Source organism: Setaria viridis, chromosome 8 (genome assembly GCF_005286985.2).
Source record: "Setaria viridis chromosome 8, Setaria_viridis_v4.0, whole genome shotgun sequence".
NCBI classification, from domain to species: Eukaryota; Viridiplantae; Streptophyta; class Magnoliopsida; order Poales; family Poaceae; genus Setaria; species Setaria viridis.
The window spans coordinates 39,103,638-39,164,585 of record NC_048270.2 but is presented as its reverse complement, the minus strand read 5'-3'; the positions used below and the strand labels follow the sequence as shown (position 1 = coordinate 39,164,585).

Here is a 60,948-nt window from a genome sequence, read left to right as displayed (position 1 = left end):
TCATCGCGACCATCGCCCGTCTGAGCAGAGGAGGACGCCATGAGCTTTGCGACGCCTAGATGTGCACCCACTGCCGTTCGCCATCCCAGTTTCGTCGCCAGAGGGGCCCCATCGCTTGGATCCTGAGCCTTCAATCAACGCCTGTATCCTGTACCCCTGGCTTGCGCGCCGAGTGTCTTCGACTGGGCAGCATAGCCACACCACAGCCGCACGAGTTGCCCTGGCCCCGGTCGCCACCATCGGCAGGACCGGCTTGGCCATGGGCTGATGCAAAAATCGGCTGGAGGTTAAAGATGAGGTGGCACTTTTGCTGTTTGACCTATAAAGGACTTGGTAATTTCTCAAACGATCTTTGTATCTAGGCAATCTACAAATAACCCCCTAGGGAAGATAGGTCCCTGCAACCGAGCCCAAACCATCCTCGTTTGAAGATCTATCCCTGAGCATAAATCTATTTGGGAGCACTATTATTTGTGTCTCACAAATCTTCCTTGCTAACCCCTGAGGTATATGGTTAATTACGACTAGATTCTTGCAACCTTGTTTAGCTCATAGGTTCTATATTTTAATCACTTCAAGTTGCGTTAGATTCATAACAACATAAATTACACGTTAGTCATTATGTTTGCCTTCATAAATTTTTTGAAAATAAATTTGATATTAAATTGATTAATGCCTGATAAGCGTGTTTCTTCTCTAAATAAAATCTACTCAGAGTTATACACCGCTTTTCATAATAAACATCAATTTGATTAATACCTACTCCTTATACTTTCCTAAATAAAAGCATATTAGGTTATATATGGGTCTTTCATAAACTGAAGTTAATTTGAGTAACGTTTATCTAAATAATTCTTCCAATTAAAAGCCAATTAGAAATATACCTCGGCTTTTCATAAATTAAATTTAATTTGATTAATGTTTATTCAATTAAGTGTTACATAGGTTATATCTCGAGTTTTCATAATTAAATGTTAATTCAACTAATATGAATATAAATATGTTTTTAAATTTTAATTTGGTTAGTTCAACCCGAATCATAAAGCTATGTGCTTAGATGTTTACATGTACCTTATTTTTAAATTAAATGTTTGGTTTGCATAAAATGTAATATTTATAAATAAAATTGGACTAAGTTTTACATCATCTTTTCATATGTAAATATAAATACGACTTGATTAATTCTAACTAGGGATATTTCTCTAAAATATCTTTACGTTGTTTTTCTCAAGTAAAATAAATGCAGCATGTAGCTCTTGTCTTTTCTTTTAGAATTCAAATCTCTGGATAGCTTTATCTTTTCAACCATAGTTCCATTCTCAGCGTTTTTCACATTTGCGTAATCTTAAAATCAAGCCTTATCCTTTATTACGCTCTTTTAAAGCTTTTTCTTTGACTGGTGTGTTGTTCTTAGTTGTACTTATTTGTTTGCTTGTTTGTTTGTGCCGATGATTGCTTCAAGTAGAAGGATTGCTGTTCGCAAGATTTGAAAATTCAGAGTTTCAAGAGAGCAAGAGCTGAAGAGTAGTAAGAGAAATTTTTCGTTGGAGAAAGGCAAGTGTGTCCTTGTGCTTTTATCCCAATAACTTTATTTAATCACGGTTGCATATGCTTGTATTTAATTTGATGGGTCCTATTAAGGTTTGCCTAGTTTTTATGATCATCCCTTGTCAACCTGGGTTTATCTCTCTATTGGGTAGCTATGCTCAGTTGCTTTACTTGGGATGTGGTGGTTCTAATGAAATCAATGATTAAACCTATTTTATTTATGCTATACCTTTCACTAAGATAAGATCATTATGCTTAATGGAAACATGGAGAACCACCCAGGAAAATAGTGCAACCACAAGAACTATCATGGCTCTCATCTTAGCTAATTAATTAGAAACTCTAGTTTGGGGTAATCTTACCTGAAAGGGGCAAGAGGGGGCACTAAGTCATTGTATAACCACTTCCTCTTGGGAAGTGGGCTTCTCTAAGATACTATACCCACTAGGGAGGTTTATGCACGTCAGACACCGAAACCTTACCAGGTTACCACTTACTAACAAATCTTTGTAAAAGCCTCGTAGCGTCCCTATGCAGTCACACATCAGTAGTGTGATGAGTGCCTGATCAGCACAACATGGTTGGGTCCAAAGGTCTTCTAAAATTTTACTCGACTTGTGGGTAAAGATGTGCAACCTCTGCATAGTGTAAAACGGATCGATCAGCCGTGCTCACGGTTAAGAACGGCCTGGACCCGCACATGATTATTATGCTTGAGCATGGACTTAAATTGTGGTTATGGTTGTGCCATATGCTTATAGCTTATGCTTATGTTAATTGTGGGTTGGTATATACTTATACCTTAGTAATCAGGTGCTGATAAAATTTGACCAACTAAAAATGCTTAATGCTGTCAACCAGTCAGCCTTTCCTTGATTAAGCCTTGCATTCATATTTTCCGCACACTTGTTGAGTACGACATGTGCTCACCCTTGATATAACCAACGTTGCTTAGAAGAAGAAGCTGCTATCAAGTTTGTTATGAAGATGGTGCTGAGTTCTAGGCGTACGCAACCCCTAGTCGATTGCTTGTGAAGTTTGTAGCCTCCGTTTCCAGGGTTTAAGATGTGTATCTCTGATAGTCTCGTAAGTCTTTATTTGTATCTTTTTACGTGATACTGTTGCTGTTATACACTAATGATGCCACTATATATATGAAACTTGATCCTGACATACATATAGGCAGCACTTGGTTTTTTTTAAACCAGGTGTGACAACTTTTGAAAGGACCACTGTGGAGGCATGCCTGCAACAACTTAAGGATCATGGGTACTTTGTGCCAAACTTCTCATATTTCAAAATAAAGGCGCTTGAGGAGGGAGAAAGCAATATGACTAGAACTGCTAAGAGGCTATGTCAGCAGAATCAACACGATATGGTCTGGAATATATATCTAATCATCCTTTTATCTTTAATTATGTTACATCTTTTATATTTCATCACTTTATTCTCTTCTTTTAGGATATCTTTCATAAAACCTCTGTGGCAATGAGTTTTCAGGTGATTCTGGAGCAAGCCTTGGAAGTGTTGAATTATAGTTACAGTGATGGAAACCCGATACCAGAGATTTGAAGCTCTAGGCTCATCTCGCTTTCTACAGGCCATTTCAAGTGACGATGCCTCCATTGTTCGAGATTAATGGTAGTTCATGTGACCGTCATTCTGAAGTGCTAGAGAGTGCACTAATTCATGCTCGAGCTTATATTGATGAAGTTCTAGACTTAAGATTGGAGACATAAACTATGTTTCATATCTAAGGAAGCATTTAGGAGAATGAAATATGTATCATGCATGGATGTACCCTTTCCTCATGTGTCTGAACCTTTCTCTAGAGCTTAAGTAATGATGTACGAACTTAAGTAATGACTTCTCTTATGTATTTGAACTATTATCAGAAGTGGTTCCCTCTAAGACCTCAAATGTAATATTATAGATATATATTAGCATATTATAACTAGTACACGTAAAGGAAATAATACCAATATAGAACAAAGAAACAAAAAAGAAAATGGGAAGGAAAAAAATAGAAAAAAAGCATTTAGTAACGGTTGGTATACTAAATTGGTCTCTAGCACGTCCGATGTGGCACCCAATTTAGTACCAGTTGGTATAAACAACTACTACTAAAGGCCCTCCTTTAGTACCGGTTATTTGACTCAGTACTAAAGGCTCCCCTTTAGTACTGAACTAGCAATACTGGTTGCACAACCGTTCCTAAAGGTGGGTTACGAACCAGTACTGAAGAAACTTTCCCTAGCAGTGTGCAAAGGGGCAACCAAGGAACTAAAGAGATGAATCAAGGATTCGTCAATTGCATGAGAGCAAAACACAGTCGTATGATGGAAGATCCATGTTTCTTCTTCAAAGTAGATTCACGATGCCTAACCTGTCCTTGAGCAGCAACAAAAAAAACTTTATGTTTGTGCTGACAAGAGGACTTCCATAACCAATAAAAAACCAAGTGGGTCATCTTGTGGCCTATCAAGTTCTTGTAAAATATAGTGGACGAGAACAGAGGGGAGCCCCATATATAGGTCCAGCAATCATAATCTTTAGTTTTGTGGGCGGGTTTTCAAGGCTTTGGAGCAGATCTAACAGTTAGTTATATGCTTCTACGGACATGGGTAAATGGAACAACTGTGTTGGTGCTTTTTCTGGCCAACACACGAGTGTGCTAGATCACGCGGTGAATAGAACTCTCCTCATTGGAGCTACTGCCCCTGGCCGGTTAGACTGGTTAGGTAGGCCGGTCAGAACAGTCTACATAGAAGCGCTGCGAAAACCTACAAATACCACCCCGGGAGGGACCCCATCAGGGATGGTGCGCCTAGGGTTGCTCTATGATCGGCAAGCCACTCAAAATATCCTCAACCGTCGTCGAAACAGAGGAAAGCAATGGGGTTGGAAAAGCTAGGGTTTGGAGATAACAAGTAGATAAAAGTATTTGTCGATTGGGTGTAGCCCTCAATTAGCCAGGGCCCTTTATTTTTATAAGGTGGGAGGTCTTTTCCCGCAAGGAAATTCTGTTACAACTCTAATTCTACCAGGACTCCTCAAATCTACTCAAACTTGGGGGTGACCAGTCAGACTAGCCAAGCCTACCGGCCAAACTGGTTGGACATGCCAGACCGGCTACAGAGGCCCAGACTGGTCAGACCGCTTAGAGAAACTAGTCTGACCGGCTAGTCTTAGCTTGATCAGCTTGCTACCATTTTTGGGCTCCAACACATCCCCCACTATTTTTTTGGTAAAGCATTGCATGTCAAAAAAAAGCCTAAGGGCGATGAGACACACCGGCCATTCATTCTAAGGGCGAGATTTTTAAAATACCAGCCATATTGCATCAAGCATCTTGCCACACACTTGGATAGTACTTGTTCAAGTACCTCCCATTCAGAGCTCTAGGCAACTAGAATCCTTGCAACGTCTCCACCATATAGGAATTCCCCTGAAGCACGCTTACAATATTGTACGACCCTTCCTAACTTGGAGATCATTTACAAAACTTGTTGCTTTTGGTTACTATAGGTAGAATTGTCTTCCAAACAAAATCACCAACTTGAAAATATTTAGCTTTTACCTTCTTGTTATATGCTCTAGCCACTCGAATCTTATCTTTCTCAATTTCCTCCAAAGCCTCCAATCGCTTGTCGATCACTTCATCAATGTTATCCATCATCAAAGCATGATAAGTATCAAAATCAAGATAATTTAGCTTGGCTACCCTATATGCGCATAGATTCACCTCAACGGGCAAAATGACTTCTTGACCATATGCAAGCTCAAAAGGAGTAACTTTAGTAGCACCGTGTCTAGAGATGCGATGAGCACATAAAGCTTCAAATAATACATCATGCCATCTTCTATAATTCTCCTCTATCTTCTTCTTGATGAGCTTAATCAAAATCTTATTGCTAGACTCAGCTTGACCATTAGCTTGAGCATAACAAGGATATGAATTGAGGAATTTAATACCATAGGATTTAACAAATTCACGCTCCTCTTTTGATATGAATGAAGTCCCTTGATCCATAGTCAAAGTTTGTGGAATGCCAAACCAATGTATTATATGTTCCGTAATAAACTCAATTACCTCCCGATGTGTCATGTTTTTAAGGGGAATTTCCTCGGCTCACTTGGTGAAGTAATCAGTAGCCACAATCACAAAACAATGTCCCTTTGATGAAGAAGGATGAATCTTGCCAACAAAATCCAATCCCCACCCCTAAACATGCCACGACTTGATGATCGGATGCATTGACGCAGCGGGCACCAATTGAACATCCCCAAACTTTTGACACTCTTCACATCCTTTGTCGTACAAAAAACAATCGGCTACCATATTAGGCAAATAAAAGCAAGCTCACCTAAGGAGCCACTTAATCATGCGAGCCTATTGATGTGTACCACAAATACCTTCATGAACCTCTACCATAGCTAATTTAGCTTGACTAGAATCCAACCATTTCAAAAGTAAACCCTCAGCCGCTCGATGATCAATTCACCATCAACTAAAGTGAACTTGAAAGCCCACCATCGGAATTTTCTTTCAACCGAGCACTTTGGATTCTATAAATGATCAATAAGAGGTTTTCTCCGGTTATCCACTTCATCCTTAATGTTTTTGGAACACTCAATGGCCGAAGTGGGATTTTTAGCAGACAGATCGGTTAGACCGGCCATCTTGACAGTCAGACCGGTTTGGGGAGGCGGTTGGACCGGCTCCTCCAGGACATAACCCTCGGCCTTGTAAAACGTCGGCTTTCTTTCCTGAAAAATTCTTTTCTGAACATTATAGCCAGACGCTTACTGTGCCAAAGCATTAGCCCTCGGATTCTCTTCCCTTGGTACATGATAAATGGAAAATTCATCCAAGCAAGATATAATATCTAAACATTTATCAAGATAACCATTTGGAAACCCATCTAAACATTGGCATGCCTTAGACACTTGCTATACCACCAGTAAAGAATCAGCATAAGCTTCCACATGTTTCACACCCATCTCATGCAAAATTTCCAAACCGAACAAAAGAGTTTCATATTGAGTTTGATTATTAGTGCAATTATAATCCAATCGGTTAAGAGCTTCAAAAATAGTCCCGTTTGGTGAAATAAGAATGACAACAACACCACAACCGCTTTTGCAAACCAATCCATCAAATGCAATCTCCAAAGGGTAAATGTAACATAACCGACATTTAAATCAAGTTGTTCATTAATTCTATGTTCAACAATAAAATCGGCTACAATTTGACCTTTTATTGATTTCAATGAGAGCATAAGCCCATTTGCCAATTCTACCACTCAAAATGGGTCTATGCAACATGTATTTTATTACATCGGTTTGACATGCCACTATGCAAGTATTTGATAACAAATAATGCCACAATGATAAGCATAACTTTTCAATAAATGTGTACCTTGTTTTGGCATCCAATAATCTTCTACTCACATATGTAACCACATACTCCTTGCCTTCAGTTTCTTGAGTCAAAATAGCCCCAATAACACCATCTTTAGCCGCCACATATAATTTGAAAGGAACTCCATGCTTAGGTGCTTGAAGAATGGGCGGTGAAGACAAATAATGCTTGATTTCTTCAAAAGCTTCTTGCTGTTTTGCCCCCCCAGTAAATTCAGCTTCATTCTTCAACCGAAATAAAGGAGTAAAAGCATTCACCTCCTTGGACAAGTTACAAATGAACCTTCTCAAATAATTCACCTTGCCCAAGAATTTCTGCAACTCTTTCTTGCAAGTAGGAGCTTGTAATTTTATAATGGCTTCAATATTTTTAGGATCTATCTCTATGCCATTCTCATGCACTATGAAGCCCAAGAACTTCCTAGCCGCTACACCAAAAGCACACTAGTGTGGATTCATTTTTAAGCCATACCGATGCATTTTCACAAATCAACCAAATGAGATTCTAATCCAGCCGATTTTACAACAACACTACTCCAAGCAAATCATGAAAAATAATATTCATATCTCTTTGGTAAGTAGCACTAGCATTTTTCAAACCGAAAGTCATAACAACCCACTCAAATAGACCAACAAATCCTAGACATACAAAAACCATTTTGGATATATCAACTTTGGCCATAAAGATTTGATTATGTTTAGCATTACTATCAGGAAAGCTAATAATTGATCTATGCCCAAAAGAAGCATTAATAAGCACATCGGCTATAGGCATAGGATATTCATCTTTAGGAGTAGCTCTATTAATGCACACTCTGAGATTACCCATGCCTTTCTTCTCCACAGGGGTATAACCACTCGCAGCAACACCACTCATACCTAGCTCAACAAGTGATGTCAATCAAGGGTAATCAACCCTCACAGCAAAACTAAGGACCAATGGTGGTCACCATTGGATGATGAGTGATTGACAACGTTGTGATAGAATGATGTTGCTCTTGGTCTGTGTCGTGCAGGTGTTGGATGTGGTGTGGCGACCGACAGCATGCGGTGAAGGTCAAGTGAAAGGTTCATGCCAATGGACCAAGGGCGGTAAAGGATGAACGAGAGTAGGCTTGAACCGATGGACCTGAGGAGTCCGGACGGAGTCATGGGCGGTCCACATGGTGCATTGAACGATGGGAGAACATGGCAGGATGGAGATGGCGTTGGTTGAGTCAAGCGAGAGGCTTGGCGGAGGCCGAACACGCGTCGACATCGAGGAGGTCGCGTGGTGGCCAAGCGAAGATGGATGGTTTGGGTGGGTTGGGCCTCAAAACCACCGCGTAGGCATGTTTGCCGGTTTGGGCCTCAAGACCGGGGGCGAGACCGGTGCGGCTGGAGCTTCGAGAAGGAGGGCACGTGGCGCCATCGCGAAGGTTGCTTCAAGGCGAAGCAAAGTCGTGAAGGCGGTGTGTCCGTCCGATGGTCACAGAAAAACTAGAACCAAAATGCCCTGCGTGGGTAGTTATCTTACTAATAGCTATAGGGGTAGTTTAGTAACTAGTCCAAGTCTATAGATAGAGATAGGGGACTGAATGGTTCAGCATCTCTTGAGCACTTCATTAGCATCTCCTTCATTGCTAGCTTAGTGCTTCATTATCCTTAGATTAGAGCTTAGTTCCTCTCCCTCTCTAATCTCTCTAGAGGTCCTCGAATGATTTGAACACCGAATCCTTGTATTGAACCAAAGTTTGCTGCGGGAATGGAGGCCCTAACCTCCTCGTATCCTCCGGGATTTGGGAGATGAAGTCTTTGTGCAATTCTCATTTGTGTTCTTCGCGTTCTTATTTTCTTCCTCTTTTCCCCACTAATGTTTTTGGTTGATTCGTGATTTCTAGGGTGTGTTTGTGTCAAACCGATTGTTTGGATATGAACTAGGATGTGAGGTGAATACTTCCACCAAAGGAATTCATCTGAAACCTCCCGAGTTCATAGATCAGGGCGATTCTAGTTTTGAGGGTGAAAAAGTGGTGTTCTTTGATAGATTTGATTTTCCCATTGTTTGACAAATCTTCAAGCAATGATCTCTTAGGAGTAGCTTCTCCAATGTCTTGTCATACTTTGTTTAAAATTTGGTGACAGTTGGATCCAATTTGATCGAGTTTCAGGCGATTTGGTGATCGTGCATTTTGCTTGAGCGTTTCTGTCTGACAGATCCGGATCGTCCGCCCCTAGGGCCAGACTATCTGCCCCAGTGCAGCGGACCATCCGTCTAGGCTTCGCAGATTTGTTGAAGTCTGTGCTATTTTTTGAGGTGTGTTGCTGAGTGCTTTGCTTAGTTGGTTCTTTAGGATCCCACTGTGTCTAGTAACCATTACTATAGACACCCAGTCACCTAGTTGACTTGTGGATCTCTCGTATTCCGCTTGCCTGGATTTGAGGCTTGATTTTGGGATAGAGGCCTAATTCTATGAAAGAATTTTTTAGGCTCTCATTCACCCCCCCCTCTGGTCGCTGGTTCAGTCCTGCAATTGGTATCCGAGCCGGTTAAGGTTTCTCAATACACTAATCGAATTCAAAACCCACTATGGCGAGCGTTCTTCCTCGACTGTTGCACCTTACTTTGCTGGCTCTGACTATTGGTATTGGAAAACCCACATGAAAGCCCATCTAAATAGTAAGGGAGTAGGGGTTTGGGAAATCACTCAGGATGCTACCTGTGTGATTCCTGCTACTCATGTGACTCAGGATGATAGGGAAAAGTATCACGCTTACAGCAACACAAGCATCAGGAGGATAACCCAAATGCCCTACCAACCTTTGGCAAGATAATGCCAATTGCCAGAGGATCTTCCCTTGAGTTTGACAACAAAAGACAAAAGAGAGATTACTTCAGGCAAGTGAATGCGATTATAAATGATGGGTCTCCAGCCATGCCAGAGTGGGCGCATATGCCCATCTCTTTCACTGAGGAAGATTTTAAATTAAAAATAGCCTCGCAGAACAATGCGATGGTAATCGAGAGCGGCAGTGATGTGCAGTGGTGGGATGAGGTGAGGCGGTGGTGCACATGGTGAGGTCCAGTGCCGTGGGCAGAGGTGATGGCGAGCGAGGGTTGCAGGCCACGATGACAGGTGCGACTGCGAGCGACGACGGACATGGCTACGGGTGACGGCAGGTGTGGATATGGATCCAGGTGTGTCCCTCTCCCCCTCTCCCTCCATTCGTCTCACTTGGTTGGACCGCCGACGAGGGGCAAAGCACCCGGCGGGGGCATAGGGCCTAAGGGCGGCGACGTGGGCAATGGAGGTGGCAGGAGGCAAGGGTGGCGATGGGGCAAGGGCAGTGGTGGGAAGCTAGAGTGGCGGTGGGGGCAAGGGTGGCGGCGGGGTGCGGCTCGGGCCAGTGGGATTTTTTTTATACCCCTTTAGTATTGGTTATTTGACCTAGTACTAAAGGCCCCCCTTTACTACTGAAGTAGCAATACCAGTTACACAACTAGTACTAAAAGGGGGTTTGGAACCGGTACTAAGGCGCTTTCCCCAGCAGTGTGATGGGAGAAAAGTCTAATATAAGTATGCTTTTGGCTCCCTTTTCAAATAAGTCTTGACAATAAGTGGTATGCATTTTTTTCAAAATATAATATGGATGTAGACACTTGTATATAGACACCCATAATATAGGGCTGTTATATCCATGGACACGTCACTTACCACAGAAAGAATAATTTATGTAAATATGAACACCATGATAATTCAGAAGATTGAATTCAGGTAGGCCAATTCCATCGTGAAGAACGTAGTTATGCTAAATTTGCAGTAAGTCCGTATGTACTAATTCATAAATAGTTGATCAAACTTACAATTTTATAAATATTCCACGTACTCACCTAATCTTTATTTTCTCAAAATATATGTCATCAGATAGAAAGGAAATATGTTAATGTTATCAGGGTTCATATTTTCCTTGCATTTTTTCTACAATTGCTAGTGGTGAAACATGCCTCTTTGGGAGTCCCCTACGCCACATGGGTGCTCGTATTTACAGCGTTTTACACTTTCAATTGTAGGTGACATATTCATCAATAGAGCCTCCTATGATTACTTCATCGGCCTAGTTTCTGGAGGTACTTGTAGGGATATAGTGTGAGTGCGTATGTTTATATAAAGATGAATGTATGTATGTCTATATGATGTACTATCTGCATTGCTTGACCAAATATATGTGTTTCTTTTTGGGAGAGATAAGATAGGCGTTGTGCATCGTGTGATGGGCATTCCAAAGCAAATGGAGGCTCCACGAAGATCGATTTCCTTTCCCATCCAAGCAATTCCATGGAGACCATACTAACCACACGCGTGGGCACAGCTAGCTTCTGATAGACTCCCTTGCCAGACATAAAAAGGGTCACCTCGGAGCTCGGACGGCTAGCGCGCCCGGTGGCAGCAACAATAAGGCCCACTAGACAAATGAGTCTATTGTCGTCTTGTCCGACTCGGGCTCACCAACTGACACGTATTCTCAGTCGTGCAATGTTTGCCGTTGCTTTGCGGGAATTTCTAATATTTTTTTTTGCATAAAATCATTTAGTTCCAGTTGGTATCAACAATCGGAACTAAAGAGGTATTTTTAGTCCCAGGTGGAATAACCAGGACTAAAGGTCAGGATCTTTAGTCTAGAATTTTTAGTCTTGGTTGGGAAAATCGAAATCTTTTAGGTTTTCGAACCGGAACTAAAGGTCATTTCTCAAATAGTAATACTAATCAGGATTAAAAAGGTGTCTTTAGGATTAAAAAGGTGTCTTTAGTACTAGGTGGAATAATCGGGACTAAGTTCGGATCTTTAGTACCCAATTCTTAGATTCAGATGAGAAAACTGAGATCTTTGAGGTTTTTCACCCAAAACTGAAGGTCATTTCTCAAATAGTGTTCACAACGATAAGTATTTGAGCATGACTGTATCTCGCTTGGTCATCCAAATGAGAATCTTGTCCTCAAGCACCAATTATTGCATCTTCGATAGACAATCATCAGTTGATCAACTGGCCGGCACGGGATGTATAGCTCGTCACTTGTGCGGGCATAGACTGACAAACTTTGGCAGCTTCACCAGTCAGTCAAGACAAGGAGCTCTCAACAGCGGCAAAGGGAGGCTCCACGAAGACTCCCTTGCCAGACATACAATGGTCACCTCGGAGCTCGGACAGCTAGCTCGCCTGGTGGCACAATCAATGAGGCCCACAAATAACTCAACCATTCATCTTGTCCGACCCCAAACCTCCTCTAGTACCGGTTCCAAACCCTCCTCTAGTACCGAGTTTACAAACGGTACTGGCAATCCAATACTAGAGGGGAAACCTGTAGTACCGGTTTAAAAAACAGGTACTAAAGGGTACCCTTTAGTACCGGTTTGGGATAGCAACTAGTACTAAAGGGCCTCCCACACCACACGGAGGGGGGTGCCCTCATGAGTACAGGTTGATATTCGTCATTATGAAACTCCCCCGCAGTATTTGCGACCTCTTCCAGAAGTTTTTAGAAATACTTATTCTAAAATTTTTTGAACAATTGAAACTTTTTTTAAGTACAAGCATATGAATTGAAATACTTAATCTAATTTTTCTAAGTATATACATATGGAACGGTTTTTAAACTATAAGCATATAAATTTAAATACTTAATCTAATTTTTCTAAGTATATACACATGGATTGGTTTTTGAAGTATAAGAAAATAAATTGAAATACTTAATCTAATTTTTCTAAATATATACACATGGATTTGTTTTCGAAGTATAAGCATATGAATTGAAATACTTATCTAATTTTTCCAAGTATATACACTTGGATTGGTTTTTGAAGTATAAAAAATGAATTGAAATTCTTAATCTAATTTTTCTAAGTATATACACATGGATTGGTTTTTGAAGTATAAGAAAATGAATTGAAAAACTTAAATTTTTCTAAGTATATACATTTGGATTCGTTTTCAAAGTATAAGCATATGAATTGAAATACTTAATCTAATTTTTCTTTCGAAGTATAAGAAAATAAATTAAAATACTTAATCTAAATTTTCTAAGTATATACCCCTTTAGTACTAGTACCGGGTTGGGGAAGCAACCAATACTAGAGGGTACCCTTTAGTATTGGTTGGTGACCCCAACCGGTACTAGAGGGTGCGTGGAGCACTAGTACCGGTTAGTGGTAGCAATCGATACTAATGTGCACCCTTTAATATCCATTGTTGTCCCCAACCAGTACTAAAGGGGTCCTCGGAGCATGCTCCAAGAAATATCCGTTGAAACGGTACTAATGCTAACATTAGTACCGGTTCCAAATGTGACCGGTACAAACACCAGGGACGAGAGGTCATTTTTCTGATAGTGGTCTTTAGTCTTAGGTGGAATAACCGGGACTAAAGGTCCGGATCTTTAGTCTCGAATTCTTAATCCTGATTTGGAAACCCGAGATCTTTGATGTTTTCGAACCCGGACTAAAGGCTATTTCTCAAATTGTAATACCAACCATGACTAAATAGAAGTTTTTAGTACTGGGTGGATTATTCGGGACTAAAGGTTCAAATCTTTAGTCCCGAATTCTTAGTCTCGGTCGGAAAAATCGAGATTTTTTAGGTTTTTTCAACTGGAACTAAAGGTCATTTTTCAAATAGTATTCCCAACGATGAGTATTTGAGCACTACTATATCCCGCTTGGAGGAACGAGAGGAGGAGCAGAAAGGAGAGGAGGAGGGGAATGCTATCTCTTGTGTGCATGGAAGAGAGGAACATGAGAGGACTTGTACACGTGAGGGGAGGAAGGGAGTGAGAGAGAGAGAAGAGATAAGGCCGATGGAAGGGGTCTTGCAGAACGAGGGAGGGGGGTATTTGTCCTGGTTAGAGTTCCCAAATAGGATAAAAGACCCCCTTTTGTCGTGGTTGATAATTTTGTCCCGATAAGAAACTTCAACTGGGACAAAATCCTCACCCTATTGTTCCGGTTGGAATTACCAATCGGGAGTAATCCTTTTGTCCTAGTTGGAGTTTCCAACCGGGACAAAAGGGGGCACAGTCGGTGCGAAAATTTCAATAGTTACAACCGAGACTAAAGGAAGGGGGGCTTTAGTTCTGGTTGGTATTTACAACCGGGACTAAACCTCCCCCAATCTGGCCTACCGTGGTGCACCACTTTTAGTCATGGGAGAATTTTTTTTTAATTTTAACCTTTTTTAAAAATAATTTTAAAAATAAACCCTCCCTACACATATTTCCATCCGGTGACCCTTTTGGTCGTACCAATCCGCGTGGCAAAACCTTTTTTAAAAAAGGTTAAAATTAAAAAAAATTGTCATGTGATAATTTTTAAGCGGGACAAAAAGGAAAGATGGAAGGTGAGTTCTCTACCTGTGGGAAAAACTGAGATCTTTGAGGATTTTCAACCGGAACTAAACCACATTTCTCAAATAGTGTTCACAACGATAAGTATTTGAGCACGATTGTGTCCTGCTTGGTAATCCAAATGAGAATCCTGTCCTCAAGCGCCAATTATTGCATCTTCGATGGGCAAGCATCAGTCGATCAACTGGCACGAGATGTGGCTTGTCACTTGTGCGGGCATAGACCGACAGACTTTAGCAGCTTCACCAGTCACTCAAGACAGGGATGTCTCAACGGCGGCAAAGGGAGGCTCCATGAAGACTCCCTTGTCAGACGTACAAAGGTCACCTCAGAGCCCGGACGGCTAGCGCTCCCGGTGGCAACATCAATGAGGCCCACTAGACAAACGAATCTGCCGTCGTCTTGTTCGACTCGGACTCACCGACAGAGACATACTCTCAGTCGTGCAATGTGTGTGTGGTTGCTTCGCGAGATTTTTTTTTCGGAAAATGATTTAGTTCCGGTTTATATTATGAACCTGCACTAAAGGGATGGTTTTAGTCACATGTGAAATATCGGGACTTTCGTCCCGAATTCTTAGTGCTGCTCGGGAAAACCGAGATTTTTGACGTTCTCCCACTGGGATTAAAGGCCACCTCTCAAATAGTAATACTAACCGAGATTAAACACGTGTCTTTAGTACCTGGTGAAATACCCAAGACTAATGGTCCGGATCATTAGTCTTGATTGGGAAAACCGAGATATGTGAGTTTTTTCAACAGGAACTAAAGATCATTTTTCAAATAGTGTTCACAACGATAAGTTTTTGAGCACTTGGTCATCGAAATGAGAATCTTGTCCTCGAGCTCCAATTATTGCATCTTCGATAGACAAGCATCAATCGATCAACTGGCACAGGATGTGGCTCGTCACGTGTGGGGGCATAGACCGACAGACTTTGGCAGCTTCACAAGTCAGTCAAGACAAGGATGTCTCAACGGCGGCCTATTTACGCTGAATGGTTAACAGGAGACGCTGTCCTCAAGCAATTGCATGCATTTAAGCCATTACAAATCGATTATGTGATTTAGGGGGTGTTACACACACATTAATTATTTTTATTTAACAATAGTACAGTAAAAGGGCACAATATAAAAGACACACAAGACTCATATACCTCAATATTTAGAATAAATAAAAAGGTAGCCTATAGAGGTGCAGTACAGGAACTTTAGAGGAAGAAGGCTGGAGGAGGAAGATGACTGGCAGCCGTCCAATGTTGATCTGAAGGCCAACAAAAATTCAAATGTGGGGTCAATTGATTTCACTCGGGTGTGAGGGAGGCCAACAAAAGATATCACAGGAACCCAGGACAAATTTTATTTTTGAAATTGGATGAAGAAGGTCCCGATTCTGTCACATATATAAATAGGCTGAATCATGCACGCAAACGAACACAGGTAGAAAACTGACTTTTGATGCGCCCCTTCTTGTCCCAGTTTAAAGCAGGTCTGGAAGAAAAGGGGTATGCCACGGTATACTCCCGGTTCGTACTTGCAACCGGGGCTAAAGGCGACCTTTTGTCCCGGGTCAATAATCAGCCACTCGTGAACACTAGTAGAGAACTGACTTTCGATACGCTCCCTTTTATCCCGGTTAAAAGTAGGCCCGGGAGAAAAGGGGTACGCCAAGGTAGGCTGGAATTTACTCCCGGTTGGTATTTGCAACCGGGACTAAAGGCTCCCTTTTACCCCGGGTCAATAATCAGCCACCCATGGGCAACCCTTTAGTCCCGGGTGAAAAAATCAGCCACCTGTGGGGGACCCTTTAGTCCCATGTGGTAAGACCAACCAGGACTAAATGACACCCTTTAATCCCAGTTGGTGTTACCACCTGGGACTAAATCCCACGCCACCAACCGAGATAAAAGAGGGTCTTTTATCCCGGTTGGTGTTTGCAACCGGAATAAAAGGGTTCCCCATGTGTGGCTGAAAAAAGACTAAAGTCCTCGGACCCTTTTTATCCCGGGTACCAACCGAGATAAAAGGGGTCTTTTATCCCGGTTGGTGTTTCCAACCGGAATAAAAAAGGGTCCCCCATGTGTGGCTGGAGAAAGACTAAAGCCCTCGGACCCTTTTATCCCGTTTGATATTTCTAACTAGGATAAAAGGGTCCCTCACGTGTTAATACAGAAGGCTTGCATCCCCTATATAATCAGATGTGTTGTGTATGTGGAATGGCAAGGAAGCTACGCGCGAGGTTTGAGGTTGTGGGTTTGAATCCCACGGATCGTGCACGTGCATATTTCGCGTGAAAAATCATGTGACTTGTGACTTGCGACGTGGGGGTCCCCTCGGGGATTTTTATTTGTATTTTTTTTACAAAACCATTTAGTCCCGGTTGATATAACCGAGATAAAAGGAGGTGAGGGCTGCACCTGCCGTGGCAGCCCCTTTAGTCCCAGGAATAAAGAGGTGTTTTTTGTCGTGGGTGAAATAACCGAGACTAAAAGCCCGAATCTTTAGTCCTGAATTCTTAGTCCTAGTTGGAAAATCGGACCTTTAGATTTCAGTTTTCCCAACCAGGACTAAAGAATATGTCTCAAATAGTAATATCAACCAAGACTAAATATGTGTTTTTAGTACCGGGTGGAATAACTAGGAGTAAAGGTGCAGATCTTTAGTCCCAAATTCTTAGTCCCGATTGGGACACCAGTGAAAAAGTTACTTTTAGTCTCGGTTGGTAGGAGCCAAACCTCTCTAAAAACCATCCGGGATATACTTTTTGAGACAAAAGATGGTCTTTTAGTCCCAGATCGTCCATCTGGCACCTGGGACTAAAGGCCCCCTTTAGTCCCAGTTGGTAACACCAACCAGGACTAAAAAATTTCAAAAAAAATAAAAATACCTCGCCCCCTTGCCTCGGTCGCGCTACATGCTCGCCTTGGCCCTCAGCCACTTCCCGCTACCCTGGTGCCACCATGGCCGCCACTACCCACGTGCCACAACATCCTGCCGCCGCCGCCATGCCATTGCCCGCTGCTCGCTCTGCCCTGCACTGCCGTCGGCTCCCGCTACCGCCGCCCTCCCTCGCCCCACTGCTGCTCCTCACTAGCAATGAGGAACAAGCAAAGGGGGAAGGGGAGGGGCAGCATGGGGAGGGGGTGGCCACCCGCGCCGAAGGGATAGGAGGAGGAGGGGAACACTATCTCCCATGTGCATGGAGGAGAGGAACATGAGAGGACTTGTGCGAGTGAGAGGATGAAGGGAGCGAGAGAGAGAAGAGATAAGAACAGTGGAGGGGGTGTGTAGAACGAGGGAGGGGGGTATTTTGTTCCGGTTAGAGTTTTCAACCGAGATAAAATATCCCCTTTTATCCTAGTTGATAATTTTGTCCCAGGTAGAAACTCCAACCGGGACAAAAGGGTGAGCCTTTTGTCCCGATTGGTATTACCAACCAGGAGTAATCATTTTGTCCCGGTTGGAGTTTCCAACTGGGAAAAAAGGGGGGCGCTGTCGGTGTGAAAATTCCAATAGTTACAACTGGGACTAGGGGGCTTTAGTCCCGTTTGATATTTACAATCGGAACTAAACCTCCCCCAATCTAGCCTACCATGGTACACCACTTTTAGTCACGAGACAACTTTAAACAGAGATAAAAGAGGGTGGATGGAAGGTGAATTTTGTACTAGTTAAAAAAACTTAGATCTTTGAGGTTTTCAACCGGAACCGAACGTCATTTCTCAAATAATGTTCACAACGATAAGTATTGGAGCACGACTGTGTCCGGCTTGGTAGTCCAAATGAGAATCCTGTCCTCAAGCGCCAATTATTGCATCTTCGATGGACAAGCATCAGTCGATCAACTCGCACGGGATGTGGCTTGTCACTTGTGCGGGCATAGACCGACAAAATTTGGCAGCTTCACCAGTCAGTCAAAACAGGGAGCTCTCAACAGCGGCAAAGGGAGCCCGGACGGCTAGCGCTCCCGGTGGCAACATCAATGAGGCCCACTAGACAAACGAATCTGCCGTCGTCTTGTTCGACTCGGACTCACCGACAGAGACATACTATCAGTCGTGCAATGTGTGTGTGGTTGCTTCGCGAGATTTTTTTTTCGGAAAATGATTTAGTTCCGGTTTATATTATGAACCTGCACTAAAGGGGTGTTTTTAGTCACATGTGAAATATCGGGACTTTCGTCCCGAATTCTTAGTGCTGCTCGGGAAAACCGAGATTTTTGATGTTCTCCCACCGGGATTAAAGGCCACCTCTCAAATAGTAATACTAACCGAGATTAAACACGTGTCTTTAGTACCTTGTGAAATACCCAAGACTAATGGTCCGGATCATTAGTCTTGATTGGGAAAACCGAGATATGTGAGTTTTTTCAACAGGAACTAAAGATCATTTTTCAAATAGTGTTCACAACGATAAGTTTTTGAGCACTTGGTCATCGAAATGAGAATCTTGTCCTCGAGCTCCAATTATTGCATCTTCGATAGACAAGCATCAATCGATCAACTGGCACAGGATGTGGCTCGTCACGTGTGGGGGCATAGACCGACAGACTTTGGCAGCTTCACAAGTCAGTCAAGACAAGGATGTCTCAACGGCGGCCTATTTACGCTGAATGGTTAACAGGAGACGCTGTCCTCAAGCAATTGCATGCATTTAAGCCATTACAAATCGATTATGTGATTTAGGGGGTGTTACACACACATTAATTATTTTTATTTAACAATAGTACAGTAAAAGGGCACAATATAAAAGACACACAAGACTCATATACCTCAATATTTAGAATAAATAAAAAGGTAGCCTATAGAGGTGCAGTACAGGAACTTTAGAGGAAGAAGGCTGGAGGAGGAAGATGACTGGCAGCCGTCCAATGTTGATCTGAAGGCCAACAAAAATTCAAATGTGGGGTCAATTGATTTCACTCGGGTGTGAGGGAGGCCAACAAAAGATATCACAGGAACCCAGGACAAATTTTATTTTTGAAATTGGATGAAGAAGGTCCCGATTCTGTCACATATATAAATAGGCTGAATCATGCACGCAAACGAACACAGGTAGAAAACTGACTTTTGATGCGCCCCTTCTTGTCCCAGTTTAAAGCAGGTCTGGAAGAAAAGGGGTATGCCACGGTATACTCCCGGTTCGTACTTGCAACCGGGGCTAAAGGCGACCTTTTGTCCCGGGTCAATAATCAGCCACTCGTGAACACTAGTAGAGAACTGACTTTCGACACGCTCCCTTTTATCCCGGTTAAAAGTAGGCCCGGGAGAAAAGGGGTACGCCAAGGTAGGCTGGAATTTACTCCCGGTTGGTATTTGCAACCGGGACTAAAGGCTCCCTTTTACCCCGGGTCAATAATCAGCCACCCATGGGGAACCCTTTAGTCCCGGGTGAAAAAATCAGCCACCTGTGGGGGACCCTTTAGTCCCATGTGGTAAGACCAACCAGGACTAAATGACACCCTTTAATCCCAGTTGGTGTTACCACCTGGGACTAAATCCCACGACACCAACCGAGATAAAAGGGGGTCTTTTATCCCGGTTGGTGTTTGCAACCGGAATAAAAGGGTTCCCCATGTGTGGCTGAAAAAAGACTAAAGTCCTCGGACCCTTTTTATCCCGAGTACCAACCGGGATAAAAGGGGTCTTTTATCCCGGTTGGTGTTTCCAACCGGAATAAAAAAGGGTCCCCCATGTGTGGCTGGAGAAAGACTAAAGCCCTCGGACCCTTTTATCCCGTTTGGTATTTCTAACTAGGATAAAAGGGTCCCTCACGTGTTAATACAGAAGGCTTGCATCCCCTATATAATCAGATGTGTTGTGTATGTGGAATGGCAAGGAAGCTACGCGCGAGGTTTGAGGTTGTGGGTTTGAATCCCACGGATCGTGCACGTGCATATTTCGCGTGAAAAATCGTGTGACTTGTGACTTGCGACGTGGGGGTCCCCTCAGGGATTTTTATTTTTATTTTTTTACAAAACCATTTAGTCCCGGTTGATATAACCGAGATAAAAAGAGGTGAGGGCTGCACCTGCCATGGCAGCCGCTTTAGTCCCGGGAATAAAGAGGTGTTTTTTGTCGTGGGTGAAATAACCGAGACTAAAAGTCCGAATCTTTAGTCCTGAATTCTTAGTCCTAGTTGGAAAATCGGACCTTTAGATCTCAGTTTTCCCAACCAAGACTAAAGACCATGTCTCAAATAGTAATATCAAGCAAGACTAAACATGTGTTTTTAGTACCGGGTGGAATAACTAGGAGTAAAGGTGCAGATCTTTAGTCCCAAATTCTTAGTCCCGATTGGACACCAGTGAAAAACTCACTGTTAGTCTCGGTTGGTAGGAGCCAAACCTCTCTAAAAACCATCCGGGATATACTTTTTGAGACAAAAGGAGGTCCTTTAGTCCCATATCATCCATCTGGCATCTGGTATTAAAGACCCCTTTAGTCCCGGTTGGTAACACCAACCAGGACTAAAAAATTTCAAAAAATATAAAAATGCCTCGCCCCCTTGCCTCGGTCGCGCTACATGCTCACCTTGGCCCTCAGCCACCTCCCGCTACCCTGGTGCCACCATAGCCGCCACTACCCACGTGCCACAACATCCTGCCGCCGCCGCCATGCCATTGCCCGCTGCTCGCTCTGCCCTGCACTGCCGTCGGCTCCCCCTACCGCCGCCCTCCCTCACCCCACTGCTGCTCCTCACTAGCAACGAGGAACAAGCAAAGGGGGAAGGGGAGGGGCAGCATGGGGAGGGGGTGGCCACCCGCGCCGAAGGGATAGGAGGAGGAGGGGAACACTATCTCCCATGTGCATGGAGGAGAGGAACATGAGAGGACTTGTGCGAGTGAGAGGATGAAGGGAGCGAGAGAGAGAAGAGATAAGAACAGTGGAGGGGGTGTGTAGAACGAGGGAGGGGGGTATTTTGTTCCGGTTAGAGTTTTCAACCGAGATAAAACATCCCCTTTTATCCTAGTTGATAATTTTGTCCCGGGTAGAAACTCCAACCGGGACAAAAGGGTGAGCCTTTTGTCCCGATTGGTATTACCAACCAGGAGTAATCCTTTTGTCCCGGTTGGAGTTTCCAACTGGGAAAAAAGGGGGGCGCTGTCGGTGTGAAAATTCCAATAGTTACAACTGGGACTAGGGGGCTTTAGTCCCGTTTGGTATTTACAATCGGAACTAAACCTCCCCCAATCTAGCCTACCATGGTACTCCACTTTTAGTCACGAGACAACTTTAAACAGAGATAAAAGAGGGTGGATGGAAGGTGAATTTTGTACTAGTTGAAATAACTTACATCTTTGAGGTTTTCAACCGGAACCGAACGTCATTTCTCAAATAATGTTCACAACGATAAGTATTGGAGCACGACTGTGTCCGGCTTGGTAGTCCAAATGAGAATCCTGTCCTCAAGCGCCAATTATTGCATCTTCGATGGACAAGCATCAGTCGATCAACTCGCACGGGATGTGGCTTGTCACTTGTGCGGGCATAGACCGACAAAATTTGGCAGCTTCACCAGTCAGTCAAAACAGGGAGCTCTCAACAGCGGCAAAGGGAGGCTCCATGAAGACTCCCTTGTCAGACGTACAAAGGTCACCTCGGAGCCCGGACGGCTAGCGCTCCCGGTGGCAACATCAATGAGGCCCACTAGACAAACGAATCTGCCGTCGTCTTGTTCGACTCGGACTCACCGACAGAGACATACTCTCAGTCGTGCAATGTGTGTGGATTCTTCCCGAGATTTTTTTTCGGAAAATGATTTAGTTCCGGACTAAAGAGGTGTTTTTAGTCACATGTGAAATAACGGGACTAAAGGTCCGGATATTTCATCCCGAATTCTTAGCGCTGATCAGGAAAACCGAGATTTTTGACATTTTTGCACAGGGACTAAAGACCATCTCTCAAATAGTAATACTAACCGGGATTAAATATGTGTCTTTAGTACCTAGTGGAATAACCAAGACTAATGGTCCAGATCTTCAGTCCTGATTAGGAAAACCGAGATCTTTGAAGTTTTTCAACTGGAACTAAGTACCATTTCTCAAATAGTGTTCACAACGATAAGTAGTGGAGCACGACTGTATCCCGCTTGGTCATCGAAATGAGAATCTTGTCCTCGAGCGCCAATTATTGCATCTTCGATAGACAAGCATCAGTCGATCAACTGGCACGGGATGTGGCTCGTCACTTGTGGGGGCATAGACCGACAGACTTTGGCAGCTTCACAAGTCAGTCAAGACAGGGAGGTCTCAACGGCGGCATATTTACGCTGAATGAGACGCTGTCCTCAAGCAATTGCATGCATTTAAGCGAGTACAAATCAACTGGTAGTCGTCACCCGTGAAGTGATGGACGCATGGACTTGGTACCATAATACGTCAGTCAAGACCATGTTCATCAGTAAAGGCGAATTGGCCAGAGCTGGACCAACCGTCTGGAGGCGCATCACTAGCTTTCCCAACTTGTGAGACAATAAACAGTCAAGACCATGTTCATAATTGTAGATGTAAATGAATGCACACACACACTCATTTAAAATAAACTATTTAATATGATGTTTGAGTTCAATTAGCTTGACAAATTTCCAATTAAAACCTAATAATTAATAAAGTCTTAATTGAAACCTAGAAAAATTCGGAAAGTTGCCAGATCAATTATGTGATGAAATTTAGGGGTGTTACACACACATTACTTATTTTTATTTAACAATAGTACAGTAAAAGGGCACAATATAAAATACACAAAAGACTCATATACCTCAATATTTAGAATAAATAAAAAGGTACCCTTAGAGATGTGCAGTACAGGAACTTTAGAGGAAGAAGGCTGGAAGAGGAAGATGACTGGCAGCCGTCCAATGTTGATCTGAAGGCCAACAAAATTTCAAATGTGGGGTCAATTGATTTCACTCGGGTGTGAGGGAGGCCAACAAAAGATATCACAGGAACCCGGACAAAGTTTATTTTTTAAATTGGATGAAGAAGGTCCCGAATCTGTCACATATATCATTTTTCTGGAGATTTGCACCCTAATAACCGGGACTAATACTCAGTTTTTTACCCAGGGAAAACACAATCAATGTTAGTCCACAAGTGTTGCTTGGACCTACTCTATCAATATATGGCAGGCAGCGTAACACTACTAGCTAGCCGCTTAAAACAGGCTGCTTAATCCTACTTATGGCATGTCAAATTTTAACTCACTGAAATTTGACAGATGCGATGACCTTCAGGCAATAAGGTTTAGCTGTGGGTACTTAGGTATGCCTTGTCACCAAGGCAGTGGTTAGCCAAGCAGGGTAAGTGCTTCCCTGTCATCTAGATATGCTCATAGATGGAACCGAGTGCTTTTAGTACTGGGTGGAGTCTCCATCCAGTACTAAATGTCACCCGGTACTAAAGACCCAACACCCACCTTGCGCACCGGCCTCTCCTTATCCACTCCCCCATCCCCCCACACACCGTCCGTCTCTCTCCCCTTCCTCTCTTGCCGCCGCCCCCTCCCTCTCCCGCCACCGCCCTCTCCCTCTCCCCTCTACTCTCAGCTACCCCCAACTTAAAGAAGATATAGGGACTTGCTGGCGAGGGTTAGAAGCTTCCAAGTGCTAAAATGCGAGAAACCGATGGCACAAACCTAATTTTGTATAGAAACTTGAGGGCTAACGCGCAAAAGCTTAAAGACAGATTGGACCGCGATAATCTAAACTTTCTGAAAACTTTTTCATGAAACCTACAAGACACAAACTTTTAGATTAGGATTTCCTTTTTCTTCGAGGGCTAAAGTGAAAAAGTCCTCATCTTCAACCTCCAGGCTGCATCTATGTCGGTGGTAGATGACCTTCGAGCTTTTGAGAGCTTTTGATTGCTTAGTTGTTACATGATGTCTGCCAAACAAAAGTAAGTACATGGTTTCAACAAGCTTTGACATGACTTGTGATGTATATGTGGGTGTTTGCAATGATCTCTTGCTGAGAATGTATCTTCCTTGTATGAGCTTTGATGGATTAGTTCTTTCCTGCTTGTATCTTCTTTTTGCAAATTCCTAAAACTTGACATATGCTATGCCTTATGCTTATATCATAATACCCTCTTGATGGCGATGCAACTGCTTTCTATGATCTACCTGTCATTGGATGAACTCGTAGCCTTTGTGAGTGTTGTGTGGTGTATTTGTTTACCTTGGTAGATTCGACATCTCATGACATGCATTTCTGTGTTCTCTTGCTACTCTTGATGTTTGCATTGTCAACAAGGGGGAGACTTTCAAAGGGGGAGGCTTTTATACAAATTCATTTGGGGAGAAATTGCATGTTTTCAAGGGGAGTGCATTTGTTAAGGGGGAGTATGTGTTAGTTTTTATGCTCGTGTGGGCTATTATACAAATTCATTTGGTGAGAAATTGCATATTTTCAGGGGACTGCATTTGTTTAGGGGAAGTATGTGTGAGCTTTTATGCTCGTGTGCTCTTTTTGCCGGTCGCGTTGAGCTGTTTACCTCTTCTTGAGGAGCCTTTGGTTGATTTGCTCTTTTACTGGTCGTGTTGAGCTTTTTACCTCTTCTTGTGGAGCCGGTGTGTGATTTGAGCTTGTGATCTTCACATGATTGGTGTTGAGCCATTTCTGCCTCTTCTTGAAGGATCATGTGTTTTCTTGTCTCAGTTGTGTAGAGTCGTTGTCCTTGTCTTAGGGGACTAAGACTTCGTGGTTTGAGTTTCTTTTTTTCTGTCTCTTTGAACTATGAATTTGTGTTGGGTGTTGTCAATACACTCATCAAGGGGGAGATTGAGGACCAATGGTGGTCACCCTTGGATGATGAGTGATTGACAACATTGTGTAGGAATGATGTTGCTCTTGGTCTATGACATGCAGGTGTTGGATGCGGTGTGGCGGCCGATGGCGTGAGGAGAAGGTCAAGTAAAAGGTTCATGCCGATGGACCAAGGGCGGTGAAGGATGAACGCGAGTAGGCTTGGACCGATGGACCCGAGGAGTTCGGGTGGAGTCCTGGGCGGTCCATATGGTGCACTAAACGGCGGGAGAACATGGCTGGATGGAGACGGTGTTGGTTGAGTCAAGCGGGAGGCTTGGCGGAGGCCGGACATGCGTCGACATCGAGGAGGTTGCGTGGCGGCCAAGACAAGATGGACGGTTTGGGTGGTTTGGGCCTTAAAACCAACGCGCAGATAGGTTTGCCGGTTTTGGCCTCAAAACTAGAGGCGAGCCCAGTGCGGCTAGAGCTTCGAGAAGGAGGACATGTGGCACCATCGCGAAGGTTGCGTCGAGGCAAAGCAAAGTCGTGAAGGCGGCGTGTCCGTCCGATGAGAACAGAAAAACTTGGACCAAAATACTCCTGCGTGGGTAGTTATCCTAGTAGTAGTGTTAAGGTTAATTTAGTGACTAGTCTTGTACTATAGATAGAGATGGGAGCTGGTTGTTTCAGGACCTCTTGAGCACTTCATTAGCATCTCCTTCATCTCTAGCTTAGTGCTTCATTATCCTTAGATTAGAGTTAGTTCCTCTCCCTCTCTAATCTCTCTAGATGTGCTCGGATGATTTGAACACTGAATCCGTGTAGTGAACCGAAGTTTTGTTGCGGGAATGGAGGCCCTGACCTCCTCGTGTCCTCCGGGATTTTGGAGATGATCTCTTTGTGCAATTCCCATTTGTGTTCTTCACGTTCTTATTTTCTTCTTCACTCCTCTCACGGTTTTGTTTGATTTGTGATTTTTGTGGGGTTTTGAGTCAAACCAATGGATTTGAAATGAACTAGGATGTGAGTTGATCCCTTTCAGCGAAGGAATTCGATTGAAACCACACGAGTTCATAGATCGGGCCAATTCAAGTTTCAGGGTTGAAAAAGTGGCGTTCTTAACATGATTTGATTTTTCCCATTCATTGAAAAATCTTTGAGGGATGATTTCTTAGAGGGATGATTTCTTAGGAGTAGCTTCTTTACTACCTTGAGATACTTTGGTTCAATTTTAGTTACATTTGGACTTGATTCGATCAAGTTTTGGGCGTTTTTGTGCTCGTGCAACGTTTTCAAGGAATTATGCGTGGTAGGGGCAGACCATCCGCCCCCTAGGGCAGACTGTCTGCTTGGGCCTGACCGTCCGCCCCTGGGGTGCGGACCATCCGTCTAGAGCTCACAGAATTGCTCTACCTTGAGCTTTTTTTGTCATAGTTTTTGCTCTGGGTGTTTCTCGAGAGTCCCGCTGTGTCTTTTAACCATTATCATAGACACCTAGCTACCTTGGTGGCTCGTGGATCTCTCCTCTTCCGCTTGTTTTGATTTGAGGTTTGTTTTTGGATTGTTGCCTAAGTTTTAAAAAGAAACATTTGAGGCTCCCATTCAACCCCTCTCTGATCGCCGTTTCGGTCCTTCACACGGAATAACATATCTAACCATATCAATTTTATAGAGACAGTTAAAGCACCGACAAAGATCAAGCATGTGTGTGCCATATCTACGTTTCTTTCCGGTCTTTTTAAGCCGGCACCCCACCCCAGCGCATATCTTTAGGAATTACTGGCATCATCCCGTGCATTCACATGGGGTGGTTATATATCTATTTTTAATATACACTACTTGAAAAATGACATTTCATTCACTCTCTTAGTACCGGTCAAATTTTAACCCGGTACTAATATTAGTATTAGTACCCGGTTCAAATTTGAGGCTCCGGAAGACCTTTTTAGCACCAGGATGAAGCACGTCAGACGAACCATCCCAAGCAAGCTGTCCTTGAAAAATCGGCACACACGGGAAGCGAATGCTCTATGGTTCAAACGCACGACGTGCTACCTCCCACGGTGCGAGGGCCGTCCTGGTCATGCCAGTGTGCGTACACAGCACCCAGAGCACGGTGATGAACTCACCGCCGCGCGCCAGCGCCTCCTTGTGGGCCTTCACGTGGAGGTCGCCGGCCGATGGCGCCACATACACCATGACCTCCGTCCAAAGGTCGTTCAGCAGCTCCCACACACGCTCACGCGCCTCATTGTTCTCCTCGGCCTTCTCGATCAGTGCTGTCCCTAACTTGGCCCCGTTGTGCACCATTGTCACGGCCTTTTGCTTCGATTTGCCGATCTCCATCAGCCTCTTGTACCTGGTTCCCTGCAGCGACAGGTGGTACCACCAGCACCCTCCAAGCTCCTTATTCATGTCCTCCTTCATCTTCTTGTAAGTGTGCTCTGTCCCATTCTTGTCGTCCGGAAGAAGCCCCGGGTTAAAGCCCACCAAGTAGGCGCAGTACTTGGACAGCGTCGTCGCCACCTTGCTATGAGATCCCATTTCCTTTTCGTCCTGTGGATACCTCACCTCCATTAGGCCGGTGGCAATGTGACAGGTGAGGATGAACTCAGCAATGCTCTTGCTCTCACACACTGGCAAGAGCAGGGGACGGTATGCCCTGTGCTTCTCCATTTGCAGTGTGGAGGACCAGGCCGAATTGAGAGGGTCGGCATGGCCATCGATGCCATAGACATCCAAGTGAGCCACCAGATAATCCACGATTGACTTCATTACTTCCTTTGGCACTGCCTTGGTTGGCACCATGAACGGCGAAGGCGACGACAGTTGGAAGAACCCTAGCACGGAGAGCTGCTTGAAGCAGAAGTTAGGGTGGCTTAGCATGCTTCGCACCCACAGGATGCCGCGGATGAGCCGGCACAGGATGCGGCTCTGCCGCCAGTGGAGCTTGGCGGTGTACTCGCAGAGGAGCGACACGATGAGCCAATTGGAGAGGATAAAGACGAGGAACTCCATGACTTCCTCGTAGACGAAGGCCAGGATGAGCAGAGTGGTGGTGCCTAGGTCGATGCTGGCGAACAGCACCTCGGGTGAATGGGCGATGTTTCTCAGGAGGCATCTGGCCAGCGTCGTCGCGCCAGTGTATATGATGTAGTTGTCACTTACGATGCTGTGGTAGGCGTAGGGCACGCTCCCATTGCCACAAATGATGAATGTTAGGAGGCAGAAGGCACAAACTACAATGGGAAACAAGATGTAGTTGGCTAGGAAGAAGAAAGGGTTGGACAACACGACGGGTAGGACGGAATGGTAGTACTCGCAAACGAACTGGGTCTCATCGTTGAAAACTTGGAACAGTGCGACCTCGGCACCTTTCTCCGCCTCCTCCTTCAACATGCCCTTGAAGATGAGGTTCCGGCAGTTCCGGGTCTCCTCTCTTGTTGTGGGAATGTCCTCGAACCTTCGGCGCAGCAGCTTGTAGAGAGCAAAGGAGAGGCAGAGTCTTCTGAGGTGTTCTCTCCGGAGGAGGCTGTCCGGCTCGGCTGCTGCCTGCGTCCAAATGTCACCAACGGTGACAACGGCTGCCTTGTTCAGCTCGACCTGGTAGCCATGCCGGCCAGCCGTCCTCTCCAGGTTGTCTTCTCCCATCACAGTGTACTCGCACTTCTTCAACAGCTCCGACGACGATCCCACGTGCTCCTCTTGCTCTTGTTGGATGATCTGGGCCATGTATGAGTTTAGCAGCTGGGTGTTCCTTCCGTAGGCGAAGGAACGCTCCAGCACCATCTTGACCACGACCCTTTGCAGGAATTTGGCAGCAGTGAGGACCCATAAGGTGCCGTAGATCGCCTTCTTGCCAGGGCTTTTGACATTGTAGAAGACGAGGTAGCCGAGCCAAACAATGCGGGCGAAGCGATCGATGGCGCCTGAGTACCACTGCATGCCCACGTTGACCAGGACGGCCTCCACCTTCTTGCGGAGGAGCTCCACAAGAAGCATCCACATGAGGATCGTCCTAGCTCGAAGTGACAGCTCGTCGCCGACCTGGCCATAACTAGCAGCCGTGGTTGCACCTTGGTTCTTGGCCTCGGAGAAGAGGTAGGACATGACCGGCAGGAAGAGGGACAGGGAGGTGGAGAGGAAGAGGCGGACGCTAGGGTTGAGAATTGCGCTCACGTCGGAGAAGCGGCTGAAGAGGTTGAGGTTGAAGAAGAACACGGCCAGCATAAACATGACCAAGGTGGTGGTCACCATGGTGGCCTCATTGTTCTGGTCGATGTAGGAGGAAGTCAGGTTGTAGACATAGGGGTATACTGTGCTGTTGCAGGAGTCTAGGCCTTTCATTTTCAGTAGTAGTTCAGCCACGCTATGGTACTCCCTCGAATGGACTGCACATTGGCACAACATATATAGAGGCACACATTGTGATCGCGAGGTGCTACCACAGAATGACGTATCTAACCATATATATCAATTATATAGAGACAGTTAAAGCATATATCTCTGAGGACCAATGGTGGTCACCCTTGGATGATGAGTAATTGACAACGTTATGTTGGTTTGATGTTGCTCTTGGCTTGTGATGTGCAGGTGTAGGATGCGACGTGGCGGTCGATGGCGTGCGGTGAAGGTCAAGCGAAAGGTTCATGCTGATGAACCAAGGGCGGTGAAGGATGAACGCGAGTAGGTTTGGACCGATGGATCCGAGGAGTCCGGGCGAAGTCACGGGCGGTCCACATGGTGCACGGAATGGCAAGAGGGCATGATAGGATGGAGACGGTGTCGGTCGAGTAAAGCGGGAGGCTTGGCGGAGGCCGGACACGCGTCGATATTGAGGAGGTCGCGTGGCGGCCAAGCGAAGATGGACGGTTTGGGTGGTTTGGGCCTCAAAACCACCGCGCAGGCAGGTTTCCCGGTTTGGGCCTCAAAACCGGGGGCGAGCCCGATGCGGCCGGAGCTTCGAGAAGGAGGGCACGTGGCGTCATCGCGAAGCTTGCGTCGAGGTGAAGCAAAGTCGTGAAGGTGGCGTGTCCGTTCAATGCGCGGATAAAAACTTGGACCAAAATACCCCTGTGTGGGTAGTTATCTTAGTTGTAGCTGTAGGGGTAGTATAGTCTTTCGTCCTGGACTATAAATAGGGTTGGGGGCTGGTTATTTCAAGACCTCTTTGCTTAGCAACTCATTATCTTTTGGCTTAGAGGCTAGTCATGTGCTTAAAGTGAGAGGAGAGAGGGAGATTAGAGAGTGATTACTCTTTTCTCTTAATTTCTTTATCTTTAGTGGGTGGATGAAGGGAGGAGGCTAGTTCCTCATCTTGTATAGAAGATGTTCTCGTGATTTAGCTTTATTTGTTATCTCAAATTGTGCTAAATCTTTGATTCCCGAGTGTTTTTCTTTTTCCCTATTTTCGGAACTATTTTTGGGGAATTTTCATTCATCACGTTTGAGCCCGAATATCGTGAGATTGGTTGAACGGAAATGTTGCTAAGACCTTAGAGAGCATCTTTGATATGATCCCCTTCTAAATCTCTCACGGATCCGGCTTGGATTTCTAATTTCTTCCAAATCGTGTTCTTGAGTTAGGGTTTCGGTTTTCTCCAAGATTAGTGATGTATACTTGAGTTTTTTCCAGGATTTGCTTTATAGATCTATTTGCCCTTGGGGTATTGCATCCTTGTCTCAAGTTTCATCTCGATCTGTGAAGTATGGGAGGAGATCTTATGATTTGAAGTCTCGGCTGTTCTTCTTGTTCTTCTTGTGTTCTTGTTCTGTTCGTCTCTGTTCATTCGCAGGAATCGTTCCACCGGGAAGGGGCAGGCAGCAGGCGCTCACGTGTGTGGAGCGAGCAGCCTGGTCAGCGGTCTAGCTCGCGCGTGAAAGGTGGCCCAGCTGTGCTCAGGTGCTTGAGGCCCAGCGTATGCCAAGCAGGCCCGGGCGAGGTGGCAGCAGCACGCGGCCTAGTTCAAGCCTGCTTGCTGCTCAGGCCGGCCACCAGGCCAAGTGGGCCAGCGCAGGTCACCAGGAGCACCAGACCGCAAGAAAAAAAATCCACTAGCAGACCATGCGAACGTCCAGCACAGTGAGCACCTCCTTTTGGGTCGTTAGTTGATTCATGCCATTGCTAATTAATCTTTGTTATTTTGTTTAGCATTTTAATCTCTAGTGTCTCTTGCTAATCAATGCTACTTGCGTTAGTTTTTTTATCACTCTTTGCTAGTCATGCCTAGCACTTAAATTAATCTTTGATTATGCATGCTTAGTTAGATAATTAGCTAGTAGTAATCTTGGTTAACCGGGTGTTGAGAAAACTTGTTGGAGTCAATTCATATCTTGCTTCCGCTATGTTTTGTGCATCTCTTATCGTTCCTAGGGTGAGCTTGTCCCGAGTTGACTTGCGTCATCTTGACGATTAAACACACGGTGTGCTTTGAGGTTGCGTTTGGGACATAGGCCTTGTTCTCGTTGAGAATTTTTATAGGCTCCCATTCACCCCCCCCCCGGTCGCTCTTTCGGTCCTTCAATTGGTATCAGAGCTGGTTAAGGTTTCTCCATACCCTAATCGGTTTCGAAACCTATTATGGTGACCTCTGAGCGTTCTTCCTCGACCGCTGCACCCTACTTTAATGGCTCTAACTATCAGTATTGGAAAACTCGTATGAGAGCCCATCTAAATAGTAGAGGAGCAGAGGTTTGGGAAATCACTCAGGATGTGACTTATGTGATTCCTACTACTCGTGTGACTCAGGATGATAGGGAGAAGTATCACGCCAACGGCAAGGCGGTTGATATTCTGTTTGCGAGTCTGAGTCGTGCTGAGTTTGATCGAGTCGAAGATCTGTCTCTTGCTCATGAGATTTGGTCTCGACTTCAGAGTTTCCATGAGGGAAACAGTCAGGTGAAGGCTAGACTCTTTGAGACTTATAGGTGCGAGTATGAAAACTTTGTTCATTTGCCTGGTGAGTCTGCCGATGCTTTGTTTCAACGTTTCTTGGCTATTGTGAACAAGATGAAAGCAAATATCACCATCTTACCCTACACTGATCATGATAGAGCTTTAAAGCTCCTGCATGCCTTGGATCATGAAGTGTGGGGTACGAAGGTTGATGCTATCATCGAGTCACCCAATTATGAAACACTTTCCACTGATGAACTCTTTGCCAAGTTGAAATCCACGGAAGTTGACAAGAGGCTCCGAGCAAAACAAGGAGTCCCTACTGATCCAAATAGTATGGCTCTCATGTCAGGCTCTGGATAGCCTAAGTCTTTGAGTAACTCTTCTTCTATGTCATTTGCCTTGTCTTCTTTGGTTTCTGTTTCAGAGGAGCAGCTGGAGTTTCTTGATGATGATGAGCTCGCCTTGATCACGAGGCGATTCATGCGCTTCAACGATAATTGCAAGAACAAGCGAAGGAACAACAACAGCTGCTTCGACTGTGGGAAGCTAGGACACTTCGCCGCCGACTGCCCTGACAAGAACAAATCCAAGAGCAAGTACGACTACAACAAGCACAAGAACAAGGTCGGCACTAAGAAGAAGAAGAAGTACACCGACCGTGAGAAGAAGGAGTATCGCAAGAAGGCCAAAGCGCGTGCCTTCATCGCCTCCCTCAGCGACGTTGACTCCGGCACCAACGACCACACCGACTCAAGCTCAAGCGAGGAGGACGATGACCGCAAGGCAAAGAAGAAGGACGGCAAGAACTTCAATGGCCTCTACTTCTACTCCGGCAAGAACCGCGATGGGTACTGTGTCATGGCTCTCAACTCCAAGAAGGATGACAAGGAAAGTGACTCTGACACAGAAACTGAGGTCGGAGGCCTGGAGAACACGTGGCTTATTGATTCCGGTTGCTCTCGACACATGACCGGTGATCACAGGTAGTTCTCCAGCCTCACCCCGGTGATGACCAAGAAGTACATCACTTTCGGGGATAATAGCAAAGGTAAGGTGTTGTCTGAACGTGTTATCAAGGTGAGTGAGAATTTCATGCTCAAGCGAGTTGCTCTTGTTGATTCTCTTGGTTTCAATTTGCTCTCTGTGTCGCAACTGCTTGATGATGGTTTTGAGGTCCGTTTTTAACAAGGGACCTCAAGGATTTTAGACTCTCGAGGCGATCTTGTTTGTATGATCGTCCCCGAGGGTCAAGTGTTTCGAGTTTATTTTTCCAAGTCATTTGGTCTCTCTCGGTGTTTAGTGGCTGGCTCATCTTCTGAGTTTTGGAAGTGACATAGGACATTGGGTCATTTGAGCTTTGATTTGCTTTCCCGCTTGAGTACTTTGGATCTTATTCGTGGTTTGCCCAAATTAAAGTTTGAGAAAGATCTTGTTTGTGCTCCCTGTCAACATGGGAAAATGGTTGCCGCTTCTCATCCACATGTGAATCAGGTGATGACTAAGCATCCATGCGAGCTGTTACATATGGACACTGTTGGTCCAGTTCGTGTTTGCTCAGTTGGTGGGAAATGGTATGTGCTTGTGATCGTTGATGATTTTTCGAGGTATTCATGGGTTTTCTTCATGGAGTCTAAGGATGAGGCATTTCCATTTGTTCGAGATTTGATCTTGAGGTTGAGAAACGAGCGACCAAAAGATGCCATGAGAACTATCCGCAGTGACAATGGCACAGAATTCAAGAATGCTCGTTTTAAAATCTTTTGCAATGATCTTGGTCTTGAACACCAGTTTTCATCGCCTTATGTCCCTCCTCAGAATGGTGTTGTTGAACGGAAGAATCGGACCCTTTGTGAAATGGCTAGGACGATGCTTGATGAGCATAGGACTCTTAGAAAATATTGGGCCGAAGCCGTCAACACTGCTTGCTATGTGTCCAATCGAATCTTTTTGCGAGCTTTCCTAAAGAAAACTTCCTATGAGCTGATGCATCGACGTTCCCCCAAAGTGAGTCACCTGAGGGTGTTTGGCTGCAAGTGTTTCATTCTCAAGCAAGGAAATTTGGATAAATTTGAGTCTCGTTCTACGGATGGGATTTTTCTTGGTTATGCTTCTCATAGTCATGCTTATCGTGTGCTTAACCTTGAAACTAACCGGATCATGAAAACTTGTGAGATTACTTTCGATGAAACTATGCCTTGCACAACTCCTATTTTTGAAGTTGCAGGTGAACATGAAATGGGGCAAAGCATATTTGAGGAAGGGGAAGAGCGTGTAGATGGTGGTGAGGAAGAGGATGATGAGATTGACCGAGCTCCAGCTATTGCACCTGTACCTTCTACTTCGACTACGAGAGTTGATGGCCCTACCTCTACTTCCACTACTTCAAGCCATCAACCAGTACCACTACCGGATGAAGAAGAAGAAGATCAGAGTGATCCAGCTGCTGTTGAGGGGGAGGCGACTTCAGAGCGAGAGGCTCCACGGCACATTCAGCGTCGTCATCCTCCACAACAGATGATCGGTAACTTACATGAACGCACCACTAGGCACAGCTCTAGGCAGATTTCACACATTGCACATTCTGCATTTGTTGCCTCTTTCGAACCTCGAGATATTGGACATGCTTTATCTGATTCAAATTGGGTTAATGCCATGCATGAGGAGTTGGAGAACTTTGAGCGAAACAGGGTTTGGGTTTTAGTTGAACCACCTCCAAATTGCCATCCTATAGGAATAAAATGGGTTTTCAAAAACAAACAAGGTGAGGATGGGTTGATTGTGAGAAACAAAGCGAGGTTGGTTGCCCAAGGCTTTAGCCAAAAAGAGGGGATAGATTATGAGGAAACCTTTGCCCCTGTTGCTCAGTTGGAAGCGATTAGAATCCTTCTAGCCTTCTCTGTGGCTAAAGGTTTTAAGCTCTTCCAAATGGATGTGAAAAGTGCCTTCCTAAATGGTTTCATAGAGGAGGAAGTGTATGTGAAACAACCCCCTGGTTTTGAGAGTCCTAAATATCCTGATCGTGTTTTCAAACTCCAGAAAGCTCTCTATGGCCTAAAACAAGCACCTCGAGCGTGGTATGCTAGATTGAAATCCTTTTTGCTTGGGAATGGGTTTGAAATGGGATCAGTTGATAAAACACTCTTTCTCCTCAGGCAAGGCAATGACTTATTAATTATTCAGATATACGTGGATGATATTATCTTTGGTGGTTCTTCTCATACTTTGGTTGCCAAGTTTGCAGATGACATGAGCAGGGAGTTCGAGATGTCGATGATGGGTGAGTTGACCTTCTTCCTCGGGCTACAGATCAAGCAAAGCAAGGAAGGAACCTTCGTGCACCAAGGGAAGTACACGAAGGACGTGTTGAGAAAGTTTGACATGGCTGATGCTAAGCCACTCTCCACACCCATGGGGACGACAACGGCACTAGATGCGGATGAAGATGGCGAACCGGTGGACCAGAAGGAGTACAGAAGCATGATCGGCTCCCTCTTGTACCTGACGGCGACGAGGCCGGACATTCACTTCGCCGTGTGTCTGTGCGCTCGTTTTCAGGCTTCACCGAGGACATCTCACCGTCAGGCAGTGAAGAGGATCATGAGGTATCTCCACTTTACCCCTGAGTTCGGTTTGTGGTATTCTGCCTCCTCGACACTCACGCTCCGAGGATACTCCGATGCGGACTTTGCTGGGTGTCGCTTGGATCGTAAGTCTACCTCGGGTACTTGCCAGTTTCTCGGTTCGTCTTTGGTCTCTTGGTCTTCTCGCAAACAATCTAGTGTTGCTCAGTCTACCACCGAAGCTGAGTATGTTGCTGCTGCTAGCTGTTGTTCTCAGCTGCTTTGGATGATTTCCACTTTGAGAGACTTTGGTTTGGATTTTACTCGTGTACCTCTTCTTTGTGATAGCACGAGTGCCATTAATGTAGCCAAGAACCCCGTTCTCCGCTCAAAAACCAAACACATTGATGTGAGATATCATTTTCTGAGAGATCATGTTGAGAGAGGGGACATTGACCTTGGCTATGTTGCTACCCAAAACCAACTCACGGACATTTTCACCAAACTCCTGGATCAAGCCACTTTTGCTCGTTTGCGGGGGGAGTTGGGTGTTTGCTTTCCTTTCTGAGTTGGGTTTTGGAGCTTCTCTTGTATTATACTTGTATGATTTTTGTACAAAACATGGTAGGATAGCCACTTCTTCATGATAGCTTTGAGTTCTTCATGTATAGCTTATCATGCTATCTTTTGTGATATATTGTGGTGGATGATACATATGAACATCATGTCATGCTTTACCTTAGTTCACATTTGGGTATGGCATGTTGTTCATCTATATCATTTTAGCTTAGTTTCCCTGCTTTTTGTATCATATTGCATTTTGTATCATGTTGCACTAGATGAGCTTCTCTTATATATCTTGTGTACTCCCTTATGCTACTTGTGAGCTAGTGCTGTGGTTGGTGATTTTGATGCAATGTGCAGTTATGCTCTAGATGATATTGTACACTTGTTGAGATAACTGTTTTTGAAATTCAATGCTAAATTCTACTCTATTAACTTGCTTATCACCTATGAGTAGATGCTTGGTTATGGTTTGCCCTTGGTTGAATACTGATTCCATATCTAGCTTATGTTTGGAATCCATGTTCTTTTCAATTGGGTCAAAGATCTAGGTATCATTGCAAATGTTTAGCCCATGATGCACCCCTTGGGGAAGCATGGCTTCTTTGTGCCGCAAAGGCACTTCATGTATTTTACTTTGTGTGAATACTGAAAAGAAATATGCTGAAAACTTCATAAATTCACCAAGTTTTTGTGCTTAATGTGATATTATTGCTTGCTTAGTTGTTACAAGATGTATACCAAAAGAAGTAGATGTCGGTGTTTTAGACCAGCAACCCGCCTAGGGGGTAACCTAGGTGGTCTTTTATGCGGTAAGGGTCGTCGAGAATCAAGGAATCAATGGTGACGTAAGGAACACGATTTAGACAGGTTCGGGCCGCTAGATCGCGTAATACCCTATGTCCTGTGTGTTGGTTTGTATTTGATGAACTGGAGTTGTCCTCGTGTGTTGAGGTCTGTCCCGGTTGGGTGTTGAGAGGGGTCCCTGCCCGCCCTTATATACACGGGAGGGCAGGGTTACAAGTCTGAGTCCTAGTCGGGTACTATTACAGAGTTCTACTCGGTAATGGACCGAGTAGTTTTCCATAAACATACTTGACTAGTCCGAGTAGGATACGCCCATCCTGTTCTGATCTTGTCCGAGTACGTCCCTTGGTGGGCCGTCCAAGGCCTACTCGTGGACCTGGGGTGTATGCCCGACAAGCCCCCGAGTACTTTGTAGTCGTGCGCCACAGTCTTGGGCACTGCGGGCACTATCCGAGTAGCTAGTCGTAGAGGTTGCAGACTGAAGTGCTCGAGTACTGTCACGTGGCTAGAAGGTACTCTTTTTGCTCCTTCGAGTTGTTTCCGTCCCGAGTAATTTTATATGGTAGTGCGATGTCAATCACACTCCATATGGAGTAGCCCCCGAGCCTCAGGTTGAGTCGAAGGGTCAGGCTTAGGGTCGAACCAGCTTTTGTCCATTTTACCCTTGGAGATCTTGGAAAAAAGAAAAAACTGACCAACGGGTACGGTACCCGCAGCCCCCGAGCACTTGGGCGATCTCTGTCGTTGAAGTGGTCAGCAGTCCGTTGAAAAGAGTAGCCGTTGAGTGTTAAAGGCGATTAATCTGCAATTAATCTGTCCGTTGCGCAACTGACGCATGAAAACCGGAGGTGGCGGAGATAAAACTGGAGGGGCCCCTTTCGGTTAGGTTTACCCCCTGCAGTAATCAGATATGTTTTTCTTCCTCCCCCGTGCCTCTGCTTCACGCTTGCGCCGTCGCCATTGCCAAATACCACCGCCGCTATTGCTCCCCTTTGAGAGAGATCTGAGAGTGAGTGCCTTTTGCTGAGGTTGAAATCGGCGGATGCGCACCAAAAAGATGGGCAAGAAACCCGAGAAGATCCAGGGCAAGGCTCCGGCGGCGGGCAAGGTGAAGTCCAAGAAGGGGAAAGAACTGGTGCTGCCGACGCCGAAGGTGGGGGCGATGAATCAGACTGCACCGCCGCCGCCTGGAGTGACGTGGCAGCATTCGGTGATGAAGGAGGAGGCCGTGCAAGCACTAGTCGACGCCAAGCTTCTACAGCCGAAGGAAATACTCGAGTGGCGCCCAGCTTTTCCAAATGCGTGGCAATTTGAGGAACATCTAGGCGAGACAGTGATGCTCGCACACTTTGTGGAGAGGGGGTTGGCAGTGCCCACCTCCGATTTCTTCAGAGGTATCCTCGAGTACTATAAGCTTCAACTTGTTCATTTGAACCCCAATGGTGTCCTGCATATGTCCATTTTCGTAAACCTCTGCGAAGTTTATTTGGGAGTTCCTCCAAGCCTCGAGTTGTTTAGGAAGTTGTTCCGCTGTAAGCCGCAGCCTAGTGTCCATAGGACAGAAGTCTTCGGAGGCGCCGGGTTCCAACTTAGGAACTCGGGCGCATACATTGAGTACAACTTGACTGATTCCCATGGTGAGTGGAAGAAGAGGTGGTTCTATATTGGGAACCACGACCCTTGCCTGCCTGTGGTGACTGGTCACACGCCCAAACACGCGGAAAACTGGGTGAGCGAACCCGAAGACACCCCGGAACTTGACCACTTGATGCAACAGATTACCGAGTTGAAGGCACTCGGTCTTACTGGAATTCATGTGGCGGCCAGTTTTCTGAAGAGAAGAGTCCAGCCGCTTCAGAAACGTGCTCACTCGGGAAGTGAGTACACAGGTCTTAAAGATCCATCGCATATGTCCGATGAAGATATATCCGATGATGATGTAGAGGCGTTGCTGGCCAAGTTTTTCAGGAACTATCAGGGAGTACCAGTAATCCCTGCGGCTCTGCGTCAGTATGATGCCTGGTATGAGCCAGAAGTGGTATGTCTTTTGCACCTGACTTGTTCTCTTTTGACTTATTTGTTGTTGATACCGACTTGATGTTTGTAGTCTCGAGTTCTTGCCGGCTACTTAGCGCAGTCGGAAGAAGAGTCAGAAGCTGTCGCTGAGGAGTCGGAGGACGAGCCTTCTCCTCCTGTTAAGAGACGCAGAGTAGTCCGTAAGATGTCTGCGGCTAAGTCTGCTTCAACCCCTGAAAAGTCTCGGGGTACCAAGGTATGTAGTCGTGAACGTATCTGTAGCTGATGAATTGGAACTTGCTATTGATGCGACGAATTTTGTCTTGTTCGTAAAGACTGTAGATACGGCGCTTGGTAATGATGAGGCTGTTTTTGAAGAAATGGTCGTGATCGACCCAGAAGTCGGCAATGTATCTGTTGACATGGTGCCGGAGAAGGTGCCGTCAACAGAAGTTGGAGTAGCCCCTGAGCTATCCTCAGCAGCTCCATCGGCTGCCATGCTGCCCGTTGCTGACCAAGCGGTCCTGGGGCTGTCTGCTGGAGTAGCGGGTGTTGCAAAGGAGGTGTCGCCAGTACTTGCTACTGGTACTTTGCTGTCCAATGTGATCGCCAGTGGTAAGCATTGTCCCTTCCGATTGTATTTGTTTGAGTGGTACTGTAGTCTTGACTTCGGCTTTATAGGCCTTGGCGAGAAGACAGCGCCGGTAGTTGTTCCCGCGGCGCCCAGTACTCGGCCGCCTATCGCCAAGAAGAAACGTGTGCGATTGCCGCCACGTTCAATCCGGTGAGCTTTCTTGTCTGTTTGAATGACTTTGAGTTGGCTTGAAATCATGTGGTGACGCATTTTGGTGCAGAGATGCAGAGGAAACTATCCCTGTAGAAATAGGGGTAGGGCCGGATCCCTCGACTACAATATCTGTTCCTTTTGAGGATTTAGTCGTTGAGGAGGTGCCCGGGGTTGACGCCGGTCGTCTTGGAGCTACCATGTCGATGCTCCAAGATGTCATCCGTTCGGCGGAAGTTCCCGCCGCTGCATTGGGCTCAAGAAGTGCTGCCTTATCAACATCTGCTGGCGGATCGCTGGCCGTAGTGGGTGTTGAAAAAGCCAAACAAGCGACTGCTCCGGGTATGTCTCTGTAGTCTTTTTATTGTAGTCATAGCAGGTAGCTGACATGATAAATGTTGTAGGTGCTACTATGGGTACGATTCCTCATCTTGCGGAGAGTACCCAAAGACCAGTACTTAGCCTGCCCTCTGACTTGGAGTTCCAGAAGGCCATCGATGTTTTCTGGAGCTTCCAGGTAAATTTCCTTGTTGAGTTGTTGCATGACCCGAGTAGTTGTGAGGTTTGAAACTCACCACTCCGTAGTCGGACTCTTTCAGGAACGAAGTCATCAACTGGAGCAGGAATGTGCCCGACTGACGGAAGCTCTGAGGGTTCATGAAGTTGGAGCAAAATCTTTTGCTGTGGAGCGTACGGATCATGCGGTCCTGCAGCAAAAACTGGAGAGCCGCTACAAGTCGCTGAACAAGAAATATCAGGGTAAGTATTTTCCCTACTCTGAGTATGCCCAACTGTAGTCGGTTGTGATTGAACTTGTCTTGTAGATCTCAAGAAGCAAGAGGCGGCTGCAAGGAGCCAAGTTCTCGACTGGAGAAACGCGCATGACCGAGTAGCGGATGAAGCCGAACATCTTCGGGCCGCGCTGACAGAAGCACAGGCTGCTTGTGAACATCAGCGGGACTGAAAGATGCAAAATGGCGTGATGCTTGCCATGGCCATGGTGGCATGCAGAGATCATGCCCAGACCATGGGAAGACTTCGGGGCGAACTCCAAGAGCTAACTGTAGCAGCTGAAGACTTGGTGAACGCCATAGCCCTCGTGGAAGAAGGCGCAGGGCTGCAATCACTAGTCGAGCGATTGAAGGCTGCCCCGAGTAGAGTGGCGGGACTCTGCAAAACTATTTGCAAACAGGTCCTTGCAGTTGTGAAGTTCTACTATCTGAGGGCAGACTTGGCAGCAGCTGGTGATGGCGTGGCTCGCAACTGCACAGAAGAAGCATATGCGTAGTACCTCGAGGAGGCGGAGCCTATTGCATCGAAGATGTTGGAGTTTGTCTCTTTAGAAGAGCCTTGAGCTTTGTATGTACTCTTGTATTTGGGTCGAGTACTTTGAACGATACTTTTGATAAATGAATACTTGGCCATTGGACTTGTTGCTTGAGGTGATTGTCTTGCGAAGACTAGTTTTACGCAGTGCTAGCTGACCCAAAATCCTAGGGTCGGCTGAGCCCGACCTTTTGGGGAAAACTCCGCTTCGCCCGATCCTGAGTCCTGGGGTCGGATGTGCCCGACCCCTGAGCAGGGGGTCGGAGTAGTCCAAGGCCCCGGGATAATGGTGAGAGCGTAGGCCACGCTTGGCTTGTAGTAGTCCCGAGTGTCGAGTAGTCGTAATGCTGTCGAGTACTCGTCTTTTGAGGGACACGGGTGTACTATACTCCTTTGTCCTTTGTGGATGCACGGGTGTACTGTACTCTTTTGTCCTTTGTGGAATAAGTACCATCACGTGGGCAGAGTCAGGAGTCATCAGACTCATTGATCACGGGCGCATAGTAATCCTTGGGCAGGTGGTAGTTGCATCTTTCGGCTATAAATAGAGCTAGTTGGAGAGCGAACCAAACAAGTTCCTGAGTAGCGATGGATTGTCTTCGGTTGCTTCTTTTTGAGTGTAGAGAGCCATCAAAGAGTGCACCGGTGCTAGAAGATTCCTTGCAGATTGAGGCCACCTTCCCTCCACAGACTCCTGCGCTCGTAGGGATAGCCGCGATGCTAGAAGAATCCTCGTAGGAGGTTTCGCCGCACGCCTCATCTTGCAGCTCGTGATCCAATGGAGTACGCGCTGGAACTCGCGAGTGATGGGTGGTGAGTGCCGCGATCTTCATCCCGCCCTCTGAGAGGTGGAGGTGTGGCCGTAAATTGGATTGGCTCCGCAAGGCTAGCAAAAGAGCAGCGTTGGTTCCCTCTAGGCGCGTCGTGCCGGATTCATCGTTGCCGCTGTCAAGGCAGTGGCGATGTTGGAGTTCCTGGCGTTGCCTTCGGTAGAGGACCTGGATATGGCTGCGTTTTGCGCATCTTCCTTGCGTGTGGGCCCTTCCCCTTGTGGTCGGCGGACCTGAGTGGCCTTGTGATATAGTAAAAGCCTAAGGCTTAAATGCAGCCCGCCAGTAGGCAGTTGCTTGTAGTCTTTGTGTAGTCCGAGTACTTGTACTCGTATGTAACCCGATGTATCCTTGTTTCAGTAAAGAAATTGTTGGAGGTATGCCCTAGAGGCAATCATAGAGATGATGATATTCCACTTGTATCCATGATTTGTATATTGTGTTCATTGAATATCCATTAAAGGCTACTTGAATTGATTTGCAATTATGTGAATTGTATGTGAAACTCTTTACTTGTATGGTTATTCTAAAGTTGTCCCTAGTCGGAGTTCATGTGAGGACACACATGAATATTAGACTGGCACATGTATTAGTTGATGACTATGTTTCACAAGTCATGGACATGGAGATGTTGAACTAATAATGTGGACACATGTAGAGACATGTGTTAGGACTGACCCAACACGAGAAGTAGTTCTCTCTTTAAACAACATATACGCTTTGTCCTTAGACCTGAGATTGTCGCATGTATTCTAGATGTGGATCGACCTACTTAGGGGCTATTAAACGCTACGCCGTAACAGGGTAGTTATAAAGGTAGCTTTCGGGTTTGTCAAGAAGCATGCTATGAGACATGGTCAATCAAGATGGGATTTGCCCCTCTCTGATTGAGAGAGATATCTCTGGGCCCCTCGAGTGATCGGATCCGAAAATGCATGGCCATGCTACGTACGGTTAAGAGTTAACCTACAAAGGGATTCCGAATCACAGGATCGAGAAAGAGCGGTCGGCTTGAAGCTAGACCAAATATCGTGAGGCAAAGGGAATAGCATGTATATTATGTTGTGATGGTTCGTCTGATATGATCTTCGTATGCGTATAGGAGTTGGCACGTCTTGCTAGAGGCCGCTACCGACTATTGGGCCGAGTATGAGTACTCGGGCCATGTCTATACGTATCCGAACCCATAGGGTCACACACTTAAGGGGCTGGAAGCCCAATTCGGATCTGATCCGAGTTGGATTAGGTTTAGGAGTACTAATGGGCCTCGGATCCAGAGGCCCATCAGGAACCTCTATAAATAGAGGGGTGGGGGCGCCCTAGGGTTTACACCTTTTGGCGAAACACACTTGCCGCGCCTCCCACGCCCTCGCCTGTTGCAACTCGCGGATCTAGCAATCCGGCTTGTGACGCTTCCTCCCTGCACGTGTGGATACCTTGGAGGTGTTGCGCCTGCAGCACTTGGACGAGCCATCGACGAGCTGCCGACGAGCCACGACGAGCCGACGACGAGCCGCGGCACCGGAGGCGATCTTGCTGTGCACGTGGACGAGCTGCTGAGGAGCTGCTGGACGTGATCGACTACGTACGACTACGTGATCGTCTTCACTGCACCGACGCATATCTACATCTTCCGCACCAGTAGTGCGTCGAGTGGTAATCCCGTGATCCTTATACGGCAGTTCTTCCTGGTTATACGCGGTAGAAATTTTGATTTGCGCTAGTGTAGCCTACCTCGTCTCCCAACAGAAATATTGATACGGAGATTTTGTACCAGGGCAGTGATCCTTGTTGAGTTGGTAACTCTTGTCAAAGCTGAGGTATCTTGAAGTCGGTAGTCGGGAAGTTAGCCCGAGTAGTAATCATGAGTTATTGCCTTGGAGTAATTACTCGGATGCCACTATGGGTAATAGCGACAGAGATGTTCTATATTCCAGGAGTTTGGTACTTGTTCTCCAGAGAGCTCTTGGAGCCTGTAAGATCCCGGTCCCGTAACCTTTGATACGATGTAAAGACCTTCCCATGGTGAATTGAGTTTATGCAACCATGACGTGTCTTGGATACGCTTAAGGACCATATCGCCCGAGTTGAAAGATCTCTCCTTGACGTTGCGGTTGTGGTAACGCCTTAAACCGTCAAGGTATCTGGCAGATTGCACTAGTGCTGCGCATCTTGTTTCTTCTAGACTATCTATATCTGTTCACCGTGTTTCTGTTGCCAGTTCTTCATCGTATTGTTCAACGGATGGTGATTGCCACATGATGTCAGCGGGTAATATGGCTTCCAAGCCTTATACCAGGAAATAAGGTGATAGCCCCGTAGTCTTGCACGGTTGGGTACGGAGACCCCACAAAGCATTTGGTAACTCTTTGAGCCATTTGCCACCTCTGGTGTTGCCAACGTCATGTAGTCTTTTCTTCAGGGCATCGAGTATCATGCCATTAGCACGCTCGACTTGTCCGTTGGCTCGCGGGTGAGCAACCGAGACATAGCGGACGTCGATGCTGCTATTCTCGCAATATTCCCAAAAGTCGTGGTTATTGAAGTTTGACCCTAGGTCTGTGATAATCCTGTTGGGAAAACCGTAGCGGTGTATGATTTCATCCAAGAAGTCGAGGACCCGGTCTGCCTTGGGGCAAGTGACCGGTTTGACCTCGATCCATTTGGTGAACTTGTCGATTGCCACGAGTACTCTATTGAATCCTCCTGGCGCAGTTGGTAACGGGCCAATCATGTCGAGCCCCCAGCAGGCAAATGGCCATGTTGGAGGTATTGTGACTAGCTTGTAGGCCAGCACATGTTGCTGTTTTGTGAAGAATTGACAACCTTTGCATTTCTGAACCAATTGTTTGGCATTGGCCAAAGCCATTGGCCAGTAGAAGCCCGCTCTGAAAGCCTTGCCAACTAGTGTCCTTGAAGATGTGTGGTTGCCGCAGATTCCTCTGTGAATCTCTTCTAGGATTTCTTGGCCATCTTCTCTGGTGATGCACTTCATGAGTACTCCAGATGATGCACCTTTCCTGTAGAGCTTGTCTCCAACTAGAACGTAATTCTTTACGCGTCGGGAGATTTGCTTAGCTTTATTCCTGTCGGATGGTGATCTTTGATGTAGTCGATGAAGGGTGTCCTCCAGTCGACTTCTATCATCATGATCTCTCAGGAGACGTCAGTAGTCGGGACTACTGGCGGTGTGACCTGTTCAGGTATGGACGGCTTGCGTAGTTCGTGTACGAAAATTCCTGCTGGAACTTCTGCACGAGTTGAGCCCATTTTGGATAAAACGCCGGCGGCAACGTTGTTGTCGAGGATGATGTGATGAAACTCCAAGCCGGAGAATTTGTTTTCCAATTTACGGACTTCTTTGCAATAAGCGTCCATGTTGTCCTTATTTCGGTCCCACTCGTCATTGACTTGGTTTATGACGACGAGGGAGTCGCCGTACACCAGTAGTCATTTGATGCCAAGGGAGATGGCGAGGCGAAGGCCGTGTAGCAGTGCTTCGTACTCGGCTTCATTATTAGATGCTTCCCAGAATATCTGCAGCACGTACTTGATTTGGTCTCCCTTGGGGGAGATGAGTAAGACGCCTGCGCCAGCTCCTTCAAGTTTGAGGGATCCGTCAAAGTACATTACCCAATGTTCTGGTCGTTCGACTGGAGTTGGAACTTGATTTTTGGTCCACTCAGCTATGAAGTCGACCAAAGCCTGAGACTTGATGGCTGTCCTTGGCTTGAAGTTCAAAGTGAGAGCACCGAGTTCGACTGTCCATTTGGAGATTCTACCCGTGGCATCTCTGTTATGGAGAATTTCGCCGAGCGGGAAATCGGAGATGACTGTGATGTTGTGCTCTTGGAAGTAATGGCGCAGCTTCCGGGAGGTGAGCAGAATAGCGTATAATAGCTTTTGTATCGGTGAATACTGAGCTTTAGAGTCCGAGAGTACTTCGCTGACGAAGTAGACAGGTCGTTGGACCTTGTAACCGTGGCCCGGTTCAGACCGTTCGACTACTATTGCCATACTGACGACATGAGAAGTAGTGGAGATGTATAGGAGCAAGTCTTCGTTCGGCGAGGGAGCGGTGAGTACAGGAGGCTTTGACAGAAAGTCTTTGAGTTGTGTAAATGCCCTCTCTGCCTCTTCCGTCCATTTGAACTTGTCCTGGCGTTTGAGAAGCTTGAAGAAGGGTAGTCCCCGTTCTCCAAGTCTCGAGATGACCCGGTTGAGAGCGGCCATGCAGCCTGTGAGTTTCTGCACATCCTTAATGCTGGCTGGTGCCTGCATGTTTGTGATGGCAGATATCTTCTCTGGGTTGGCCTCAATGCCACGATGGCTAATGATGAACTCGAGTAGTTTGCCGGAAGGTACTCCAAAGACACACTTAGTAGGATTGAGTTTCCATCGGAAAGCACGGAGACTAGAGAAAGTTTCCTCCAAGTCAGCAATGAGTTCCTCCCGGTTCCTTGTTTTAACGACGACGTCGTCGACATAGGCTTCGACATTGCGATGAAGTTGTTTTTCAAAGCACATCTGTATGGCCCTTTGATAAGTTGCTCCTGCGTTCTTTAGTCCGAAGGATATTGTTTTGTAGCAGAAAGCTCCAAAGGGCATGATGAATGCTGTTTTGGCTTGATCTTCCTCTTTGAGGCTTATCTGGTGATAGCCGGAGTAGCAGTCGAGAAAGCATAGCAAAGCGCACCCAGCGGTGGAGTCAACCACATGATCAATCCTGGGTAGCCCGAAAGGGTCTTTTGGGAAGTGTTTGTTGAGGTCGGTGTAGTCAACACACATTCTCCATTCGTTGTTTTTCTTACGAACAAGCACAGGATTGGGAAGCCAGTCAGGATGAAAGACTTCTTTGATGAACCCTGTCGCGAGTAGCTTGGCTAACTCTTTTTTGATTGCTTCTCGTCTGTCCTGAGCGAACCGGCGTAGTTGTTGCCATTTTGGAGTAGCTTTGGGATCGACATTGAGAGAATGCTCAATCAGTTCCTTGGGCGCACCTGGCATGTCAGCCGGTTTCCAAGCGAAGATATCGTGGTTAGCCCGAAGGAAGCTGACGAGCGTGAATTCCTATTTAGGATCTAGCCCTATTCCGATCAGGGCTGTCTTGGAAGAATCACCTGTCTGGAGGTCAACTGATTTGAAGTCTTGCTCAGTGGCGGGTTTCACCTTTGTGGACCCCGACTTGTTTTTCGGGATCTCTAGTTCGGTTGGATTGAGCTTCTTTGAAGCTGTGAAGACTTGTTGTATGGGACTGGGTGCTTGAGTAGTCGCAGCAATTTCCACAGCTTCAGTGTCACATTCGTAGGATCACCGTAGATCTCCTCGTAGCGTGAGCTCCCCCTTGGGGCCTGGCATTTTGAGTACCAGGTAGACATAATGTGGTATGGCCATGAACTTGGCGAGTGCTGGCCGTCCGAGTATAGCATGGTAAGATGTCTCGAAGTCTGCGACTTCGAATCTGATGTACTCGGTACAGTAATGTTCTTTAGTGCCGAAGGTGACTAGAAGGACAACTTGTCCTAGTGGTATAGCCGCGTTTCCAGGCACGATGCCGTAGAAAGGTAAATCCGTTAGGGTAAGCATTTCAGTAACGTCGAGGCACATCTTCCTTAATGTCTTGGCGAAGATAATGTTGAGGCCGCTTCCGCCGTCGATGAGTACTTTGGTTAACTTTGATCCTGCCACAACTGGATCCAGGACTAGTGGGAAACGGCCTGGTTCTGAAAATTTTGTCCATTGATCTTTTCTACTGAAAGAAATTGGAACTTCTGACCATTTTAACGGTGTAGGGTCCGTTGGTTCGATGGCCATGATCTCCCTGAGTACGAGTTTGTTGGCTCGCTTGGATGCAGTGCCTGGGATACCGCCGAAAATGACGTTGACAGTTTTTGAAGCTGTCTGGAAGTCGCCTTCCTCATCTTCGTCGTTGCGAGCTTTATTCTTACCCTTATCTCTATTCTTGGTGTACTCTTCAGGGGGTGGTGGTGCGGGTAAGTCTTGCATGACTCGGCGCATGCTGTAGCAGTCTATCGCCGAGTGCTTGCTAGTCGGATGCCATGGGCACTGCTTTTTGAGTAGCTCAGTGAAGGTTGGCCCTTCATCATTTCTGCGGTGTCCCTTTTTCCCGGAGTTGGTCATGGCGGCAACAGTGTTGTTGGGCTTCCTTTTGCGATTGTGGTTACTCGAATAGGTGTTCCGGGCATCGTTATGCCGAGTTCTATCTGGGTCATTGTTGTGGTTGTTGTCGCGTCCGCGGTTACGGTGGGAGCCGAACCATTCTCGCTCTTTGTCTTCTTCATCCGCCCACTGTTGCACCATGACTTTGAGTTCTTTGACATCAGCTGGTCGTCGGCGACCGAAGTCTTGGTATGTTCGTCGATCATAGAGTCCATTCTGGAAGCACTCAATGACATCTGTTTTGGAGATGTCGACTATGGTAGCCTTCTTTTCGAAGAACCATCGCAGATAGTCGCGTAGGGTCTCGCCTTCTTTTTGCTTAATTTGACTTAAGTCGATCTTGTTGCCTAGTCTAGCCATGGAGCCGGCGAAGTTGTTGGTAAAAGCCTTTGTCAAGTCTGCCCAAGAGTCAATGGACTTGGGTTTGAGTGACTCAAGCCAGGTCAGTGGTGCGGGTTCCATGCATATGGGGAAATGGATAACTTTGGTGTCGTTATTGCCCCCGGCTGCTTGGACAGCTAGCGAGTAACATCGTAGCCATTGAATTGGGTCTTGCTTGCCATCATACTTGCTGATTCCGGTTGGCTTGAACTTGTCGGGTAATTTTGTTTTCATTACCCGGTTTGTGAAAGCAGGAAAATGGTTGTAGCTGTCGACTTCCCGTTCGCGCCGACTGTTGAGAATTTCTCGCAAATCACTGAAGTTGGACATTTCGTGGTTCTTCCGAGTAGGGCGGATGCTTTTAACCGAGTTGGTGCAGCTGACCTCACCAACATCCTTATGTCGAGCAGGGGCCTTATGCTTGCTTGGACCTTGGCTGTGTTGCCGAGGTTGGTTGATTGCGTTATCATTTCGTGGGGCGGTGTTATTGTCTGCAGCTCCCCTGCTACCTTCTTGATGAGATGTGATACGAGGAACAGACGGGATTGGTGATTCTTTGTCGAGTAGCTTGTAAGCTTGCTCCGCGAGTTGTGCGATCAGTCCGTTGCCACGCTGCACGAGTTGAGCTGTGGCTGCGTTATCCTTATCCTGAGGCATCAATGTTGTTAAAAGGTCGATTGAGGCGATAGCCGCGAGTGGAGTATTGTGCTCCTGAGCCTGGACTGCGTTGAAAGCCCTTTCAAGATTTGTAATGGGAATATTTGTAGCCATCAACTGTCGTCGCTCGGCTCGAGTAGCATTGCGCGCCCTTCTTTGGTTGCGCTGCTCGGAGGTTTCATTGTGAGGGGCGTCAGCTGTAGACTCATCTTCGGAGATGTTGTCGATTTGTGCTAATCGCCTGGGGGTTCTATTCTGGCTAGTACCCGGGTTGTTATTCTGAGTAATAACAAGTATCTCCTGTCTGGGTAGTAGCTTCCGGAGCTTGATGTTGCAATCTCTGTGGAACTTTCCTTGCGGTTGGAAGTGAGTGGAACGCCTTCTTGATATGGGAGGTTGTCTATATGGGCGACAAGGCGTGAGTTGTAGTCGCGGTCAAGAAGAGATGGTCGCAATCCCGGCCAGTGGATGAATCTGCCTTGTGATGTTGAAGTTATTACCAATCCTTGGGCTGGACCAGATAATGGTATTTCTGGTGAATAGGACGAGTCGGAGTCGACGTCTTCGTCATGCCCGAGTTCGAATCGGGTTCGAGTAAGAAAACCTTGGTGGACTTTGGTTGCGTTGCGGAGTCCGTGCGGGAACCGCTTTGAGGTCGAAACCGACTTGGACACTGGCTGGGACCGAGTAGTCCAAGGCGAGTCCGACCCTGAGTTCTGGGGTCGGCTGAGGCCGACCCTTTGGGGGAGTAGCTCCGCTTCGCCCAACCCCAAGGGGTGAAACTCCGCCTCGCCCGACCCTGAGTCCTGGGGTCGGGTGCGCCCGACCCCTGAGCAGAGGGTCGGAGTAGTCCGAGGCGAAGTCGAATCCGACGCGTAGTCGAACTCAAACTCGTCGATTTCGAAATCTTGGTTTTTTCCGATCAGATCTTCTAGTTTCTTCTCCTGGTCGTCGACGATCTGGCGCCGGAACGAATCCGAGCCGTCGGCGATGCAAAGCTAGGATCCGAAAACGAAGGTGGCGCCGGCTTCGATGAGGAAAACGGGCCTGATGATGACCTTTGCCATTGAGTTCGCGCTGAGAAACTCGACGAGGTCCCCTACCTGGCGCGCCAGCTGTCGGTGTTTTAGACCGGCAACCCGCCTAGGGGGTACCCTAGGTGGTCTTTTATGCGGTAAGGGTCGTCGAGAATCAAGGAATCAATGGTGACGTAAGGAACACGATTTAGACAGGTTCGGGCCGCTAGATCGCGTAATACCCTACGTCCTGTGTGTTGGTTTGTATTTGATGAACTGGAGTTGTCCTCGTGTGTTGAGGTCTATCCCGGTTGGGTGTTGAGAGGGGTCCCTGCCCGTCCTTATATACACGGGAGGGCAGGGTTACAAGTCTAAGTCCTAGTCGGGTACTATTACAGAGTTCTACTCGGTAATGGCCCGAGTAGTTTTCCATAAACATACTTGACTAGTCTAAGTAGGATACGCCCATCCTGTTCTGATCTTGTCCGAGTACGTCCCTTGGTGGGCCGTCCAAGGCCTACTCGTGGACCTGGGGTGTATGCCCGACAGTAGACACTTGGTTTCAACAAGCTTTAAACATGACTTGTGATGCATATGTGGGTGTTTGCAATGATCTCTTGTTGAGAATGGATTTTCCTAGTATGAGCTCTTGATGGACTAGTCTATTCTTGCTTGGGTGATTCTTAACTAGGTGAATGCTCATGTGGTGATCTTTTTATACATTGCTAAAACTTGATACTTGCTTCACCTCCACTGTTGTAACTTGATATCATCTTGTTGGCGATGCTATTGTTTCTTATGATCTATCAAGCTTTATCTCCCTAGTAGCCTTTGAGAGTGCATTGTGATAGATTTGAGAAGCTTGTTAGGTTCTGCATTTCCATGGCATGCACTTTGTGCTTTCATGCTTTTCTTGATGGTTGCATTGTCAACAAGGGGGAGAGAAATCTACACAAACTCTTTCATCTATCAAGGGGGAGACTTTGCATGTATGCATGATTTTAGGGGGAGTGCATATGTTCAGGGGGAGTATTTATGAGTTGTTATACTCTTGTTATGCTCTTATACTCTTGTACCGGTCGCGTTGAGCTGTTTACCTCTTCTTGAGGAGCCGGTTTTTTATTTGAGTTTGGATTTTCATGTGATTGGTGTTGAGCCCGTTTTCTGCCTCTTCTTGAGGGATCACATGATTTTGTCTCAGTTGTGTAGAGCCGTTACTCTTATTTTAGGGGACTGAGATTTTTCTATTTTGAGTTTCTTGTCTTTCTGTTTCAATACTATGAATTTGTGTGGTGTTGTCAATGCACTCATCAAGGGGAAGATTGAGGACCAATGGTGGTCACCCTTGGATGATGAGTGATTGACAACGTTGTGTTGGTTTGATGTTGCTCTTGGCTTGTGATGTGCAGGTGTAGGATGCGACGTGGCGGTCGACGGCGTGCGGTGAAGGTCAAGCGAAAGGTTCATGCTGATGGACCAAAGGCGGTGAAGGATGAACGCGAGTAGGTTTGGACCGATGGACCCGAGGAGTCCGGGCGAAGTCACGGGCGGTCCACATGGTGCACGGAATGGCGAGAGGGCATGACAGGATGGAGACGGTGTCGGTCGAGTCAAGCGGGAGGCTTGGCGGAGGCCGGACACGCGTCGATATCGAGGAGGTCGCGTGGCGGCCAAGCGAAGATGGACGGTTTGGGTGGTTTGGGCCTCAAAACCACCGCGCAGGCAGGTTTCCCGATTTGGGCCTCAAAACCGGGGGCGAGCCCGGTGCGGCCGGGGCTTCGAGAAGGAGGGCACGTGGCGTCATCGCGAAGCTTGCGTCGAGGCGAAGCAAAGTCGTGAAGGCGGCGTGTCCGTCCGATGCGCGGATAAAAACTTGGACCAAAATACCCCTGCGTGGGTAGTTATCTTAGTTGTAGCTGTAGGGGTAGTATAATCTTTCGTCCTGGACTATAAATAGGGTTGGGGGCTGGTTATTTCGGTTATTTCAGTACCTCTTTGCTTAGCAACTCATTATCTTTTGGCTTAGAGGCTAGTCATGTGCTTAAAGTGAGAGGAGAGAGGGAGATTAGAGAGTGATTACTCTTTTCTCTTGATTTTTTTATCTTTAGTGGGTGGATGAAGGGAGGAAGCTAATCCTCATCTTGTATAGAAGATGTTCTCGTGATTTAGTTTTATTTGTTATCTCAAATTGTGCTAAATCTTTGATTCCCGAGTGTTTTTCTTTTTCCCTATTTTCGGAACTATTTTTGAGGAATTTTCGTTCATCACGTTTGAGCCCGAATATCGTGAGATTGGTTGAACGGAAATGTTGCTAAGACCTTGGAGAGCATATTTGATATGATCCCCTTCTAAATCTCTCACGGATCCGGCTTGGATTTCTAATTTCTTCCAAATCGTGTTCTTGAGTTAGGGTTTCGGTTTTCTCCAAGATTAGTGATGTATACTTGAGTTTTTTCAGGATTTGCTTTATAGATCTATTTGCCCTTGGGGTATTGCATCCTTGTCTCAAGTTTCATCTCGATCTGTGAAGTATGGGAGGAGATCTTATGATTTGAAGTCTCGGCTGTTCTTCTTGTTCTTCTTGTGTTCTTGTTCTGTTCGTCTCTGTTCGTTCGCAGGAATGTTCCACCGGGAAGGGGCAGGCAGCAGGCGCTCACGTGCGTGGAGCGAGCAGCCTGGTCAGCGGTCCAGCTCGCGTGTGAAAGGTGGCCCAGCTGTGCTCAGGTGCTTGAGGCCCAGCGTATGCCAAGCAGGCCCGGGCGAGGTGGCAGCAGCACGCGGCCCAGTTCAAGCCTGCTTGCTGCTCAGGCCGGCCACCAGGCCAAGTGGGCCAGCGCAGGTCACCAGGAGCACCAGACCACAAGAAAAAAATCCACTAGCAGACCATGCGAACGTCCAGCACAGTGAGGACCTCCTTTTGGGTCGTTAGTTGATTCATGCCATTGCTAATTAATCTTTGTTATTTTGTTTAGCATTTTAATCTCTAGTGTCTCTTGCTAATCAGTGCTACTTGCGTTAGTTTTTTTATCACTCTTTGCTAGTCATGCCTAGCACTTAAATTAATCTTTGATTATGCATGCTTAGTTAGATAATTAGCTAGTAGTAATCTTGGTGAACCGGGTGTTGAGAAAACTTGTTGGAGTCACTTCATATCTTGCTTCCGCTATGTTTTGTGCGTCTCTTATCGTTCCTAGGGTGAGCTTGTCACGAGTTAACTTGCGTCATCTTGACGATTAAACACACGGTGTGCTTTGGGGTTGCGTTTGGGACATAGGCCTTGTTCTCATTGAGAATTTTTATAGGCTCCCATTCACCCCCCTCTGGTCGCTCTTTCGGTCCTTCAATCTCGCACAACAGATTGGAGGAATCAGAGAAAGGGAGCATCGCACAACAGAAAGGGAGCGACGCCACCTCATCAACCTCACCTAAAACCTCGCCTCCCTCCACCGGTTCCCCTCCTCGCCTCCACCGGTACCCCATCCCGGAGATTAACATTGTAATATAAGGGAATCTCTACTATATCCTGCCTATTAAATTTTCGCAGTCTATAATTGTTTATGCGCGACTGTTAATACTAAACTTGACGTGTCTAAATTATTACCCTACTTCCTCTGATGGTTTTATTTATATCTAATCATAGTTTTTTCCATGCAGCTAATTGTAGGCTGCAGGCTATTAATGTAATTTCTAAGTGCTTCGTGCCTTCTTACTCAAAGTCCTATACACTTATAGGTTGAATTTTGTACGTGACAGCTACTGATCCAGGGACTATCGCAAGGTTACACGGAGTCGGATTCTTAGAAATAAAAATTTGATTTGTTTCAGTCTTGCATTGCGCTGCTCCTCCATGCCTTCAATCACGTTCTCCACCATGAAGATGAACGGCCCGAGATCACTAAGTCGGTCATGGTTTGCTCCACCAGCAGCAGGAATTAACACGACCAACAGATGTCCTGCAGCAGATTAAGCAGCTAATTTAGTGTCACCACAATGCACGAACTCTCAGCTGAAAGTTTGAGGAAACAGTAAATGAACGAACCAGTACTATTCAGTGCTGCAGGTAATTAGTGACTTTTTACCTCCATCCAAATTTGGTGACCAAATTCTTCAGTCTGGACTGGGCTGTTGTTTTGATGATCCGAATTGAATTCCTTCTCGAGTGGAAAAAAAAAAGGAAAAGAAAAGACGCCTTCTATGCGCAACGAGCAGAAACAAATTCGGCAGACTAAATTACTTCATCAGGCCATACTGGATGCATGCCTTTGCCGTTAGAGATCGTCATGATTGGTGCACGAGGTTGCAGTGGGTCCCGGCGGCTATATCATCCATCATCATCATCTGTTTCTGCTTCATCGGCTCACGTGGCAAACTGAAGGACTCAGATTTTTTTTTTAAACAAAGCAGGAGCACTGCTACTTCATTTAACGAGATAGAAGTTTAAATTTACGTATAGATCGATATTACATAAATTAAATAGGTCTCTAAGATAACTCATAACCAAAATAAAGATACACTACCTCAAATCTGGGGTACCACACGCATGATGCATCATCACCTCCTCTTGAAGCAAATCAAAAAATTGAATTGCCCTTAGGGATTTTCCTTCAAAAACTCGACGATTGTGTTCCTTCCATATGCTCCACGTTGTCATGATCATGTATGTAGCCATTGATCTTCTTTGCTTTTTGCTGAAAGGTTGTAAGGATCGAGTCCACCACGCTTCCATTTCATCCTCATCAGTTGCAGGCATGCAGATGGCTCCTACGTCCAATTGCTTACTAGGACCCAAATTTCTTTGGCATAACAGCAGTTCAGGCAAAGGTGGATAGCTGTTTCATTTTCCTGATCACATAGGGGCAGATCATGTGAGAGTCCCAGTTTCTGGCCATCATCTTGTCAGTTGTCATGATCTTGCTCTAAATTAACAGCCATGCAAAGAACTTGTACTGCTTAGCTTCAGTGTAGGCCCTCCAAATGTCGCTTGGTTCAAAGGTGGTAAAGGATCCTCTGAATTGTGCCTCATATACTGATTTTGAAGTGTAAGATCCACATGCGGTCCACATCCTGCACCAAATCCCAAAGGATTATGAATTCTGCCATTTTCTCCATAGTTTGCATTCTCTATAGACCTCTAGTCCAATTATGATCAACCATGTCCTCCCTGATAGTTCTGTGCTTTCTCCATGCATGCCAGTTTATATAATGTTGGTGCTATATCTCGAGGAGCCTTTCCAGAGTGATGTCATATTCTCCACGGCTTTGAGGAGGAGGAGGAAGAGGTCCAGAGGCCTCGAGGGAAGGCTAGAGGGAAGGGTAAAGAGGCGAGGCCCCCGAGCTCCGAGGATATTGATGGAGAAGTCGTGATGATGGTGGGAGGAGGCAAGAAGCATGGCCGGTATTGGATTGGCGATAGCGTAATCGACACGACCTCTACTCTCACTCTCTCCCAGATCCGAGCAAGGAGCATGGACTCGAGCCTAGCGATACGGCCACGACCAACCACTGCACAGTACCAGATGGAGGCTCTCCAGGTTCTTTCTATTCCATTCATCGTTAGTTGGTTGTTACGTACTTTAGCTTTGCATTGTAGCATTGCAATGATATTGTAGGCCGAGTTGGAAGCAACAAAGAAGCAACAACAGGAGATGACGGTGACGATGGAGCAGATGGTTCAGCAAAGGGTACAGGCCGAGACTAGGAGGGTGGAGGAAGAAAATCGGTTGAGGAACAAATGTTCCACTACATGCAGAATTTTGCTTCGAGTATGGGTCAACCATTGCCACCGCCACCGATGCTATTCCCTCCACCTCAGCCACCCACAACTACTCCTGTGAGTCACTTGACACATTATGCTTAACATTGAATAGTTTAACTTAGACAACTTTAGATGTTAGCTCAAAATGTCTTATCCTGCGTGCAGAATCATTCGGCGGCTTCGAATACTCAAGGTCAAGACCCGGATTTGTCGCAGTTCTCCCCACGGCCTCCATGGTTTTAGGCTTTGCATTTGTGGCTTAATTATTAGAAACTTAGTTGTGACTTGAACTTGGACTTATGGCTTGTTTGATGCTTACAATGGATTATGACTAAGACGTTTATGAATAATGTCTGTATTGGAGGTTGTGAATTATGTCTGTGATGTAAGATATATGCCTGTGATATCTGTTGAGAGGGGTCTTTTATACATCACAAAACAATAAAAATAGGGGTGATTTGGTTAGTTTGTCGAGTGTAACACTCGGCAAAGAGGGGCTTCGCCGAGTGTTTTGGCATTAACACTCGGCAAAGAGGCCATTTCCTGTGATTCTGGCATTTATTTGCCGGGTGCAGATGGTTTGCCGAGAACTTGGCCAACATCTACGTATTCACCGAGTGTTTTGGCTATAACACTAGGCGAAGTCCACGTATTCACCGAGTGTTTCTGCTATAACACTCAGCAAACAAGCAAGCTGCTGGCCGGTGGCGCCTCTTCGCCGAGTGTGGCACTTGGCGAACTTAGAGTTAGTTGCCGAGTGTCCGAGCCTTGGTACTCGACAACATATATGGAGGTTGCCGAGTGTCGGCCGTTTGACACTCGGCAACTTCGCCGTTACCATGGCTGCCATTACCCTCGTTTTCGCCGAGGGTTCAAAGTCACCAAGTGTTTTTTGCCTCTCGGCAAAGGCCTTCGCTGAATGTTTTTAGGCCTTCGTCGAGTGCCTGTGGCACTCGGCAAATCTACTGTTTCCTGTAGTGCCTCCTCGAGTACAGGAAAGGTTAATTCATCTTCTTTTCCTTCTGTTGCGACCCCATCTCTCCAAGCTCTTCAAATCATGTAACCAGAGTTGCTTCATTGCTGGAAATGGCGTAGACACCATATGGCTGCATAGGCTTCGCAATTTGTCCAACTTTTTCAAATACAGAACTTCAAGGGCTTTGGAACGGCAGAATTGAGGGAATTCCTCACACAGCGTACAACCAAGCAGATGGAGCCCAGTCAAGTGTTGCAACAGACTAAGATCTGTTATCCATGACGGTAAATTGGTGCCTTTGTAGGACTTTATTCTTAGCATCTCCAGCTGATGATGAGGTTTAAGGGCATCTAACACCCCATTATGAGAATCTGGTTTCTCACAGGCATCATCATTCCACTCGAGAGATAAGTGTGTGAGTTTCTCTTTATTTTCAAGACTGGCTGCTTTTGCAAGCACTTCTGTTACATTTTGCAGACCACTTAACTCTAACTCTCCAGCAATGTTTAAGTTTTGAAGTTCTCCGATAGTACTACTTCCCAAGCCATCACCAATAACAAAATATGTTAAAGTCTGCAGAGAAGTGATCTGTCCAAGTCCTGGAGGCATGCACGTCAATGATTTGCATCCATTGGTATAGAGGCATGCACGTTTGTAGATTATACATAATGCTTATACCTTCAGGAAGTTTCTCGAAATCATGTGACGACAGATTAAGATACCTTAGGTGTTGTATGTGTCTTGTAAGCTGTTCCTGTCCGAAACAATATGTACGTGCTGGAAGGTGTAATGCTCGCAGTGAAGTATACTTTGATATATCAAGGGGAACACCAAAATAATCTGTAAAAAACAACGTATGGAGCATTGCAGTTTGTTTCTTCAATAGATGATCCAGTAGACTTGTAACCTGTTCTTTCCAGAAAACAGGACTAACACCATATATTGACGCTCGGCTTACCAACTATAGTGACACATTCTTTCCCCAGAACAGATAGAGCAATGTCATGCATGAGATGATGTATCTTGCATATGGTTGACTTACGAAGACTTCTAAAATAGCCAATTGGAAGTGTTTGCCTGGCAGATGTTGCTTGCAATGGTACTAACATCGAAATCATCTGACACGTAGCACCACCTCTGAAGCTCAAAGTGCTTCTCGATTGCAGGATCATTGTAAATGAGTTGCACAAAGGTGGTCTTGCCCATCCCACCCATCCCAACAATTGGAAGAACCATGAGATCCATGTTGCTAGCTTGATCAAGGAGCATCCCCATGATTTTCTTCTTTTCCCAATCTCTAGATCTGCTAACAATATCTCTGTCGAAGTCAATGATTACGGAATCTGTCTGTCGCCACTGCCTTGATGGCTGTGCTTGCTGCATGTTTCTGAAACCAAATGTATTCATCTCGGTGACCAGAGCCTCGATGGTCTGCACAATCCTGCGTAGCTTCTTGCCCATCCTGTAACGGAATACATTGGGATTACCAGCGGGGACTAGGAGTTTTGCTACCTCCGCTCCAAGCTTGCTGTGGTGGCCCTTCTTCTTGGCTTCGGCGTCCAAGCTTGCTGTGGTGGCCCTTCTTCTTGGCTTCTCGCCGAAGCGCCTCGTACTTAAACTCATCAAAGACATCGTTGGCCTCATAGGCCGCTGCCTTGAGGTCTTTGAGCCAAACTGCTACTTCAGGTCGGGAGGCTCCTTTCTCCTCTGCATCCTGGATGATGTGCAGGATTGCTGGCAGCCTGCGCTCCAGGGTCTTGCGCTGCTCCTCCATTCCTTCCATCACCTTGTATTGGTCCAGCAGGTAGCTGGATGCCTTCTCCTTCACCATGGAGATCAGTGGCCCGATCACTAACTCGGCCATGGTTGCTTCTCCGCCGGCAGGAACACAAGTATACAACCAACAGGAACCCAGCTGATATGTCCTCATCCGATACGGCTGTGCGCCCGCAGCTCGATCTCCTGCATGCAACCAGCATAATCTTACTATTATTAATTGGAGGCTCCTTTTGAAGCCTCGAGGTGAAGCCACCTAGGATTCCTAGGTGGACACTCTAGAAAAAGAGAGAAATTTTAGAAATTCTCACAAAAAAACAAAACATCCGACCATCAATCGATAGATTCAAATCATCATAGCCATTAGATCTATTATGTTTTCTAAAAAAGTACCCACCTATGCCATTATGAAAATAGCCTAAAGTAACCCCCTAAATCTATATATAAGTTACCCTCTAATCTTTATCAAAATTACCCACTTATACCATTAGAAACAATATTTAAAATAACCCCCTAATTTGCAACTGAATTGTACACCACTATTACTTAAAAAATTTAAAGTAACTCCTTAAATTTGCATCTATATTACTCACACATGCTATTATTAAAAATAACATGACGTAACCCTACGTTTGAATCAAATAACTTTAATTAAAAATATACAGCAATATATGATTCTAAATCCTCTGTATCTTGCACTATTGGTATATGATATAATAATTAAGATCTATACGCATGATGTGTGTCACCATTTATAAAGATATAAAGTGATGTGAATATAGATATCTATGTTAAAATTGTGTCTCAAACTTAGGGTTCATTAAACAAATTCAAGCGCATATCTGCGAAGCAAAGTGAAAAGTTAAATATTATAAATATGGATAAAAATATTATAGAGTAATTACTAACTAAAATCTATCACAATTGGATGAAGATATTAAGTATATATCTATATAAGTATTGTGTTCGAATATTTAACAAACGAGAGGTAGCTTATGGTGATAATTTTGTAGCAATATAGTATCATATTTTTCCATTGGAGGCTCCGCATTAGTTCCCATGAGACAAACTAGAAAAAAGAGACAATTCTCATAAAAAATAAAAACATCAAACACCAATCCTGTCGACTCTAATAATCATAGCCATTGATTTATTATATTTTCTAAAAAGTTACCCACCGCTATCATTGTGAAAATATTAAAAAATAAGCTCTAAACCTATATTTAAATTACTGAGCTCAGCTATTATAAAAAATAATCTAAAGTAACCCAATAATATTCATAAAATTTACTAATACATATCTGTTGGCGCTAGAAATCGGTCAACCGAGTCCCAACGACCGACACACGACCCGGGAGAATCTGCTTAACTCCTGTTCGGGTGAATGCCCTGGTGCGGTTCGCGCGGCGTGCCAGCCAATCTGACCTGTTGATTGGCAAGGAAGAACACGTGTCAAATTCAGTAACTACGATCGGCTAAGTTTCCGATCGATAGAGCTTATCGGCAAATCGGCCGATTTACTGTGATGATGAAATCGGCTATAGGACAGCACGATCCCTGTAGCCTTGTAGACAGAAAAATACTAAAGTAATCGGTACAAAGCTTGTAATAACAGCACTAGGAAGAGATCTAATCGGCAATGAATGGATCTAACAACAGAAAGTAATGAAAGCCGATACTACCGATTCCTAGCGGGATAACTGGTGATAAAAACTAGGAAAACAGGTAAAAACCTATGAATCTAGTTGATATTGATAACTGATGAATAAATCTAAACGAAACAACAGCGATGCGCCGGAAGTTAAGGCTTAGATATTACTCGATAAACGGAACTTACAGAATCGGCCGGAGATCCAGATGATGCAGCCCTGCCAACCCGCACGAACTCGTGAGAAGAAAAAAGTGATGGCGAAGTCGCCTGCTCGAAAGTAAGTACGAAGAAGAAAGTAACTTGTTGTATTGATTGATTGTTGTTTACAGATTTACAAAGGTAGCTATTTATAGCCCCGTACAAATAATCTTCTTAACCGACTAGAACTCTATCTCTAATTCAAACAGAAAACAAATATCTACAAGCACAATCCGTGCTAAACTAATTACCCCACGCTTCGTGGGCTGAACTCCACCTTATCCCTCCATCTTTCCAAGCCCATACAGGCCCACCTTAGTCCACCTTCCTGATCGGCCGATTTCTTATCGGCAAAGGATTGCCGATTGGGAATCTGGCGCATTCACCCTGAAGCGAAGTAAAAGCTACTGACCGATTCCGCATTATAGCACCTTTTGACCGATTCCCATCCGTACTTCTTCGACTTCTTTCCTCCTT

General features: G+C 45.8%; 1 protein-coding gene and 1 long non-coding RNA gene across 2 annotated transcripts; one reads left to right on the top strand and one right to left on the bottom strand.

The window, feature by feature from the left end:
- Window positions 1-1,174: 1,174 nt before the first annotated feature.
- LOC117833544 (uncharacterized) lies at window positions 1,175-3,411 on the top strand. Its single transcript, XR_004635491.2, has 2 exons — window positions 1,175-2,926; window positions 3,049-3,411. It is a non-coding gene; the product is annotated as an uncharacterized lncRNA (long non-coding RNA).
- A 23,328-nt stretch (window positions 3,412-26,739) lies between these two features.
- On the bottom strand, window positions 26,740-29,528 carry LOC117834647 (uncharacterized). The gene has a single exon (XM_034714183.2). The coding sequence runs from the start codon at window positions 29,504-29,506 to the stop codon at window positions 27,125-27,127; it is 2,382 nt and encodes a 793-aa protein (XP_034570074.2). The 5' UTR covers window positions 29,507-29,528; the 3' UTR covers window positions 26,740-27,124.
- Between the last annotated feature and the right edge of the window lie 31,420 nt (window positions 29,529-60,948).

What these genes read in the sequence shown, in the direction of transcription:
- LOC117834647 (XM_034714183.2), bottom strand. Translation starts at nt 29,506, where the DNA reads ATGTTGTGCCAATGTGCAGTCCATTCGAGGGAGTACCATAGCGTGGCT.